At 40.9% G+C, this 72,089-nt stretch overlaps 1 long non-coding RNA gene across 1 annotated transcript; it reads right to left on the bottom strand.

Annotated features, from left to right (window-relative positions):
• Window positions 1-41,473: 41,473 nt before the first annotated feature.
• On the bottom strand, window positions 41,474-63,144 carry LOC149464916 (uncharacterized). Its single transcript, XR_016312277.1, has 3 exons — window positions 63,041-63,144; window positions 54,081-54,187; window positions 41,474-41,597 (listed from the first exon to the last, which is right to left on the bottom strand). It is a non-coding gene; the product is annotated as an uncharacterized LOC149464916 (long non-coding RNA).
• Between the last annotated feature and the right edge of the window lie 8,945 nt (window positions 63,145-72,089).

Genomic DNA, 72,089 nt, shown 5'->3' with positions numbered 1-72,089 from the left:
GGATTCTTAATTAAAGTCTCCCCTTCCCCAACCACCACCACCATGTTTACCTACCTAAAATTGTGGTCATGTGATTCTGCAATCCCAATTATTTTCTCTGCCTTTGTTTACTTCCTGCAGGATACCTCTTTGGCAGTCCATGTTGCTGCCACATTCCTATTGGACATGTCGGGGATGGTCTGGCAAGAGACCATCTGCATCGCTGAATTAGCAGTCCCCATACTGAAATAGTGGTGGCGAGGGACCCAGCGGGGTACATAGTAACCATAACTTACTTCACCAGGTAAGAAAAAAATGCTTTATGGGTTAGATGGGGGTGGGAGGGAAGAGAGTCATATGTTGAGATTTCTTTAAAAATTTTTCTATAGTTTGCCCTCATGTTATAAAGTGCTGCTTAAGCTGATGGTGCTATATAAATCCTGTATAATAAGAGATTGTTACTAAATAATGAGATAGAAACATATTTATATCAGTACAGGAACCATACACCCACAAGTATTTTTCTGTAAGAGGTTGCTTTACACATCTTAAGTGCGTTGAGAAATAAATGTCATATTTCTCTGTGCGAAACGTTACAGTGTAATAAGGACTAATAATGATAAGGTCATTAAAGAAGAGCAAGATATGGAGGTGGGAAGCATGCATCATACTTCTAGTTGCTCATATGATTCATTTTCTGTTTGTTAGTTACTTGATTCTGCTTTTTCTTTATGAACCCAACGAATGCACATTTCAACACATCTAGTGAAAAGTAGACAAAAATGCCTAGGCCTATTATTATACAGGATGCATATAACACAGTGTTCTTCAAAATGAAGGAAGGCAGTGCAGTATCAATACAATACAATACAGGAGGGATCAAAGGGCTAAGAATCCATTGGCACTGCTAGCTGTGAATTTTGCCATATTCTACAGCAATATTCAACATTTTGACAAACTAGATGTTTTAAATCTGTATAATTTATTGATTTCTCGTAAACCAACCTAAGAAAATATCCTCTTTATCCACATGATTGTATGGAATGGGGCAAAGAACAGAAGAGGCAACTAAATATTCTAATACATATTGTCATAGTCCCTGAGAACACACTTTCTTTCTGCTTTACACTGAAAATAGATGAACTTCTCTATGCTGGATTAAACATTCATCGTGGGAGGAAGAATAGAGAGGCAGTTTAAATATTTATGGGGATCCAGCCAATCTTTGAGGGAAATGTGTCTAGTAGGTGACTGGAAAGCCTATAAATAGTATAAGCATGGAGCAGAGTGTGTGGATCCCACGTCCAGTCCTGCTAAGAGGACAACCCTGTTTGGCAGCTCTGCTCCTGAGAGAAGACTGCTGGAGGCGCTGTTCAGGAGTTATCAAGATCCCAGCTGAAGCTTAGGCTGGGAGCCTATTTGCAAAGACTGGTCTGGGAGTTTTTTTGGGGTCTGGAGAGTTGACTAAACAGTACCTGATGGAAGTTGGGGTAAGAGTGTCCAGCTGTCCTGTAGTGGTGTGAGTCTGTTTCTCTCTCACTGAGGAGTGCCTGGTGAATATCGGAAAGAGGCAGCCAATGATCATGTGGCATTATGAGTAAATGACCTATATGACCTGCCTTAGTGACTGTGTACAGTTCTCTGCTCTTTAAATTAAGTCATAGGCACCTTTCATTTAGAAGAGAGTTGTGTGGAACTTTTTGTGCAGATCGGTGTAAAGAGACGAGTCCTCAAAAAAATCAGTTCAGCAAATTCTTGGGTATCCCATGCCCCCTTTATTTTTATTGCTGCAATAAAAAGACACCCCTAGACTCATCTGTTTGAGCCAGTGAAATGAAAAAAAATGCTGGGTACCTGGCTATGTGAGCACTAATCATGGGGAAAAGAATCAGTTACCAGCAGATGATCTTATGGGGGTGCTCTGCAGTTAATTTGGGCTTTTAACTTCATAGTATAAACTTAATGTTGAAGGGTGGCCTATTGGATTGTGCATTGTTTGGATGTAGGATTTAGGTCCTCTTCAGATTTGTAGCAAACATCGTCCAGGAATACTATAAAGCAAAATAGGAACTTATTTTAAATCCTGGGTTAAACATTGACTATTTCTCTTGTAGGTCACTACAACCACACATAGGACAAGCAGGAAACTACCCTTGAATCTAATAGCAAATCAAACAGACATAAGATTTATGATAACATGTCTACTGACACATAAGACCTCATTAGCCTTTTGTGTTCTTCCGGATAGCAGCTACAGGCATGTCTATAGAACTATTCCTTTAAGCATCCAAGCTAGCTCCTATAAATCCCAAATTAAATCCAACCATAATAATCCAGTAGCATACTCTTTAATAAATTCTATACAGCACAAACTACCAGATTGAGAGTCATAGATCTGCAACAAGAACATGAACCTAGAGAAAGAAATGTGCCTTTAGGGAGAAAGATTCACTGGATTAATCTGGTAAAAGGGAACTTCAAAGGACACTTAATAAAGCAGTTCAATAAGAAAGTCATATTGTAAATTATACTGTGTATGCTAATTGTCCAGGAAAGCTTAATCTTAGGATAGCAGTTTAACAGTAATGTTTTAGTCAGTGATATTGTATATGAACTTTCAATACTACCATCATGTGTGTAAGGCTTAGAGTTAAAGTGACACTAAATTCTAGTTTAAAAAGCAAAAATAATATTCAAGTATGTATTCCTAACTCAGAAATTACCGTACATGCTATTGCTCTCAGCCTCCTCCAGATCTCTCTTTTTTTGTTGCTGCTGTGATCTAACTTCCAGTTAGAAGGTGGCTATGTAAGCCGTGCACCGGGGTGGGCTCCCCAGGATACAGTGAAGTCACGAACGAGGAAAGCAACCCCAACACCAGCTTTTGCCACAACAGAATTTTACTTAGATGTGGCAAATAAACACAACCACAAATGCTGAGAACATACAAAAAATTTACATACACCCAGCCCAAAGGCTGAGACCCTTGTGCTGCACAGCACGGCGCCTCCTGATGGATGAAGGTAGAAGGTGTAGTAATTTACCTACTGGCGGGCACAACTAAGCTGCCACACCTTACCCGTTATTACCCTAAAAGAGCATGAATCAGTGTATGGGGGTACGGTATGGGCTAGCCTGCGGTGCAGCACAACAGCTTACAATCTTACACAAATCTACAGTATTCCCCCTCCCATAACTGGTCCTGTAGCACATGCCTAAGTATTCCTTCTGAGAAAAATGCCAGTCTGGCTTGAGTTTGGGGAATTTTATCAGCTCTCTAATGGAAAATGTCACTTTAAGTTATGGAGTCCTTCCAATGATCAGTAATAACACTTGTGGCCTGACACAAACAGAGACCCTAACTGACTAACTATAGGCCTGGCCTCAGTCTCTAGGCGCCAACACTGAAATGAGGTGCGTGCACGATCTTACCGACCCGTCTCTGCTTTTCATATGCTGGTGACTCTGAACAGAACAAATGTCTCTCCAACAAGCATGCGGTATCGCAGTGTATGTTGCTTTGTTCCTCTGCTCTCATCAGCATTCCTGGCAGCAATCTTCCTTTCTCTGAACAGGATCAGGGTCTTGGACATGATCAGCTTCACTTAGCTGAAGCTCTGGTTACTGAGGGATGTTCTCACACCTGGATGCCATCAGATTATCTGCTCACATGGCTCCTCTATTCACCATCCTCTAAACATGGCTGCTCTCTCTCCACTTCCTGTTCTCTCAACCCTGTGTGAAAACCCCACCTCTTCATGAATATAGAAATATCTATGCGGTCTGAGGCTGTGTTAGGAAAACAGTGGCATCTTATGGCTAAACCGCAGAATGTCAATCCAGAACATTTAATTTACTCCACACAATAATTTACTGCATACAATTAGTGTTCAAACAATGAGAGCTGTTTCCCCATCTCACAGCTACCTCCATTTGCCATTGTTCCACTGGATCTAGGAATGTACTAACCTCCTCTTGCTTGCTGCCAAGATGGACTAGAGGCTATGGACTATGGGATGTGTGGTGTGTAAAGAACAGAGCATATGATCACAACTAATGTGCACTACTCATTCCAAAGAAATGGAAGTGAAGGGGGAAAGGAAAGCATCAGGACCTCACAGGGAATGTTTCAAGTAGGCAGGAAAACAAAGTAAGAAATGACTTAATGAAAAATAAACTGGGGCTTCAGACATGAAACACCATTAGTGACTTGACTCGTGTATACCAAAAAGAAAGTATTACTTTTGATTTTACTAAAATCAAACACATATTAACCACATGCCCTCCAGAGGATTTACCCCCCTTCCTAACCAGGCCATTTTTTTGTGTTACTGTGCTGCGTTACTTTAACTGACAATTGCGTGGTCATGCAATGCTGCACCCAAATGACATGTATGTCATTTTTTCTCACAAATAGGTGGTATTTGATTGCCTTTGCGTGTTTTATTTTTTGCGCTATAAACAAAAAAATATTTTTTACTATTAAACATGTCCAATAAAAAATTTTTAAAAACCAAATTTCGTCATAAATTTAGAGCAAAGTGTATTCTGCTACATGTCTTCGCTAAAAAAAATCCCAATACATGTAAATTAATTATTTTTTTTTACTAGTAATGGCAGCGATCAGTGATGTATAATGGGATTGCAGGACAGCGGGGGACATTTTGGTACTGGGAGGAACTGATTTGGTGTAACTGACATCCCCAGTGACAGCAATACAGTGATCAGTGCTAATGAAAAGTGCTGACACTGTACTAATGGCACTGGGCAGGAAGGGGTTAACATGTGGGGCGATCAAAGGGTTAACTGTGTGTTGTGTGTTTTTTACTATTGGACTGTGTCTGTGCTTTCCACTGTAAGCACACTGCTTTGTATGGCTCTGCTATACAAAGCAGTGTGCTGGAGCTGACAGGAGAGAGAACCCGGAACCCGGTGATTGACAACCGAGGCTGCAAATGGCGGCACGGGTAGGGCCCCCTATCCGGAAATGCAAAATCACATATATATACATGATTTTGCACACTCCTGCCGCCCTGTAGCAGTATTTCTGCTATAGGGCGGCTGTAAAGCGGTTAATTCCCCAGGTTCTGTGGCTGATTAAGGTGGTAATTAAACTCACTTAGTGCCTTATCTGCATTAAATTAGCCCCAGAACCTGTGTAATTAATATACGTTCGGTTTTAAATGGATAAGGTGGCAACCCTAGTGGAATGTCCCTTTAGGATGGTAAAACTAGCAAAGAACATTATTGCCAATAGATTTAAAATCTCAATTTGACACAGTGTTGGGGTGGAGGAGGTAGAGATATTGCCTACAACATCTGCTATGATTCATAGCTGAATCACAGCTCTTGAGCTCAAGTCCTGCAGGCTAGAAAATTGAGCAATAGTCTGTATTACCTTGCCTCTTAATTGAAAATGACATCACTGTTTGACACCTGTAAGATGTTAATCTGCTCATTTGCACAATCAATGATGCTGACAAATGATAATAGAATTATCATATAGTTAAACTTTTAGCACTTTATCGTAGATCCTATTAAGATTTATTACAAGTTTGGGTATTGCCCTGGATAGAAAAATACTAAAAGAGAAGGCATCAAGAATCGAGGTATGGGAGCATCGTATGTAAACTAAAAAGAATAAAAAAACAGCTTCAGGAAAATGTACAGATCTCCGTGTAGCCTGTATATAGTAGCTTGAAAAAGTATTCAGCATCTTTTTTTATTTTAACATTTGCTATTAATAAAAATAATCTGTAATCTTTATTTACAGTATCATGCGTCCCTACTTTTTAGCTGAAATTTCAAATTAGGCTGACAGTGAGAATGCCTTCCTCCCCTGGTTAACAAAATGAGAGAGGCATTGAACACAGGAGCAATTCATGTAAAAACAAACCTGTAATTTCTCTGTATCTTTGTTTTTCATGTACTGTATATGGCACTGCAGAGAATAGGAGAAGGATATGCAAATCATGAGTAATGCACAAGAGATAGGCTAGTGAAGACCCCCTACACCACCGTCTCACTCTCTCACATACCCCCTTAACATACCATTAAAGAAAAACCTAACACTGATTGGAGTAAAATGGCCAACACGGCCTTTCATTAATACTTCAACTTTAATACACAAAACATTACTTAAAACAGAAACATACAGGAAAAGATGTTGGTCTTCGGAGGCACCAAACAAAACCGATATCCTCTTGCGGAACCTATATTATAATTAGGCCTCCAGCCACAACTCACTGGCTCAGAGACAAAAACATACCATCCACAGTGCAGAACCACCACCTTCCAGTTAAACCTCGGTTAACCGGAATGCACCCGGGCACACCATACCACAGATGGGTCCCAACCATTATCTTTAGCTTCAAAATAAGTGCCGCCTCCAAAGACCAACAACCGCCCCCGGAACCAGAACAAAAAAAGGGAATTAACAAAACACCCACACAAACCCCAAGGGAGGGCGGGAGGGAAGCTCGCTCACTGCTGTCTCCTCCTTCACTGAACTGGACGACCCTCCCCATCCACACCCAAAGGTGTTGAAGACCCACCCTGCACCCCGTCCCCAATCAGGTAACTTGCCCATATTCTAACTCCCACCTTTTTTCTTTAACCCTTTCCTGTCTTTCCTATCCCCCTCTTATTCTAGTCATGTCTGCCCTGTGTTATTTTTTTTTTTTTGCTTCCTTTCGTTACGGGCATCTCTTTTAAAGAGTTCAAGCAGAATAGAGAAAGACAAAATGTGGTCAAACTGTTCAGGCCGTAACAGCTATATAGCATGGTCAACAGTGATAGAACTAATGGCATAGATAAATTATTTCCAATACAGAATGTAGAACACAGGGTATAGAGAGGTCCTTTTTTCAGTACACAATGCATAGCATACAGACAACAGAAGAATGTACAGAGTGGGGCTGTGTGGGTAATGTAACACGCAATGCACGTGTAGAGTGTGGAGTGGAGAGTGAAGTATATAGCTCACAGTGAACAAAGTGGATCTGTGCTATAGAAAATCCAGTACATAGTGTGGAGTATATGATGTATAGTACAGTACAGAGCATTGTAGAGTAGAGAACATACAGCACAGTGTGGAAGAAGGTGGAGACAAAGTATCATTTTTCAACCAGATGCAGTGCATTAATGCTTCAATGAATGCATATAAATAATATCATTAAAGTGTAATGGAATTTATGCACAGAGAATTGTACAGGAGTTTATGTAGAGGACAGAAAATAAAGTTGGTGGAAAGGGGGATTAGGAATCTTCATAATCTAAAGCTCTTTAAAAAAAAAATAAATTGGTGGCCAACATAGGAAGGACAAAAGAAGACAAGGAAAGAAAGGTAGGTTTCATATATGTATTCCTAGTCAAAACTATTTTTGTGGTGAATAATCTAAGTAATTATTTATTGGCAAAATATCATTGCTTTCTTGTTACCTTTGTATTGTTAATGTCTCTAGTATCCCATTGCTTAGATTTAATTATGGTCTAGTCGCTAATTTTGTCCCTAGTCCTGGCAGGTTTAAATTGAATTAGCAGCTTGTATTGGTTGTAGATGAAGAGTGCCAAATTGTTGTTGCTGATTATACTGAACAACGTGGAATGAGAAAAAAACCTCATGCACACAGGACGTTTTAAAAAAACGTTCCTCCTCGTGGCAGTGTCTAATGCTTTTACAAGTACTTATAGCACATTTACAAGAGTCAAGTGCTTGGGCTTTAATTCATTTCATTGGCCAGAATAATAATGTATTCTGGCCATTGAAATGTGTTAATTCTCAAGCACCTAGTGTTAACATGTGTTTAGACGCATTTACACAGGTCAGGTGACCATATCACTGTAATCCCAAAGATAACAGCATCTGTTCTGCCAAAGAGGAGGTGTGACAGCTGGGATGACATCATATCCTTTCCTCTCTGCAGTAAAAGGAAACTTCAGTTCCCATCAATACTCTATCTGGGAAAGTGAAAGCCGTGACCCGGAAGTGACATCATGGACATCACCTTCCAGGTCAAACAAATAAGGGGAGGGGAGCGGACGTTTGTTCACTCTCCTCTCTTCCTTCCACGTGCCAGCACCCGCCATGGCTCTCCCTGGGCCTGCAGATGGGCAAGCAGAGGCCGGTTACATGGTGGGAGCGTGACCGTGGGGGGGGGGTTACCAGAACCAGGAGCTGTGGAGGTGCCACCAGACTGCTTCCACCTGACAGGCAGGAGTAAGGAAGTTGTGGGAAGAAATGGCCAGTAGAGAGGCAGAACTCACAACCTGAAAGGATTAAATAAAACTAGTGTCTGTATTGCTATTACAGTTGTAGCGATACCCCCGAAGGGGCTGCTTACGTTTGTTCACTCCGCCACTCTGCCTCTCAACCCAAAGAACTGTCTGAGCCCCAACTGACACATCTGGCATTAGTGTAAGTGCAAGGACCAATGAAAAGTACACACGTTATAATAAAACACAGAGATCAGCTTTACTGTAAGACCTCTGTGGGAAGTAATAAACATTAACAACAGGTATACGTTAGGTGAATCAAGAGAACAGCAAATACTGTGACCGAAAGCAATATAGCTCAGTTTTATACTCAGGCTGCTTTCAGGGGATTCCAACCATTAATAACCCCAAGAGCAGAGGCAAACACTTAAATGGTGACCTCAAAGTGGGTTTAACGCCTCTACACAAATTCGGCTCTATTATGTCCAAGCAGGAGGAGAGCAGAAGAATGACTCTCTGTTGTGTCAGACTTCTCCCTTCTAACCCCTGACACCACAAGCCCAATAGGCAAACACTGTACCCAAATGATGCTTAATTGCTGCTTTCCAAGGTAAAGCTATTCCCTCACACACCATGCAATATAGAGGCCTGAATACGCATGTGCGTGCCCATATGGCAACAGTAACTTCAATTTCTTGGTAACAGGATGAATGTTGGGATCTTCAGCAAGCCACATTAGTTGGTGCACTTAAACTCCTATGGTAAAGTATAATTGTAATCCCCTGGCAGTATTTTATAGCAAAGCAAATACTGTGTCTGTTTAGCAGGGCCATCTACACAACCCAGTGCCTGGTGAGTGTGGGCAAGTGTAATGTCTCTGTATGTGTGCAGTGTTCCTGTCATCTGCCAGTGGGCAAAATCCCTCTCACCAGATCCTGTGACTAAGACCCAAACGATCGTCCTGGAACTGACAAGCTCCTCTGGTCACCTCACGATGAGCACGTCTGTATTGTAGGTCCACATCTCTCAGTTTGGATGTTCCCCCGACTGATGCAGATAACTCAGCATGCTGTGAACTGACCCCAAACACTCCTCTGCTAGGTCCAGACTGTTACCTTGCCACATGCAGACTGCCCCCCCCCCCAGAAAAAAGCAAGATGGAGTCCTTCACTCTGCTCTCACTAAGCATGATGGCCTTTGAAGTTCTATTTCTTTATAAGTCTATCAGGCTGTTTCTGTTCAAGACTGCATATTCCACAATGCTTTGCAGCTGCACCTCCTGCTTGAGAAAGTCCCTGTCATTGGCTCCTTTAATGGCTCTTCTGATTGGCTCTCTCTCTATTACAGTCTGAGAGGAGAAGGTGGGGCCTGAAATCCCTCACTGCCTTGTCTGTGTCCAGTGCAAGTGTGAGGTTTCAAAGGAGATGCCAGTTAGTAGATTACAGCAGTCACAGATAGGATTAATTTCCCCTGCTACACAGTACTGATGTAATAATATGAATATTATATATACTTTAAAGGAGAAGCTGTTTTGGCTGTACTTCTCTGGATCACAGGAGCGCAGTTTGCTCTGCACTCCTGTGACCCATTTTCAGTCTGACATCAAAGAGCCTGTTCAGGCTCTAAAAAGATCCTGACAATATGGTTGGGATCCACCAGAAGCCTGGACAGACACCTAGCTCAGTTTCTCAGTGATCAGCTGAGTGCCTAAGGCAGCCCCTCCCACCCCTCCACAGCCCAGTGCTTAAGTGATCACTGGAGGGGCAGAGCAGAGAACTGGTGACTGACAGTCATGGCTCTCTGCTCACAGTGGATGGGGGAGAACTGACTGATCAGCGGTGTTTGTTTGCTCTGTTTTCTGTGCAGTGCTGGCGGGGGACAGATGAAGCATCGGATAGATGCTGCCTTCACCTACTTGAGTTTAATTTTTTTCCCCATAGCCAATACTTGTCTTTTAATGTCCTTTAACTTTAAACCTCGATCACACAGATCCTGACTTTGAAATTGTGCGATTTACAGTGAATTTGCACAATTGCAAAGTCAGATATCATGCTGATTTAAGGTGCAATTTGCAAGACATCTGACACAGATGTCTATGCAAATTGCATCAAAAGTATGCCCTACTTTAGAAATTGGTGCTGCTCCAACCAAGTCGGAACTGCATCGATATGATCACTGTAATTACAAACAAAAGGGTGAGAATTGGCATGCGATTTGCAAGTCGTATGTCATGCATGTGACCGGGGTCCTAATAGACTACCCAGAATGTACCACAATTATTACAGTCACATGTAAATAAGTATTTTGGATACATTTACAAACATGGCCACATACCAAACTTTTTTTTCTTTTTTCGGTTTGGAAACAGTAGGAAATACTAAAAGAAAATCATTTTTTTATATTTTTTTTATTTTTTTTTGCCTGTGTCTTGTTGTGGGATATTTTCCCTAACCTCTTGTTCTCCGAAAATAAACAAACAAAAAACAGTTTTGGCTATAGATACAGTTAAAAAAATATGAATGAATGCAATTATGTTAGACACAAATTGCAAAAATATGCATAGAGGTAGAAGTTACATTTCTTGATTTGTCATTAGCATACTTACCAAATGCTCTCAGCTGTTCCAATCAGGGGCGGACTGACCATTTGGAAACTCGGGTACTGCCCAAGGGCCCGGGGTCAGTAGGGGGCCCCATGAGATGCCCCTGGTACCTTTTTCATAGGCTTTTTTGAGTTTGGGCAAGGACACAGGGGCCCCATGATCCCCTAATGCTCCATGAGTTGTCAGTCCACCCCTGTTTCCAACACCACATTATTTTCTTTTCCTGAAGATTGACTATAGTTTAATATAGTTTATACTTTAAAGTAATTGCATAGCGAAAAAAAAAAAATTTTTTATTGAAATAATAAACATGTTATACTTACCTGCTCTGTGTAATGGTTTTGCACAGAGCAGCTCGAACTTCATCTAGTAGGGTCCCCTGCTGGCACTCCAGGCTCCTCTAGTTCTCTGTGTGCCTTGCTATGGGGACACACGTGCAGGCTTGCTCCCAAGCTGCACTACCTGTGTCCATTATCCCCACCCCAAATCCCTCCCCATGCCATTTGATAGACAGTAGCAGGAGCCAATGGTGGTTAAGGGAATAGTAAGTGGTGTGGTTTTTTGTACCTTAATGTAGGGAATGCATTAAGGTAAAAAACACCCAACCTTTAGAACCACTTTAAGTAATTCTGGATTGTGCATATTCTGAGCAACTGAGGCAGAAGGAAACACTGAAATTGTGGTTGTCTACCATGTTTCTGGGGTGAGTTTGCACAAAAACAACAGCATGCCCCAAAAAGTAGACTTTTAACCTAAACAGACAGTAGTAGTAAAATAATGATGCAACCATAAACTATTTGACAGTGTAGTGTTTAGCCTCCATGGTGGTATTCCCGAGTGTAGCTCGCGGTTAATTATCAGTGTCAAAAGAGGTAACCCCGAGCTGCACTCGGGATTATCCTGCAGTGTTGCTCTGGGATTCCCTGTTTCACTTACTTTGTCCTGCGCTCCCGCGATGTGTCCCCTGTAGCGTCCCTGGCCACCTCCTCCTGCTGATGCTGGCATCCGTCTTCCGGGTTCCGGTCCCTGCAAGCGTTGGGACGTACGGGGACCAGAACCGGCAGGAAATTTAAAAATGTTAAAAAGTAACATTCACTAATACACTAAAATCACATAGTAAACATTACTGTTTCAAAGCATTTCACATACATTTTGTTCCTAGTGCTTTGTCCTGTGCCCTGCCTGCATTTTTACTGTTCTTTCTGCCTGGAAACTGAGAAATGTCCATGGCATCCAAAAAGCATCCCTTTAGGTCAAAAGTGGTTTTAGACCAGCTAGAGAACATCGATAGTAAATTAGAACTACTTGCAGAATTGAGTGATAATGATTCGTGGGGAAATTCGTCATCAGACACTGAAAATGATTTTGCGACTAAGCTCAATGATGTGCGAACTTGGCGCTATATTTCAAATTTCAGTGTTTTTGGTTTGATTACATTATTGAACTAAATGTATTATTATTATATTATTATTTTGTATGATTATTTATTATATTATAATTTATGATTTTGTGTTTCAAATTTTATCATACCCGGGATATTTACTAGACTCTTGTTCGGACAGATTTTAGTGAGTTATTCCTAAAAATTACAGGCCTACAATAAAAAAACGACATATTTCCATGCAAAAAAATGTACCGCTTTCAGCAACATAATCATACCACTAGGGAGGTTGAAAAGCACAACATAGTACAACAAATGGAAACTCTCTAACAAGTGAGTGCAGATATATTTTCAAATTTGTAGTGGCTTAGCTGAAGCATTAGGAAAGCTTAAAGCCCCATGAACACTGGGCATTTAGCGCTGGTGTATGGGGCTCTGGCTTTAGTTATAGGCCTGTCAACCTCTGTGAGCTGGATGGGACTGGATGGTGCACTTGTACAAACATTTAGGACAGTATGCTCCTAGGTACAAATGGCCATAATGCATGAAGTGTTCATTCTGGCCACTCATCCCTCACACCGCCCTAAAAAACAGGATAATATGCTTACAAAATTGATCTTTTCAACAAGCAACGGCAGACGAGTTAATATCTTGGCATTCTGTACTTAACACAGCCCTCACAGGTATGAAAAAGCTAAAGCTGTTGGTCAGTGATGGTAACTAAAATACAAACTGTTGTCAGTACTGCATTCCCTAATTGTAATCATAGTAAAAATGATCAGTGCTCTAATAAGGGATTTAGTTAATATATCCTTCTATCAGCAAGCAAAGCATGTACATTTAAAGAGACCCTATTATCGAATGTTAAGCAATTCACTAGGAATCCTATGAATAACTAACCATGTGAATATTAATTAGGAGCCATAGGATTTCTAACTGATGCAGAGGTCAGTTAGTTTGTCACACTTGTGAGGCTAGAATTATGTTTACACTTGGGATTCAAGACCACTGAACTATCAGTCTATGGTGCTAAGCAGACAGCTTTTAAAGAGATCCTATCACCAACTTAAAAAATCGCAGGTAAAATCATAGGAATTCAAGTATTTGCAATGCTTGCTTATAGAGTTGTATCTGTTCATTCAAAATGCTTTTACTTACTTTGCAATGTAACAAATCGTACTACTTCAGAGGAGTCAATTGCCGAGCAAAGCCCTCCCCCTCCTTGCCCATCTTAGCCCTTTCCTCTTCTGGAAGTGACTGATTACTCTCTGTGCTGGCCCAGCTTCTCTGCCCAACCACTCCTTACATAACCTTTAGATGAGGAGCGAAGGGGAATACTATAGAGTGTCACTTGAATGACAGCTGTGAGTCTGCTGGGGCTGTGGACATCACATCCAAGATTTCAGCACCCAGTTCAGTCTTGGGTTTTTTTTACAGGTAAATAACATGCCTAAAATACACTCACCAGCCTCTTTATTAGATATACCTGTTTAATTGCTTGGTAACACAAATTGCTAATCAGCCAATAACAAGGCCAGCAACTCAATGCATTTAGGCATGTAGATGTGGTGAAGACGCCTTGCAGAAGTTCAAACCAAGCATCAGAATGGAGATATAAGTGACTTTGAACATGGCATGGTTGTTGGTGCCAGGTGGGCTGGTCTGAGTATTTAAAAAACTGCTAATCTACTGGGATTTTCACTCCTAACCATCTCTAGGGGTTACAGAGAATGGTCCAAAAAAGAGAAAATATCCAGTGAGCGGCAGTTGTATGTGCAAAAATGACTTGTTGATGTCAGAGGTAAGAAGCAAATGGGTAAACTGGTTAGAGATGATAGAAAGGCAACAGTAACTCAAATAACCACTATTTACAACCAAGGTATGCAGAATGCCATCTCTGAACGCACAACATGTCGAACCTTCAAACAGATGGGCTACAGCAGCAGATGACTACATCGGTGGCACGCCTGTCAGCTAAGAACAGGAAATAGAGGCTACAATTCACACAGGCTCACCAAAATTGAACAGTAGAAGTTTGACAAATGGGGGTTTATTTACTAAAGCTGGAGAGTCCAAAATCAGACTCCCTTCTGCATAGAAACCAATCAGCTTCCAGGTTTCATTGCCAAAGCTTCATTGAACAAGCTGAGGTTAGAAGCTGATTGGTTTCTATGCAGAAGGGAGTCTGATTTTGGACTCTCCAGCTTTAGTAAATAAACCCCATGTTGTCTGCTCTGATGAGTCTCAATTTCAGCAGCAATATTCAGATGGTAGGGTCAGAATTTGGCGTAAACAACATGAAAGCATGAATCCATCCTGCCTTGTATCAATAGTTCAGGCTGGTGGTGGTAGTGTAATGGTGTGGGGAATATTTTCTTGGCACACTTTGGGTCTCTTCGTACCAATTGAGAATGCCCCTCCCTTTATGACTATAGTGTACCCATCTTGTGATGGCTACTTCCAGCAGGATAATGTACCATGCCACAAATCTCAAACCATCTCAAACTGGTTTCTTGAACATGACAATGCATTCACTGTACTCCAATGGCCTCCACATTCCCCAGATCGCAATCTATCAGAGAACCTTTGGGATGCGGTGGAATGAGAGATTCACATCCTGGATGTGCAGCCGACAAATCTGCAGCAACTGCGTGATGCTATCATGTCAAGATGGACCAAAATCTCTGGAGAATGTTTCCAACGCCTTGTTGAATCTATGCCAAGAGGAATTAAGGCAGTTCTGAAGGCAAAAGGGGGTCCAACCCGGTACTGGCAAGGTGTACCTAATAAAGTGGCAGGAGAGTGTATATTAAATGCATATATAGTTTTATGGGAAGATTGCTTTTTAAATAAATTGTCTGGTATTATAATCTCTTTAACAAGGGCACTGATGTGAAGAGACAGTCACAGCAGACATTGTGCTACATCTGTAGACTAGGAGTGTATTCTGCATTTGACTGACAGAATTACACAGTGTTCTGGAAAGTGATAGAAGCAGAGTCTAGTCAGTAAAGGTCACAAACCAGATTAAAGGTGGCCATAGATTGATTGTTTTTTTTGTTCAGTCACCAGGGCTGAATGAAAACAACAATTTTCTCTATCCACACCAACAAGGTGAATGGAGGAGTCTCCCCCACTGGGGTATTGTATTTTGACAGTGGGACTCTTCACTGTCAGAATATACTAATCAGCAGTGTTAATTTTTACATATAACTCATTATATACTCCTGGAGTAAAAATCTAATAACATTATTATTTATGGTATTAAAGTTTGAACATGCACTGCAGACACAGATTTAGCCATTTTGATATATAACCAGTGTTATTTTGACGTCAAATTTCAATTTAGCTTTAGTTATAGGCTTTTGACTAAAATTCCATTTTAGTTTTAGTTGTATTTTAGTCACCTGAATTTTTTAGTTTTAGTCATATTTTGGTCGACTAAAAAAGTGTTAATTTTATCAACAAAAATATTTTACTTGACAAAATTAACACTGCTGATCAGTGGCTGTAGCCACTGTCTGGCAAAAGTTTTCCTACATGTCCCTTTGACAGAAGTTGATCTAACAACTGAATTCTGTTGAATGGGGACAGCCACATACGGATTTGGTCAGTCTCTGACAGATTTTCAGTCTGTCTATGGCCAGGTACTATGGCCAGGTAAAGTGATTGTAAACCTTACATTGTTTTTAAATTTAAATAAAAAATATGTATTTTTCCTACTCCTTTACCTCCTCTTCTGGGATCCCCTATTGGCACTCTCTTCTCCTTCTGTCCTCCAAGAGCACCCATAGCAAGCCATGTACTATGAGGGCAGACGTGCAGACGCACTCCTGAGCAGGGCTGTGTGCATCCATAGACACGCACACAATGTGGCTTGGCCACATCCCTCTGCTCCTTCCTCACAGGATTTAACTGACAGCAACAGGAGCCAATGGTTTCTGCTTCTCTCAGCAAAGCCTGTGAGAGTGGGGAGAGAGGGGATAGCAGTGCTGCAGACAGGCATAGAGTTGGGTAAGTGTTTGGGCGAGGAACAGACAGTGGAAGGATTTTTACCATAATGCAGAGAATTAACCTCTTGGCACTGTCAGTATGCATATATGCGGCCCTATTAAAATTACTTACCATGTTGAGAGCATGCTCCCTGCACACTCCTAGCATGGTAGCCAGCAGGGGCTCCTGATGCATACTTGCGATCGGAAGCTTTCCGATCATGTGACCACTGTGACAACTAATTACAGTGGTCACATGACCTGAATGCCCATCTCCGCCTCCCGGCTCTTTAAATGCTCTAAGACCCGGGAGGCGGAGGTGGGCATTCAGATCATGTGACTGCTGTAACTGGCTGTCAATTGGGACCAAAGGCATAAGGTAACAGAGTTTAGAATCACTTTACCTCACAAAGCACCAGACTACTTGCAGGTAGAACTTATAAAGCAATACTGAGGAAATACCCATACTGTATACTTAACCTCCCTGGCGGTATTCCCGAGTGTAGCTCGGGGTAACATTTCAGTACCAAAAGCGGTAACCCCGAGCTACACTCGGGAATACCATGTGGCACTGCTCCGGCATGTGTTCTTCACTTACCTTACCCTGCGCTCCCACGATGTGTCCCCTGCAGCGTCCCCGGCCATCTCCTCCGGCCGATGCCGGCATCCGGCTTCTGTGTCCTGTCCCTGTGACGTCGGGACGTACGGGCGCCGCCGCGGGAAATTTAAAAATTTTAAAAAATGTCATTTTTTTTTTTTTCCATTTTAAACAGTAAAACATTGCTGTTTCAACCTATTTCACATACATATTGTCCCTAGTGCTTTGTCCTGCGCCCTGCCTGCATTTTGTCTGTTCTTTCTGCCTGGAAACTGAGAAAAGTCCATGGCGTCCAAAAAGTGTCCCTTTAGGTCAAAAGCGGTTTAGATCAGCTAGAGAACAGCGATAGTAAATCAGAACCACTTACAGAATTGAGTGATAATGATTCGTGGGGGAAATTCGTCATCAGAAACTGAAAACGATTTTGCGACTGAGCTCAGCAATGTGCGAACTTGGCGCTATATTTCACATTTCAGTGTTTTTGGTTTGATTATATTATTGAATTAAATTTTTTATTATTTTTATATTATTTTTATGATTATTTATTAAATTATAATTTATGATTTTGTGTTTCAAATTTTATCATACCCGGGATGTTTACTAGACTCTTGTTCGGACAGATTTCAGTGAGTTTTTCCTAAAAATTACAGCCTACAATAAAAAAAATACATATTTCCATGCAAAAAAATGGTACCGCTTTCAGCACCAAAAATCTGAAATAATCATACCGCCAGGGAGGTTAAGTTTGAACACTTCATTAACAAAGCAAGAGAGTAGGGACTAGGTCACACCAAGAGCTGTGTCATGGCCCTGGTTTCAGATACTAGACTACTGACAAAATATAAACAGGTCTAGTGCCATAATGCAGAGTCTGAATGACATCTAGGCTATCTCCACCCCATCTTACAGAGTGACGGCTAAAAACCACAGTACGCCAAGGTCTGGAAAGCGTCAAAACCAGGTACCCAAATGTCACGTTCCAGGCTAGCCCCCAACCTTCAGTCCAGGAAGGTCTGGGTATGGCTTCCAAAGCTGTTGCTGTGGATGTGTTGATCTGGATAACTGCTGTGAGAAGATGCTCACGCATCTTGTTAAGGTCTTCCTTGTAGTTACAGTATATCAAGAATCTTGATTGATGAGGAAACAATATTTTATTTTATGTTATATATATTTTTTCCATAGCAGAGCGGAGAAGAATGGCATCCAACCTCTTAGGACACTAGCATAAATTGAAGCATGACAGTTAAAGGCAGGAGGTTTAAAAGGGCTGATGTAACATTTTTTGTTTTTCCTGAAGGAGCTGTCTAACCCCACATGTCCAAAACATATACCACCCTGTGTCTCTCAATAGATGATAAAGAAATCTTTTATTCATTTTGGTTAGAACGGGGTAAGGATAAAACCACTACTGGGTTTTTGTGGCTACCTTTGCTACCTTTTAACCCTAGTGCAACAGCTTTGCCAGCCAGGAAGTGGTGGAAAATCTGCAACAGGGACACAGACTGAAACAAAAAGCTGACAGAAACATTAGCCTTTCCAAATGGAACCCGAAACAGCAGTAAAATTGCCAAGGGTTCTAAAAAGCAAGTTTGGACTGGAAACATAATTTAACTATCCAGCATTCATTCAGGCAGTCTTTCTCACCCCAGATCACAGCATCAGTAGCTGCTAGAAAACCCATAATCGTTCAGTGCCACCAGGTTTGGTGGGGCACTGTTGAACATCTATGGAGGCAATGCCTCCAAATACCCTTAGCCCTGGCACAGCTGTTGGCCTCAAAAACAAGAGACCCACACATAATTTACTGCATATGTGCAAAAGAGAAACCATTTTGATTATAGCTCCTCTTTAACTTCTCACCAAGCGTACACATGTACAGTATGTGGCTCCACTGGAATGAGCCTTTTTCCATGGGACCGCAAATGCATATATGTCTTTGTGCTGGGAGTGCGCCGCATGGCAATGCACAAAGCAAGGTCCATAAAGACATGGACGAGCGAGATTCGGGTGGAGGAACTTGACTGGCCTGCACCTCAACCCAATAGAACACCTTTGAGATGAATTAGAGTGAAGACTGCGAGCCAGGCCTTCTCGTCCGACATCAGTGCCTGACCTCACAAATGAAAGAATGGTCAAACATTCCCATAGACACACTCCTAAACCTTGTGGACAGCCTTCCCAGAAGAGTTGAAGCTGTTATAGCTGCAAATGGCCAGTCAACTCAATATTGAACCCTACAGACTAAGACTGGGATGCCATTAAAGTTCATGTGCATGTAAAGGCGTCCCAATACATTTGTCAATATAGTGTATGTGAAGCCGTGTTTTCTATTTCTCTGAATGAAGTAGAGAGATACATTGTATCTCTCTCTTTCTCCTTGCAAAGAGATAAACATTTTATAAAAAATAATTATAAATAAATATTGGTAGTTGAAATTTACCAGGATACAGAATTATACAGGGGCGGAATGTACAGTAGCTAAGATTAATAGTATTGACCCAATAAAGGGGCTGATTTACTAAAGACAAATAGACTGTGCACTTTGCAAGTGCAGTTGCACCCTGCAAGGGAATTTGCTCCAGAGCTCAGCAAATGAGGGGAAACTCTGCTGACTTCCATCATCCAATCATGTGCAAGCAAAAATGCTGTTTTTTTTTATTTCTCTTGCATGTAATTGGGAATTCTTAATAAAGTGAAGCTTCATCTCATTTACTAAGCTTTGGAGCAACTGCACTTTGTAGAGTGCAATTGTACTTGCAAAGTGCACAGTCTATTTGCATTTAGTAAATCAACTCATTTATTGGGTCAATAACATTAACCATGGTCTTTATGCCGTATATTTATTCAAGGTGAACAAAGAAATACCTAAACATAAAAAAAATATAAAAGTGGTCATGCACCAAGCAGAGGAAATGCTCTAAGGCTTGGTTCACACTGATGCAATTTCAAATGCATTTGGGTCAGACTAAAAAAAATGACAATGGAAATAACATTGTTTCCAATGGTGCCCATTCACATCAATGCAGTGCAGCTGCAATGCAACTTTAGGCAAGGGTTTGATTCTGTATTTCTTTGGTTTTACAGTAAGATGCGGCCTTATAGAATATGCAAACCACATCCAAAACGCAAAGTTGCATCAAAGTTGCACTACATAAAAGCACTGCAAATCAAGTCAAAATTACATGACAGTAGTGTGAACTGAGCCTAAAAAAGCCACATCTGTGCTAGCTGAGCAAACAAGGTGGCATATTATATGTATTGTATACTCACATTTTCAAGCTGAAATGTATTTAATTGCTTGTGTACGAAGTCTGCAGTTATACACCCTGCATTCGGCATGGTCTGGGGCATTTTTAGCTTCAGAATTTTTTTACATCCACTTTTAGTAATATCAGTGCAAAGTCATGGGGTCTTTTATCTGCTAGAGGTTACGTTATTTGGTGAACCACATTTGTTAGCGAATGTGCTCAGCTCTTGTCCCTTCTGCTCCTTGGAATCTTTGATGAATTGGCATATGGTTTAGTAACTCAGGCCCGATGTATTTACATCTCCATATAAATCCTATTGCAAATACTGTACAAAAACATGTAAATGAGCCAAGATATAATTTATTAAACTACATTTGTGTGCAAGAGAGCTTGTTCAGTAATATGCACAGCATTTTCACAATTAACATGGAAATTGGACTATAATTCATTCTACAGTGATAATCCCAACCACGAAATGACTGGGACAAAAGACTCTGATTTTCTGTGTCTCCTCTGGGTAATCGTTGTAATGTTCATTGGTCATACAGTGATATGAAAGATAATCAGCAGCTTTACTTGGTGATTTCACTCTATATTTTAACATGAAAAATGATAACTTTGTATCCTATATGGTTACTTAATCAACCCTTTTCTTCTAATGTAATTGAATATATTCACTAATTCCCAGTTTGTCATCTTTATCTGAGGCAGGGAAAGTAAATGTAGTAAATTAGGTGCTTTATTGTGTTTATTAAATTTGGAATACTTCAGTAGACTGTTAGTGTGCAGAACACAAAACAGAATTAATATATGCGGGCAGACATATATCAAACTTAGTATATATGATTTTATTTATTTTCACACAGAACCTATTTTGATTTTAAAATGTACAGAAAACAGGTAGTTATTTGGTTGGATATTACATTTTAATTTTTCTTTTATGTTACCAACAGCACATTAAAGGACATATTTGTTTGGGGAGATATAAACTCAGCCATTTCTGACCTTCTTCTGAAAATGCTAATTTACTGGGTGTCTCCATACTTTGGGTCACTGACCTGGAACAAGCACAACATAATACAAGTCAGAACCTCTGATATGCATACTTGCTCCAGCTCAGTGACTCAGAAGCTATTGGATCACCAAGACAGCCAACATTTTCAAAAAGAAAAGTATTTCACTAAGCAGAGGTTTTCTTGATGGGCCACACTTACTGTATGTGTTGCAGTAATGTGGTGCAGTGTTGCAGTACAATTTATTTTGAATGGCATCTCAACAAACTTAAACAGTAGCAAGCAACATATTGCCATGTTTGTGGTCTGAGGCAATAAAAAAATGTAATGTGTCTGATTTTGACTGTGTTGTAAAATGTTGACAGTACATTCAATATAAATGGGATACCTTAACACAATGCACAATCATGAGCATAAAGAAATTTTACACTAAATTGCAAATAATTCCTAAAGGTCCTAACAATTTCTGATTTAACAGCAGTATTGTGCAAATAAAATCACATCTGGCTTACAGCTTTCAGATTCACCAATTTAGCATTTCTGAAGTTACTGTTAGTTAAATAGGATTGCATATTCATAACTGTCACATGTATTATTATTAATTTTTTCTGTGTTATGATTTTAATCAGCTGAATAAATATTACATAAATAAGGCTTGTGCTCCTTCTTTAACCACTTGCTTGCTTTCTTCTACTCCATTCCCTTCAGTCAACTGAAAAGATTTGGCTGGAGATATCATCCAATAACCAGTCTATCCCTGTCAGGAGATTTTCTCCAGTCACTACGCTACATCCTTGTGTACACCAGTAATGGGTCTTAACTACTTGCCCTCCAGAGGATTTACCAGCCTTTCTGTGTTATTTTAACTGACAATTGTGCAGTCATGCAACGCCGCACCTGGATTAAATTTACATCCCTTTTTTCACACAAATTGAGCTTTCTTTTGGTGGTATATGATCATCTGTGCATTTTTTGTCTTTTGCGCTATAAGCAAAAAAAGACCGACAATTTTGAGAAAAAACAATATTTTGGACTTTTTGCTATTAACTAGTAGCCGACCGCAGATAGCCGAATGACGGCTGCACTGCGGCCGGCCAGTTCTGGGTGGACGTCATATGACGTCCTCCCAGAACGCGCTCTCCTGCGCGCCCCAGGGGGCGTGCACCCGGCGATCTCAGTGATCGCTGTGTCCTACGGACACAGCGATCACGTGATGTGGTAAAAGGCCAATCACAGCGGCCTTTTACCACGTGATCAGCGGTGTCCAATGACACACTGATCAGAGGAAAATGCAAGTGCCGGTTCTCGGCTGCACTTTCCTCACGCTGTCAGATCGTGAGGAAAGTACTGCCGAGAACCGGCAGTTGTCAGAGCGGGGATCGGTACCGATCATCAGGGCACTGATGATCAGTGCCCTGATGATCGGTGCCCAGCAGTGCCGCCCGCAAGTTCCGCCCACCTGTGCCCAGCAGTGCGCCCACTAGCTCCGCCCACCTGTGCCCAGCAGTGCACCCACCTGTGCCCAGCAGTGCACCCACCTGTGCCACTCTGCAGTGCCACATACCTGTGCCCAGAAGTGCCACCTACCTGTGCCCAGCAGTGCCACCCACCTGTGCCCAGCAGTGCCACCCACCTGTGCCCACCCACCTGTGCCCACCAGTGCCACCCACCTGTGCCCACCCACCAGTGCTGCCCACCAGTGCCGCCCACCAGTGCAGCCCAGCAGTGATGCCAGTCAGTGCTGTCTATCAGTACCCATCATCAGTGTCACCTATCAGTGCCGCCTATCAGTGCTGCATATTAGTGCCGCCTATCCGTGACACCTCATTAGTGCTGTCTATCAGTGCCGCCTATCCGTGACCCCTAATTAGTGCTGTCTATCAGTGCCGCCTATTCGTGCCACCTCATTAGTACTGCATATCAGTGCCCTTTAGTGCTGCCTATCAGTGCCCATCAGTGCCGCCTATCAGTGCCCATCAGTGCTGCCTCATCAACGCACATCAGTGAAGGAGAAAAAATACCTGTTTGAAAAATTTTATAATAGAAACAAAGAAACTTTTTTTTTTTCAAATTTTTTACACTTTTTTTATTTTTAGCGCAAAAAGTAAAGTGCCCAGTGGCGATTAAATACCACCAAAAGAAAGCTCTATTTGTGAGAAAAAAATGATCAAAATTTCATATGGGTACAATGTTGCATGACCGTGCAATTGTCAATCAAAGTGCGGCAGCGCTGAAAGCTGAAAATTGGCCTGGTAAATAAGGGGGTATAAGTGCCTGGTAGGCAAGTGGTTAAACATGTCCAGTAAAAAAAATGTAAAAAATCAAATTTCATCATAAATTTAGGCCAAAATGTATTCTGCTACATGACTTTGCTAAAAAAAAAAATCACAATATGTGTAAATTAATTGATTTATGTGAAAGTTATAGCGTTTAAAAATGGCGGTATAGATACTGGGATTTTTTTTCCTACTAGTAATGGCAGCGATCAGTGACTTTTAGTGGGACTGCGGGACTGCGGCGGGCATTCTGACACTAGGGGGGGAACTAACTTGGTGTCACGAACATCCCCAGTGACACCAATACAGTGATCAGTGCTAAATAACAGCACAGACACTGTACTAATGACACTAGGCAGGAAGGGGTTAATGTGAGGGGCGATCAAAGGGTTAACTGTGTGTAGGGAGTGTTTTACTAGGGGGCAGGGGGTGTGTGCTTCACTGTAAGCATACTGTGCTGTGCAGAGCCATCACAAGCAGTGTGTGCAAGCTGACAAGGAGAAAGACTGTTTGTAAACAAAACAGTCTTCCTCCCCGTTGGTGATTGTCGGTAACCACCAGGCACCGGTGGGTAATCACCGTCCGGGACCCGGTGATTGACATCCGCAGTCGTGAATGGCAGTGCGGGTAGGGCGTGCACATCACGTGCACCCACAACCCGGAAATGCAAATTCATGTATATATACATGATTTTGCGCATCCGTGCCGTCGTGTAGCAGTATTTCTGCTACACGGCGGCGGGTAAGCGGTTAATGCTATCCAGCTCCAATGGCTCTCTTGTGGCATCCTTTAATAATGCAGCAGGCAAATCTTGTTTATTGGCAAATACCAGTAATGTTGCTCCTGCTAACCTTTCTTCCAGTAAAAGCCCAGCTAGTTCTTGTGCACAATCCTGAAATCCTGCACAATCTGCACTGTCAACCATTTAGGTCAAACCATCTATACTCTCAAAGTAATTCCTCCAATAGGTTCACAAAGATTTCTGCCCTCAGCAGCAGAAGGGGCTTGATGAAACTGTCACTTTTATTAGAACTGTGCATACTTACAGGGCTCCTAAGAACCAGTGGACATTTCCCAGCACTTTACAGAAACTACCCACTGATCTGAATTTCTGAATAGTTTCATGTAATAGCCTTCTGTCTTTGCACTTGATATACTATGATGAGTAACAGAATTGTTTAGATAACATTTTATAAAAATGTATCTTTGGCTGTAGCCTTACATTTCAATTCATCTAAGGTTGTAATCCAATTTTTTTCATTGTTGTGGGATGTTTGCTTTTTGCTTTATCCTTGTATGCATACTCAATCACTCTTCCCTACCAAATTGTGCACATCAGTCTCCTTTTTTTATCAGTGATTTATTCACTGTGCATTAAGCCTTCAGCCTTGAATGATATGTAGGCTACAGAAAGTATTACAAGGGCTTGCACTTGTGTGCCTAATAGTGATGTGTGGGCAGGGTAAGAACCATCTATTAATACATCCAAGCTTTCTAATTGCACATTTATTTTTACCCTTTTTGCACAATTATATAAACTCTGTAAAATCATTAAAATGTAAAACTGCCAGGATCAACAATGCCTGTAATAAGTTACAGTATATTAGCAAAACTTGCTGTGCTAGCCAGTCTTTTAACAAAAGAGTTTCCAATGACAGTCACCTTGACACCTTTGAAAAAAATATCTTTAACTCCCACCCCGCCACACCCCTCCCAAAAAATATAAAACTCAGCAGCTAAAAATCCTATAACTATTGACTTTTAATAAAAGGATACTCACCTGTTCAGTGATACAGAGCCATCCTCACCGAGACCAGTTCTTCACTAGTCTTTGGGTCCCTGGTGTTGCCATATTTACTTTAGGAAGCCAGCTGTGACTCCTTATGGCTTCACAACTGGCTTCCCACTGTGTATTTGAGAGTCGCGCTGAGTTTGTGAATGGTCTCACAGCCTCCTGGGACCTGTGATGTATCCCAGAAGGCTCCTGGCAAAGAGAGGAAAGGTGAACTTCTACTTGGATTGCCTAGGTATCCACTCCCCCCAAAATAAATGTGTCCAGAAGTGGGAAAGAAGGGAGGGAGGAGGCGGAACTTCCCCCTTTGGGTGAAGTTCTGCTTTAAAGAAAACCTGTACTGGGTAAATAGAACGCTATAGCCTATATTTCCTTCTAAGAATGCTAGTATAGACTGAATGGCATGCTTATCCAATGGTTCCAGTAGTTACTGAAACAAGTTCTGACTCACTGGTTGGATACTTGTTCCAGTCTGTCACAACTGTTTAACTACATGCACATATTAGGCCTCTCGACAGCTGGGCCTCGGTGCTGGGGGGCCGCATATTTTCATACTCAATGTTAACAACAGATGTGCCGAGAACACGTGCCCTGAGCACTCCTGGTACATTTACCGCTGCCTCACGGAAAGGACACGATCACTGCTTGCGGTTTGGAGCTTGCTGATTATGTGACCGCCGTGAACAGCCAATCATGCCAAACATGGTGGTCACATGACCCTAAACCCCATCCTTCCGTCACAACTTAAAGGCCCGGGAGGGGTTAACATGAAAATTCAGCACACTTTGTAGATAATTTATCTTACTTCTTGTTTCATCTCAAGAAGAGAAAGTTAAGGGAAATCACTTCAACCAGGTAGACAGCTATACAAAAACTTTACTTCCCTGGCCTTTCTCAGCTTTGGTCTATCTCACATTCCTAGGTCTTCCCCACATTCAGTGGAGGTTTAGAGAAAAAGTAAAACTTACTATACACTATGCAAAAGTTTGGGCAATTCATAACTAACCTTTCAAAATTTGCTCCATGGTGGTCCTGTCACCACTCCCCCACCCAACATTCTTTACTGAAAAATCAAAGCCTTCAGATAGAACATTTTTGGATTTTATGAGAGCCCTGTCAAAATACAATATGAGCAGTTGGAGATTCATTCAATTGTGCGCTATAGCATGTTTTATTTCTTAGGAATTTTTTTTTATATTTAGAAATTTTTCTTTCAGCCCACCAGCTTCAGAGAGATTTCTAGAAAGATAAATTTTTTGGTAGAAGTGGATAGGTAGAAGTACTTGATAAATAGAGTAGCTGAGCTGCAGCACAGCACCCGCCAAGACAGCAGTATCAGAAATAGAAAATCAGTCTGGATAAATAGGGTATTTCTTCCACCGCAAGATCTATCCACTTCTACAGATCTATGCCCATCCTTTCAACTGAGCCACAATAAGCAACATTGCCATCCATTTCATCTGCCAACATCCAGGCTTCTTCACTTGCTTAGTATTGGTTCTGCCTATCTACCATAGATAGGCAGGGACCATTCCAGCTAAGCTGCTGAGTCAATTTAAACAATGCCCACCTGGCTGCTAGCACCTCTTGTCCAGAAAAACAGTGGAGGAGATTTACTAAAACTGGTGCACTCAGAATCTGGTGCAGCTGTGCATGGTAGCCAGTCAGCTTCTAGCTTCAGCTTGTTCAGTTAAGCTTTGACAATAAAACCTGGAAGCTGATTGGTTTCTATGCAGAGCTGCACCAGATTTTTCATTCTCCAGTTTTAGTAAATCGCCTCCAATACATCATTGGTAAATTGCTGATAGCTTCTACAGGAGAGTGGCTGTGTAAGATCTGTGGAAGACTTAACGATTTAAAGTAAATAGAAGAAATTGTATCAGACATTGTGAGTGTATCTCAGCCACAGTTGCCATATATTATTTTCTCATAGGATACTTTTTCACATTTTTTCATGTCTGTACTATATTGCTAATCTACTCTAGCTTTTTGGACATTTCCTATCCACATGCACTTGCTTCTGCATCAGCTATCATTACTCTAGACCAGTTTTTGGATTGTTCTGGTGGTGGATCAATACCTGCCAAATCAATTCCAAGCTGCAAATCAGAAAGGAGGTGTTTTCTGGGAGATGCTAAGCTAGTACTTTCAGTTTTGGCCTTGACTACATCATGGAAAAGGTAACAGGTGAACAGGACAATTAGTTGTAGATTTTTGCTGAAGCAGATCTGGTAGTAATGTTGATCAATAATGGCAGCCACCCCAATTTATAATTTGCTTTGAGAACAAGGTGCACAATAATGAGTTTTGCACACAGCAAACTTGTATTTAGCTTTTAGTACACAGCAACCTTGTATTTAGAAAAATGTATTTATCAGCACATATACCAGCTAGCCAGCATAAAAATACACTGCCTAACAATTTGCATTAAAAACAAAGATTTTAGTTGCAAAGCATTGTCAAATATATGTTGAAGCCGCACTGCCTCTGCTTTTCTCTGGGTCCAATTGACATCTTGTTTATTTTAGAAACATGATAAAGGGGGAGTGCTGAGCCCCAGAAACAAGTCAGTGCCTGCTGCCTTTTTCTGTTATTTACAGGAAAGTAGTTGAATGTTGGCTGAGTGAATATGTATTGCAATGAACTAATGGACACACTATATGTAATTGATCCTTTTAGTATCACCATTATATGGTGATTTATCGAATTTGGTTTCCATTGTTGACATCATGTTTTCTTGCAGATAAGTTTGCACTTATCTCCCCCAAAGACGTGTAAGTGAAACGTGTAGAGCTTAGTATCTACTGGGTATCTATCATGTAACATTCATCTCATACTATATCATGTTACTTTATCTACTTTGTACCTGCACTTACTTGTTGATTAGTCAGTGGATCAGTAATGTTTATATTGTTTTTTCAACCCATTAGTGATCTACAGGGTTACAGTGTGAAATTCAGTATATTCTGTTTATGTACTGTGAGATCATTAATGGTCTATCATTGACACAACACTTCATGATCAGTCATTGCACAAACTTTTAATATTTTTTTTTTGGTTTACAAATTTGTATTCAATTTCAACAGCATATAAATGAGACAACATCTGAGATGTCAACAAAAAGAGACAGTACAAAATAGCTTTTATATAACCTGTATGCTGAAGCCAACAAGACAGTGTCAGATTTGAAGGAAGATTTGGCATAAGATACATAATCCATCTAAAGACATTAAAGCAGCAGCATTGTACCAATGTCTGAAATAAGGAGGGTACTTTCTGATGTGTCAGGGAGTATCACAATTCTACCACCATATAATAACAGTTGGACCCAAGCACAACAAAGTTTATATGAATGTTTGCCTATGTTCTTGCCAAGGGTCCCATTTTTTGTTATAAAAGGGCATGGTATAATACAGAGTATGATATGTACAGACGTGATGACTACCTGCTTTTAAGGCTATTCCATATTGTGCTGATTGGCTGCTTGCAGTATATTGCTCCCAGTTTGGATTACTTCTGCTGATCATCACTCCCAGAGCAAACGCTATCTTTGCTGATTTATAATCTGGTCAGCATGGAGCGCTGGTGAGTGTACCCATTTCATTCGGTGGTGGATTTTTTTTGCACGGTGTTTGATTTATACAAGATTTCAGAACTGTTTAATTACTTTGTTATGGTGGATGGACTTTTATATAAATTTTTTTCTATCACGGACATCATTATTTGAAACTAATAATTTTTGTATTTACTTATATTTAGCGCACTCTTTGATTTATTCACATTTTTACCTTTTTTGGTTAGGAGAGCAGCTTTTGTGCTATTTAGTTTGTTGCACTTTTTTTTTTCTCTATTTCACATATTAGATTGATTTTACACACCTGTGGCCATGGAGGTGATTGGAACACCTGAATCCAATAATTTGGAGGGGTTTCCCAATACTTTTGGCAATATACTGTATATTATCTTATATATTATACGCATACAGTATATTATCTCATATATCAAGGATCCATATCCAGTGCCACATTTCATCTCTCTTTTATTACTGCTTGTGTCCCTGTTGGAGATAGTCACCCTCTATTTGTACTAATGACCATTGTCACTGAGAAAGAAAGTGAGGGGAAATTCAAAATTCTCCACAAGACAAGAATCAACATAATATTTTCCATTGGGATACCTTTTCTGTTATACCTGACTAAAAAGGCAATTTCCGGCACTTTGGAAGGTTTCCTCTAATTTAATATTGCATTATGACTTGAGCATGTGTTTAATGATTTGAGAGCCAGCTCAAATTTGATAAAATCCCTTACTCTGGAAACCTTGTAGGCAAGTATAATAAGGGCTGGTATCAAAAGAGCAGAAGGCTATTGAAAATGCTTAAAAACAGGGCTTTGGCAATTAGTTACCAATCTATGGAGAGGTTTGACGCAAAATGGTCTCGTTGGAAAGAAATGTCAATACCTTCAATATTACTGTATAGAATTAAATACAAGGTAATCACACCTAACAATATGAAAGCTGTTTTCTTCTCTACCTTTTCTCCAACTCTTCTGTTTCTATTCTATTTTCCGCCTATCTTGGTTTTGTTTACTTCCCCTTTCTTATGTTACCGTTCAGGGTATGTTTTAGCAGTCAGGTTCAGGTGGACCCATTCGGGCCTATTGTGAATATACTAAGCTGAGTATTATGCAAATAAGGTACGATTTGTTATCTGTGAACATTTGAATTGATGGCATAATTGACTTCATTTGCTTCACTCGCTAATATTGGTTATCATCAATGTGTCACTTTGGTCTTTTTCCGCAATTTTACGAATGTATGTATGTCAAGGTGATATACAGTCATGGCCGAAATTGTTGGCACCCTTGATATTTCTCCAGGAAATCATGTATTTCTCACGAAACGTATTGCATTAACACATGTTTTGCTATACACATGTTTATTCCCTTTGTGTGTATTGGGACAAAACAAAAAAAGGGAGGAAAGAAAGCAAATTCGACATAATGTCACACAAACCTCCAAAAATGGGCTGGACAAAAGTATTGGCACCCTTTCACAACTGCGGATAAATAAGAATGTTACAAGCATGTGATGCTCCTGTAAACTCACCTGGGGCAAGTAACAGGTGTGGGCAATATAGAAATCACACCTGAAAGCAGATAAAAAGGAGAGACGTTCACTTAACCTTTGCATTGTGTGTCTGTCTGTGCCACACTAAGCATGGACAACAGAAAGAGGAGACGAGAACTGTCTGAGGACCTGAGAACCAAAATTGTGGCAAAATATCAACAATCTCAAGGTTACAAGTCCATCTCCAGAGAACTAGATTTGCCTTTGTCCACAGTGCGCAACATTATCAAGAAGTTTGCAACCCATGGCACTGTAGCTAATCTCCCTGGTCGTGGACGGATGAGGAAAATTGATGAAAGATTGCAACGCAGAATAGTCCGGATGGTGGATAAGCAGCCCCAAACATGTTCCAAAGACATTCAAGCTGTCCTGCAGGCTCAGGGAGCATCAGTGTCAGCGCGAACTATCCGTCGACATTTAAATGAAATGAAACGCTATGGCAGGAGACCCAGGAGGACCCCACTGCTGACACAGAGACATAAAAAAGCAAGACTACAGTTTGCCAAAATGTACTTGAGTAAGCCAAAAGCCTTCTGGGAAAACGTCTTGTGGACAGATGAGACCAAGATAGAGCTTTTCGGTAAAGCACATCATTCTACTGTTTACCGAAAACGGAATGAGGCCTACAAAGAACAAAACACAGTACCTACGGTAAAATATGGTGGAGGTTCAATGATGTTTTGGGGTTGTTTTGCTGCCTCTGGCACTGGGTGCCTTGACTGTGTGCAAGGCATCATGAAATCTGAGGATTACCAAAGGATTTTGGGTCGCACTGTAGGGCCCAGTGTCAGAAAGCTGGGTTTGCGTCCAAGATCCTGGGTCTTCCAGCAGGACAATGACCCCAAACATACGTCAAAAAGCACTCAGAAATGGATGGCAAAGAAGCGCTGGAGAGTTCTGAAGTGGCCAGCAATGAGCCCAGATCTAAATCCCATTGAACACCTGTGGAGAGATCTTAAAATTGCTGTTGGGAAAAGGTGTCCTTCCAATAAGAGAGACCTGGAGCTGTTTGCAAAGGAAGAGTGGTCCAAAATTCCGGGTGAGAGGTGTCAGAAGCTTATTGATGGTTATAGGAAGCGACTGATTTCAGTTATGTTTTCCAAAGGGTGTGCAACCAAATATTAAGTTAAGGGTGCCAATACTTTTGTCCAGCCCATTTTTGGGGTTTTGTGTGACATTATGTCATATTTGCTTTTCTGCCTCTGTTTTATATTTGTTCCAATACATACAAAGGGAATAAACATGTGTATAGCAAAACATGTGTTAATGCAATACCTTTTTTGTGTGAAATACTTGATTTTCAGGAAAAATATCAAGGGTGCCAACAATTTCGGCCATGACTGTACAAATGTATTTTCTCCTTTGAACCTGCGTTGTTATATTTGTCTTCTTTTAGCAAAACTCTAATAAAAATGATTTGAAAAGAAAATGCCTAAAAACGGTTTAAAAAAAAACTAACCTGTCAAATCAGTGGAGCTAAACCTTGAAAAACAGGACAGCAGACAGAGTGGGAGGAATGCTGTGGAGCAGATTTTGTAATATTTGCTCATGAAATAAAATCTCATCATAGTGAATTAACGTCAATAAAAAATTATGTGTTTTGGTTAAAAGTATGCATCTCCTCTGTGGGTATAGACATCCCACAAGCAGGCCAATTTAATAAAATTACAAAAAGTGCTCAAGCTACGTTAACACTGTACTGGTATTTCTATTTTTACACACTTCATGTACTGTATTTTTCAGTGTATTGAAATTTACTAGCCTTACCAGAGAGGCTTACTAAAGATTAACCACTTCAGGACCCACAGTTGTGTATCCCTTACAAGCTAAAACCATTTTACATGTTTTTTTTTTATTTATTAAAAATAATTTTGTCAAAACTTGTGATACTAGAGTTATATGTTTATTGTAGATATATTGGCCAGCATTTATCTCTCACACTCTCTCTCTCATAGATTTTCTTCTATTTCTTATGTTGCTGGTACAATTGAGATAAATGCTTTTTTTTCAATATTACATATTTATTAATGCAACACTAGGAAATTAATACTGTATACTTAAAGTAAAAGTTTGCAAGGTAAACACTTACATACTAACTTAAAAAAACTGCATTGGTTTGCTCCTACTTCTGCTAGGATAAGACCACAGAACAAGCCTGTGATTTACGCAGACAAGGCTTTTACACAGGTATAAGCTGGCTCATTCAGCAAGGGATCTGCTAACAAATCCCCTGCTGAATTGAAACAGAATGGGACAGATATCACTTTTGTGACATATGTGTCTGTTTTCATTGTTTAGCTCCATTGAACAACTAGAGCTTTTTGGACCCATATTAGATCTATAGGGTGGCCAGATGTAAATGGACTTTTACCCATTTACATAAGGCTACCTATGAACCATCATGTTTAGGTTTGAAAAAATGGAAAAGGATGCAAACTTTTCCTATTTTATTTTCCAGAACTGGACAGATTCAGAGATAAGAGGATGTATACGGTGTGCAATTATTTACATCTGTCTGCCTATAGACTTACATGGAGATTCCGAACAAGTGGGCCTAATCAAATGCTGCTGATCACAGGCTGGACTGGTCATAAACAATCATGTCGCTGATTTACTCCTTCAATATCCTCTATCACATAGGCTGGCTACCATGTAGGACTGGACTCCCAGTTACCAGCTGACCATCCTCACTCCATGGCTGTCATACCTTTCTTTGGCTATTAGCTGATCAATTTCAGGAGGCTGCACCAGTGTCATCCACTTTCTCACAGCTTATGCATGAATAACCTTTCATTGCCTTACCTTCATAACTGCCTCGATTCATTTGGCTCTGGTCACACATGAGGTCATTTATATCACGTCTTGCATGGACTTTGAGGCTTTTTCCCTGTACAGTGACCTTAAATCTCGTTATCCTCTTTGGCCAGTGGCCATGGGCATACTGACCTTTGCATATTGCCATATATACTAATGCTATATGTTTATGCATTTATGTCTGTCGTTTAGCTGTGTTTAATATCTGTATGGTTGGCACATCTAGGAGCCTCTAGGTGTGTGTAGTAAGCTCATTTCCATCTTGTGGGTGCTGGGGGGTTAGGGGTGTAAGTGGGCTGGTATTATCTCCCTCAGCTCCTCTCTTTCCCTTGTGAGGGGCGGGTGACAGGACAGGAAGGTCCTCCATCTAGGGGAAGGGATTCTTCTGGGTCCCAGTGGGGGTATTGGGGGGTTGATAGGGCTGGTAGGGTGGTTTGTGTCAGGGGTTGGGTGTTGGAGGGTTGGGTCAGGTCAGTCCCAGTGGACCAATTCTATCCTTGGTCCATCCTTGAGGGTTTCCTCTTGATATCTCGGGGAGTTAGAGTCCTCTGTCATGCAGGATTGTCATATGTCCGATGGTCTATAACTGTTTATGGTGCATAATAAAATTCCTTTGAGGTTAGCCTTTTTAGGTGTGCAGCCTTTTTTCTTCCATTTTTGTTTTTGCATATTGATTAGGTAGCACTTTTCCAGACATTCTGGTGGCACTTCCACTTTCAGACACATATGTGGATTCCCCAACGTTTCCCATTGCCCTTTTCCCTGATTTTTGAGATTTGGTGCCGGATACCACAGCATACCTTCAGAGGTCTAGTGGTCTAGAGGTCTAGTGACATCCATGTCTCAATGGGTCAGGGCTATTTTGGAAGCAAATCTACCTACTCAACATTAGATGGATGGTCATCAAGTTATGGCTGATCGTTGTGTGTGTGTGTGTACAGTATATATATGAATACTGCTCAAAAAAATTAAAGGAACACTTTGAAAACACATCAGATCTCAATGGGGAAAAATATCATGCTGGATATCTATACTGATATGGACTTGGTAATGTGTTAGAAACGTAAGAATGCCCCATCATTTGATGAAAATGAACATTATCAACCTACAGATGACTGAATTTAAGGACACCCTGAAAATCAAAGTGAAAAAATGATGCAGCAGCCTAGTAGATTTTGATGAAATTTCATTGCAGCTACTCAAAATGGTACTCAGTAGTTTGTATGGCTCCCACGTGCTTGTATACATGCATGACAACGTCGGGGCATGCTCCTAATGAGACGATGGATGTGTCCTGGGGTATTTCCTCCCAGATCTGGACCAGGGCATTACTGAGCTCCTGGACAGTCTGAGGTTGTTATTATTATTATACAGGATTTATAAAGCGCCAACAGTTTGCTCAGCGCTTTACAATATAATGGGAGACAATACAGCAACAATACAGTTCAATACAAGAGGGATTTGAGGGCCCTGCTCCTTGGAGCTTACAATCTAGGAGAGAGGGGCTAGTGGTACAAAAGGTAGTAACTGTGGGGGATGGACTGGTTGGAAGAGTAGAAGATTCCAGTATTAGCTGAGGGCAGGATAGGCTTCCCTGAAGAGATAGGTTTTCAGAGATCACCTAAAAGTGAGCAGAGTAGGCGATAGTCTGATAGATTGGGGTAGAGAGTTCCAGAGGATGGGGGAAGCTCTGGAGAAGTCCTGGAGATGAGTATGGCAGTGTCAGATGGAACTGCTTACATACTCTCGCCACATGAGGCCGGGCATTGTCGTGCACCCGGAGAAACCCAGGATCCACTGCACCAGCGTAGGGTCTGACAATAGGTTCAAGGATTTCATCCAGATACCTAATTGCAGTCAGGGTGCCATTGTCTAGCCTGTAGAGGTCTGTGCGTTCCTCCATAGATATTCCTCCCCAGACCATCATCGACCCACCACCAAAATGGTCGTGCTAAATGATGTTACAGGCAGCATAACATTACCACGGCTTCTCCAGACCCTTTTACATCTGTCACATGTGCTCAGGGTGAACTTGCTCTCATCTGTGAAAAGCATAGGGCACCAGTGGCGGACCTGCCAATTCTGGTGTTCAATGGCAAATGCCAATCGAGCTCTATGGTGCGGGCAGTAAGAACAGGGCCCACTAGAGGACGTTGGGCCCTCAGGTCACCCTTATGAAGTCTGTTTCTGATTGTTTGGTCAGAGACATTCAGTAGTGACACTGACCCTAGCCAAATGCAAAACTAGTGAAAAACAGTCAGAAAAGATGATTAGGGAAACAAATGTCAGTGGCCTCCACTGTAAAACCATTCCTGTTTTAGGGGTCATCTCATTGTTGCCCATTTAGTGCACCTTTTGTTGATTTCATTAACACAAAAGCAGCTGAAACTGATCAACAACCCGCCCTGCTACTTAACTGATCAGATCAATATCCCAGGAGTTTAATTGACTTGATGCTATACTCTGATTAAAAAGTGTTCCTTTAATTTTTTGGAGCTGTATATATACAGTATATATATATAGTTTAACTAGGGGGAGCTAGACTTCAATGGTTAGACAGGAACTGAAAGGCTCTGCAGACCCAGCACTCTGAGACTTTCCCCTGCCTAGAACTTTGAGAAAGTTCTAGAAGCAGTGGACAGATTTAAGGAGCGGTTGATCTGCATATTCAAGGAACTCTGACCAATCCCCAACAGGAAGCTTGGCAAGGGGTCAGAATAGCCATTAAATTTGAGTGAGCCTGTCCAGTGTGAGAAGTCGGGTGGAAGACAGAGAGAAGAAGATGTGAGTCTGTGGAGAAGGAGGCTGCGAGGAGGCCCAATGGGATAGGGCGCACCTGCAGGCCTCGAGCTGGAAAGGGAGAAAGCTTGGAACTCAATGGCCCTCAGAGTGGACCACTTGTATGGCAAGGAAGGAGCAGCCCCGCCTGGTAATAGCAGCCAACCCACAAGAGGTACAGGAGAGGATCTAAGTGAGTACACCTACACCCCCTGGGCAGATAGGGAAGGAGAACTCTGGTGGGAAACCAGATTAGCCCTCTACTTGTGACCAATCACCTATTTAGATGGACAAGAACCGGATCCCCTGCTCAGGAATATCTCCAGATTGCTGGGTGAAGAAGAGGTTTTCTAGGGTCTGGGGTGGTACACTAAGGAGACATTGGCTAGCTCTCCAACAAAGACTGTGCTGTAGCAAAGGCTTGTAAATAGTTCCAAGAAGTTGTTCTCAGTTTATCAGTACCCTTGGGCATCCTGTACACCCCTAACCCTATCCCAGTTCAAATCCCCTCAATAAAAAAACAAAACCAAAGCTCAAGTACTGATTTCTGACTCTGGATGCAAGCTTTTGTGAAGATGTGTGATACCTGGCTGTGCAGGACTATAGGGGGACCCAAATCTTCCAGCGATTCCTAAGGGGGTATATATATATATATATATATATATATATATATATATACACACACACACATTTTTATATATAATGTATGTATATATATATATATTTTTTTTTTCATAAATTAATAATTTGCTGCAATTAGCTGCAGCAGCGATCACTCTGACTGACTCCTGCAACACACTCCTGCAACCAGCAACAAAGCAAAGGGGGCCACTAGTTCATATAAATACTGCAACAAGTCCACAATTGGTTAATCTGCCAGTCAGCAATTAGCAAATAAGCTTGATCATACATAGAAAATTTGCTGATTTACTTCAGGATGCAGTAATGACTCTGCATGACTGTGTAATGATTCAGTAATATTCATAAACCCTTGTCTTCCATGCTGGGTGTGCTAGGCTTCATTACATTCTGTAATTGGCTTTCCATAAAGAAAATGGAGATTTTCAAACAAGTTGTTGAGTGTTACAAATGAAACTTTTTATCACAAGCTTTTGCACAAGATACTCACAAGAAATAGAGCAGCTTTTGAAGAATCGGTGTGTTGGTGGTAAGGACCATCTATTCTTATAACACAACTGCAAGCATTATTTAACATATTAAGTAAGCAGTATTTTTTCTTTGTTTTACATACATATGAATAAATTTTCAAGCTTATGTATTCATTATATGCATGTAATATCTCTGTTGCTAAGATACATACTGCATATTTACACCTGACTTGCTTGCATCACTAGCAAGATGGGAATAGTTTTCCCAGGTGTTGGCAAGGTGAGAAATATTGTGTGCTGCTCAACACATTTACAATGCTGTTCACCAGGGTGATATTCATGTATATCTTTAAGTTAATCAGTCTAAATACTCTTTATTTTATTAATAAATAGTAGCTTTTTTCAAATCAACCTGATAAACAAAAAGGTAGTTCCTGAAAATAATTTACCAAATAATTGACTAGTGAATGATAAACAGTGAAATGTAAAAATTAAGATGACAGAATTTTTGTTCCTTTTTATCTAGTTTCTTTATCTATCACGTCAACTTTGTCATGTCAAGCTGATAAACTGTCAAAATTAATTGGCCAATACTGTATTTATAGAAGATATAGAGTAACAGTGGCAGTGCAACCATTGTTACACAAGCACTTTCCTTAGGTTCAGATTTTGCCATCATGTATCTTCTATGTACTGTATATATGAATTTGTTTTTCTTGGCTGCAACATTACAAAGACATTTGCATTACAGGCCTTTACTCAAAAGAAAGCCCCAGTATAATAGCTTACTGGAGTGTCATTACTATGCCAAATAAAAAAAGCTCTCACTAAACACATTGCTTGCAATGGATGTAGTGTCTAAATTTGTTCTTCAAAGTGGAACTTGCAAAACACAAATATATTATATTCTTATTGTTACAAAGGTCCACAAACGTCCTAATGCAGCTATCAACCTCAGTATCTAGCAATACCATTAGGTGAATGCCAAGTAAAATCAAGACCAATGAACTCACAGGGGTGGATTTGCTAAAGGCAAATAGATTGTACACTTTGGAAGTGCAGTTGCACTCATTTTGCCCAGAGCTTGGTAAATGTGCTGAACTTTCAATTTGTAAAGAATACCCAATCAGGTACAAAGAAAATTTAAAAAACAGCATTTTTACTTGCACATTATTGGATGATCACCACAGTCACTAAGCTCGGGGGAAAATAAATGAAATTGCACTTCCAAAGTGCACAGTCTATTTGCCTTTGGTAAATCCACCCCAGAGCATCATGTTACTATTCATTATGCATAGCATACTGAATTATAACTGTCCTGGGCAATGTATCTGTAACATTACCCCCTCCCTTTGGGATTGATTTACTGAAACTGGTGAGTGCAAAATCTGGTGCAGCTATGCATGAGAGCCAATCAGCTTCAAAATGCAGCTTGCTTAGTTAAGCTTTGACAAAAAAAACTGGAAGCTGATTGGTCTCCAGAGATTACAGCAGAGCACTACTGTTCACTGATTGGGTGTTAGACGTTACTGCACATCATTACTGCTTACTGATTGGTTGCTATTGGGTACTGTGCATCATTGCCACTTATTGATTTCTAGAGGTTACAGCACATCATAATAGCTCACTGATTGATTGCTAGAGGTTACAGCACTTCATTACGTCTCATTGATTGGTTGCTGAAAGTTACAGCTAATCATCTCCTCGCTGCTTGCACACCATGGACTGAGAAGGTGAGGGGATCTACCAATAGACAGAAACACCTAGGGTTCCTAGGACTCCTTGGATCAGTGGCAGTGCTGGGGGGGGGGGAGGGGGATGATCACTGGCAGTTCTGGGGAGTTAATGGGATCAGTGGCAGTGGTGGGGGGGCGGGATCAGTGGCAGTGGTGTGGGCGATAGGATGAGGGACAGTGTTGGTGGAGGGACAGGATCAGTGACAGTGCTGTAAGGGGACTTACACTGATCACCAGTGTAAGGGAAATTCTGTACTTACTATCAAAGTAAAGGGAAATTTACACTGATCACAAATGTAATGGGGAATTTTCAATGACCAACAATGTAATGAAGAATTTACACTGACAAACAATGTAATGGGGATTTTACATCAACAACCAATACATTTCAACACTGGCCACCAATGTAAGGGGGAATTTACACTGACCAACAATTTAAAGAGGGCTTCTACAAGGACCACTATTGTAAGGGAGGATTCGACACTGACCACAAATGCAAATTTTTTTACCGAATGTAAAGAGGATTTTCCACACTGGCCACCAATGTAAAGGGAATTTACACTGACCATTAATTTAACAGGAGCATTCACAGTGACCAATAATGTAATGAGAAGATATACACTGACCACCAATGTAAATGAGGCACTTAGCCTATGTTTACATTTATTTGTGTCAGGAACACAGGCAAAATCGCTTTCCTGACACCCAAGGATTTTTTTCTCAGAAAATAGGTGCAGGTACTCCTCCTTTCTAAGTCACTCCTTGTCTTCACCCCCTGCCCACCTCTGAGCACCATCACTTGGTTCTACCCCCTACCCACCTCTCAGTACCACCACTCTTAAAGAATACAGAACCAAGTATCATTTGTATGTATTAATAATAACAAGAAAAGCAGTAAAATAGATACCCTGCAGCCAGCAACAATAGAACCCCCAGTAACAATAGATCCCCAGCAACATTAAATGCCCCAGAAACAACCCCCCACAACAAAAGAGCCCCTGTAACAAAATACCTCCCACAGTAAAAATAAACCCCTACCAGGAACAATAGAGTAGATAGATCCCTTTCTCAACAGTAGATCCCTCCCAGTAGCAGTTGACCCCAAAGAACATAAGACCCCCAGCAACAATATATCCCCACCTGCAACACTAAACTCCCCGGTAACAACAGTTCCCCCCCAGTGACAATAGATTCCCCAGCAGCCAGCATCAATAGACCCTCCAGCAAACCATTGAGTGCTAGAGGTGCTGGAACTGCATTCCCCGTGTTCCCACTGAAAAAAGCCCTGCTGACACCACAGAAACATGCTACCCTTTAGCAGATACACAGCAGTGCTATTAATTGTTAATGACACCCTCACACATCTGCTGACGTGCGCTTTTTAACATGCACGAAAATTCATGGTGCTGTGGCACTGTGTGACTCGGTATGATATTGAAAGAGAGTCAGGAACTTTTTTTCTGCCTTTTTCCTACACGTAATGTACATCTTTATCCACCCCGTCAGTACACCTTTGCATCCTAAATTTCCCTGCTAACCTCCCCTATCCTCTCCACTCCAACCTCCCACCCACTCTAACTTTACATGCCTCCTCTGCTCACCTTTGCACCCTCCTTCCTTACCTCTGTTCATCTCCTCCTTGCTCACCTGTGCACCCCAAACTGCAATTCCTTTTCTGCCTACCTCTGCACCACACACACACACACATGCTTTGCTTATGTTTTCAGAACAGGCAAATGGTAGGCTCATGAACCACAGTTGCAGGCAGGACTTTCAAGCAGGTCCCTGTTTACCTCCCCAGTGGACATCATGAATGCTGCTGATATTTACATATGAATGCCTGTGCTATTTACATATCAATGCTGCCAGTCCACCTATATTTACATACGAATGCCAGTTATTTGCATGTGAATGCTGACACTGTCATCTGCACATGGGAATAGGTCAGAGCTGGGCAGAATAAGTGACAGCACTTCACACTGAGATATCAGGACACAGCCCTGGACAAAGACTTCAAGGGACAAGGTTATGTAAACTAGGACAGTTTTCAAGTATGGGGCAGCTGCTTTGGGCTCCACCACAATGACTGGGCCCAGGGCAGCTGTCCTTTTTGCCCCTCCTTAAAGAGGACCCTGAGTCCTATACCCTTGTTGGAGCCATTAGAAAATCCAATTTACTTGGATTTGTAATGGTTGTGTGTGTGTATGGGTGTGGGGTGACAGAACCTGAAAACAACCAACATAAATCTATAAGACTATCCCTTTGTTGCATTTAAAGTGAATTTTAGAATGTAGCACTTAAGTCAGGCACACATTATAGTACAAGAATTCCATTTTATAATATTATTGCCTACAAGATTGCTACAAGTACCTTGAACATATCCTTCTTGAGACAAAGGTACATCTCACTTCTCCTGTGATTACTCTTGTGTGAAACACACAAAGGAGAAACTTAGGAATGCTACACTGTATAAGAGCCTCTGATAAGAATGCAATCATAATTAGTTATTATTTTCTGCAAAAGTCCCAGATTACAGCTGCTATTTAAATTTATGTTGCGTGTCAGACAAAAGCATGGGACTTGATATTGTATTGTAAGAATCATGAAATGGAAAATGTAGTGTAATTATTACATCTTTCAAAACAAGATTATCTTGAATATTGTGTTTATGTGTTTTCTCCTTCACATATAATAATTCAGAGTAAATACTTGACAACAAGAGCTATTACAATGACTTGTATGATTTACACTGTAAATAGATAAATACGCTTTGAACTAATATTAAATATCTACCATTTAATTGTTATTGTTCTACAAAACAATGAAACCACACAAATAAAATGACAAGGAAATCTAGACGGATATGGGATTAGACTTTTGAAGGCTCCAGATGAAAGCAGAACAGTTCCATGATGTCTTTAGCCATGGCTTTAATCTGGTGAAAAAAAGTATAACAATATTGTGAAACAAAGGCATGTGATTGTATTAATGGACTGTAACAGAGCACAAACATGCAGATGAGAACCTGTATCCTCATGCACATGTGCCTTGGGAGTGCATACTTTTGTACATGTATCTACAAGATTGTACCTTGTGGGGGTCATGTATTGTATTGCAAACATGAATGTGCAAATTAGGGCCTCTTCAAGCAGGCTTTATGATCAGGTTCGCTTGTTAGCTCTTCAGGCGGACTTGATCGGAAGCTCAATGCTGCTCTAAAGGAAGGCAGATTAAACAGACTTCTGTCCTTTTACACCCGCCTACCTCCAAGTCTGTCAAGGTCCAGAAAAAAATGGAAAAGGACTATGTACTTTTCAAATTATCTGGACCTACAAATAATGAATGGGAAATCGCCTGATGTAACAGAAATCAATTTACATCTGGCCATTTACAGAGCCATCATGGGTCCGCCCTTGTTCGCTGTCAAAATGCTGAAACTGAAAAGGGCATGGATGTAAAAAAACTGACATCTGTCCCATTCAGCTCCAATTCAGCAGGGGTTCTGTTCTGTTTATAGATTCCTTGTTGAAAGAAGCAGAGTGTCTCCATGTGAAAGAGCCCTAAGTGTTCATATGCACAGTAAACTTCCTGTTGCTACCAATCATGGTCAAAGTGGAGGTAATGGGAATTGAGCACTGCTATCATTTGACAGTGATGACCTGAAGAAGAAATGCTGTAAAATCACTGTATAGTCATACAAATTTGTCTCTCTTGCACCTTGATGCCAAGGAGCAGAAAGAGTTGAACGTCTATTCTGCAGAACTAGGCTTTGGCCAGGAAGACATACAATTCCCCTATTATAAAGGAGATAAAGAGTCGACCTACAAGAAAATCTTGTTTCATTTTTTGGTAGATGGTAGCAACTTGAATAAATACCCATGTCTTGACATCTGACAGATAATACAAGCTTGAGTTTGAGGTTTGTTTACGCACCACAGACATTATGAGAATTCTCGCTTTCTCTTGGATTTTTTTTTATAAAGAATGCAGGAGCAACCATGACACTTTAGCTTCAGGTGGAAGACCACATGACAAGATACAAGAAACCAGAGAATGATTCTCCCCTATAGGGGATGAACCAAACTCTTGTTTAGGTATATTAGTCCTTCAAGTACAAAAAAAGAAACAAATAACAGTATTCACATAATACTCAATATGTTTATTCAGCTTGAACTACCCAGTGGATTTCATTCACAATGCACTAAAGGTGATGTACATACTAGTGTAACAGTCAGATACCCCTTTAGAGATGATTAGAGATGAATCTATCTGGGTGCAGCAAGCTGAGCAACATTCATGTGGAAAGTGAGTTTGTATTTCCAGAACTGTTAAGTGGTCACTTCCACATTTTAGAGAAACATTTGCTTAGTTCATTTTAAATGTAATCCTACACCAAAAATGTATAGGTTAGCAGGGCAGAGTATAGGAGTCCGTAGGGAAGTGTACAGGGGATCAACAGGGCAGATGATAGGGTCAGCAGTTTGTGGAGCAGTGTACAGAGGCCATTTGTTTTCTAGGGCAGTGTACAGAAGCCATTAGTTTGTAGGCAGTGTACAATGGGTTATCAGGGCAGTGTACAAGGGTTATAAGGGCAGTCTCCAGTGGGCAACAGAGCAGGAATGGGAGTCAACAGGGCAGTGTGTAGGGGGTCAGCAGGGCAGAGGATGAGAGGTCAGCAGGAGAGTGTACAAGAGTCAATAGGGTAGTGTCAGCAGGGCAAAGGACAGGGGTCATCTAGGTGGAGAACATGTGTTATCAGGGTGAAAGACAAGGATCAGTAGGGCAGTGTAAAGGGGCCAGCAGGGTGGAGGACAGGGGTCAGCACAACAGAGGAGAAGGAAGTGCAGGGCAAGATACAGGGGTCAGCAGGACAGAAAACTGGGGTCAGTATGACAGAGGACATAAATCAGCCAAGCAGAAGAAAGGGGGTCAGAAGGGCACTGTACAGGGATCAGCAGGATGGAGGACAGGGGGTCAGTAGGGCGGTGTACAGAGGTGAGCAGGATGGGGTACAGGGGTTCAGCAGGATGGAGGACAGGGGGTCAGCAGGACAGAGAACAGGGGGTCACCAGGAACAGAGGCCAGCAGGACAGAGGATGGGGTCACAAGGATTGAGGACAGGGAAAGCAGGGCAGTGTACAGAGGTCAGCAGGGCAGGGTACAGGGGATCAAATCCCCTCTGTACTCTCCCTTAACCAAAATCCTCCCCAGCCGCTCCTAGCACATATCCCACCTTTCCTCAGCACAGTCAGCAGGGCAGAGGACAAGGGTCACAAGGGCAGAGGACAGGGATCAGCAGGGCAGAAGAGAAGGGTCTGCCAGGCAGTGTGCTAGTGTCACCAGGACAGGGGAGAGGGGTTAGTAGGGCAGAGAAGATGGGTCACAAGGGAAGAGGACAGGGATCAGCAGGCAGAGGAAAGAGGCGCGGAAAGGCTTTGTGCAGTGATCAGAAGGGCAGTATAGGGATCAGCAGGATGGAGGACATGGGGTCAGTACAGAAGTGTATAGGGGCCAGCAAGGCAGGGTACAGGGAGTCAAATCCCCTTCTTAACCAAAATTCCCCAGCCCCTCCTAGCACTTATCCTCGCATTCCTCCTCCTAGCACAAATCCCCCCCTCAAATTACCCTTCTCAGCACAAAGAGTACACCCACCCTACATCCTCCACACACCTCTCATCCCAATCCAAACAGAATTGATTTTTACCCCCACCCCTCCTCCTGTTGTAGTCCTAGTATCCCAATACAGTTCCCCCACTTGTAAGTTCCACCCCACCAAACTTACAAGCGGGAAATCGCTGCAGAGCCGGGAGGAGGTGTGTTGTGCTCTCCCCTTCCTGTCATAAAAGCACTTCTTCATACAGCAGATGATACAGGTTCACTTACGTTGAGCTGTACACATACGGTTTGTTTCCATACCCACTATGTCCTCCAAGGGCTGCTCATGCCCTGGCAGCAGGAAATGTGGATGGGGATGGGTAATCAACCCATGTATGTACAGTTTGATCTAGCGATCCTGTGCCACCTGCTACAGGAGCACTGTTATGACATGAGGAGGAGAGCAGCAGACAGACCGCACCACCTCCCAGCTCTCTCCTCTCTGCCGTTCTGACAACTCTCCGGACTTTTCAATTTTGTCCATTTACACCCAACTACCTTAAGTCCATTCAGGTTTTGAAAAAAAAACAGAAAAGAACGGCATTCTTTTCTGTTTTTTGGAAAAAATTGGAGGTAGCCTGATTGGAGGGCGGACTGACCCTTTGAAAACTCGGGCACTGCCCGAGGGCCCAGGGTCAGCAGGGAGCCCCATGAGATTCTAAAGATAGTTATTAAGAGGTTATAGAATAAATTATCGTATCACCCAATATATGGTCTCCATTCAGTAGCCAAAAAAGGCATGCAAAAAAAGGGGATTTGTAAAAAGAGATTCACAGAAAAAGTGGCTACATAATGAACAGAATGTGACACTCAGAAAAATTTCCAAAAATTATGCTTTATTACACATATAAATATGACATGTGGGCAGTTGCCCTGGTTTACCATCACCTCAGTAAGAGACAATACACACAGACCTAAAACCATATAAAATGACACCAAGACCGGTCTGAATGCATGTGCAACAGAGAAAATGACTACAAGAGTCTAAAGTCTCTGTAGCACAAACGCATAGGTGAACACTTCCCAAAGGAGGTGTATCCAAAAATTATACCATAGGTATATAATGAAACAGGTTGTAATGATGTAGACTAAGCTCCTACCATAATGGTTATATCCTAATCAGGGAATTACAAAAAATTATACTATGGATATAAGTATCACATGTATGCAATGCAGCAAGCACAGTATGCGTCAAAAAGAAAAAAGCATGCCTCTATGCCTATGTGAAAAAAGACATTATATCATATAAATGATGCAGTACATTCCTATGCCGGCACAAGTGGTTGGGGCCCATTCATCTGTAATGTAAACAGCTGTTTCCTAGGGCTCTTGAAATGAGAATATGCCCCATTTGTTCCCAGGATTGAGGAAAAGATGCAAAAAGCAGCACACTGCTTGAAATGGTTTCTTCACCACTACATGTGGACTACATACCACTTTCAGTAAGAAAAACAAGACACATCCCAAAAGATCTTCTGCCTGTTGAAATATACGTGGTGTAACTTGTTTCCTATATAAAGCACCATGATGTCCCCATCCTGTAGTGAAACAAATAATATGTGGAAAGTCACTGAGAGAGCTTACACTCTATATAGGATATATAGGTCATATAGATCACATAGGACCATATATCTAATGTCCTGTAACAGTCCACTCACCACCTGTGCAATGGCTAATAGGAAAGGAAAGAATGTCCTTCATGGGTACTGCCATACAAGGCCAGAGAGGCCAAGGAACCACCGCTGACATCCGCCGATATACCGCGGGCTCCAGCCCCTTCTTGGCGCCTGTGTTGCTTAGGCTTGCCTCATGGCATGTGAAGATGGCTTCCTCCTTGTAGGTCAGCGTGCGTTCCACCTAATGCGCATGACCAGAAGTGACGTATCTGACGTATGACGTCAACGCGTTTCGCCGATGGGCGTATCTCACTCAGCTTCGTCAGGACCAATGAAAACACTGCATTTCAATTTCCTATTTATAGTGGGTTAAGACCCACCCATTTATGCAAAAACTATCCTGCAGTTATTCCCAATGGAAGAAAAAAAAGGGGGGGCTAAATACTTAGCACAGCTGCTGGTCATTATTGAATATAATTAAAAAGACAGGCGACTAGAAACATCAGAGAGAGGAAAGGCTTGGTAATTTTAACAATGCATACAAAAATCAAAGGACCATAAGTTAGATATACTAATCAGTTGAAACATTACCACACTTTCACCAGAAGATGGCGATATTAATGAAAGAATTACCAGGTCTATTCATTGAGTCAAGTACCCAAAAGAACAATATGAATTACCGCAAAGCCACCACGAGATGACAATATTAACTAAGAATTTTCACTATGGGTTATTTTATAAAAAATATATACCCAAATTTCAAATACCCATTTTATGGTATAGTTATTATTAAGGGAAAAAGGGATAATTAGGTCATCGGTCGATCCTTTCACATTTTTTGGAGCTATACTTAAATTCATAACATGAGGTCATCAATATTATTGTTATTATTCCCAAAGACAAAAAAGGTTTACCTTAGTTCTTTAACATATACTCAAACTATTAGTGAAGACAGAAAAATACCATAAGTTAGCCAACATATGGAGATATAAGGGTACACAACTATGTAAATCTATTTATCCAAAAATACTTGGAGATCACATTCCACATTTAACCCCTTTGGGTACAATGTATCAAGTTTATATATCCAATATTTCTCCTTTTTAAGCAGTTCTCTGTCAAAATCACCTCTCCTTTGTGGAAAGTGCAATGCATAGAAACCTTTCACTTTTGTACCATCCAGTTTACCTCCATGATATTTAGCATAGTGTTGAGCAAGATTGCTTTCAGGATCATTTGATCTAATATCTCTAAGATGTTCACCTATTCGTACTTTAAGTTGTCTTTTGGTCTTACCAATATACATCTTTTTACAGGGACAGGTTAAGATATATAACACTCTCACTGTAGAACAATTTATGAGACTTTGAATTTTATAGTGAGTGCTGTTTCCTGAGTCATAAAAGGAATCCGTACGATCTACATATTTACAAATTTGACATTTTCCACATTTAAACATCCCCTTAGTACGTGATTTCAACCATGTTGTTTGTTTTAATGGTTGATAATCAGAATGGATAAGGAGATCACCAAGATTTGGTGCTCTTCTTGCTACCATCTGGGGGCGTTCACCTACAATCCTACTCAGCTTGGGGCATTGAGTTAAAATCTTCCAATGTTTTTCTAATATTGATTTTACATCTTGCCATTGGGCTCCAAATTGGGTTATCATTCTAACAGGTTGATCACTTACTTTGACCTTCTCATCCTTTTTGGGAGATAATAGATCCTTGCGGTCAGTTTGATATGCCCGTCTCCGAGCATTTCTAATTTGAGAGTGAGAATATCCCCTTTCCCTAAATCTTCTATAGAGGTCCTGAGCCTCCATCCTAAAATCATTAATGTTCGAACAATTTCTCCGACATCTCAAAAACTGTCCCACTGGAATCCCTGAAATCAGTGAACGTGGATGGTAGCTTCTAGCCTCTAATAGGGTATTAGCAGCTGTTGGTTTCCTATATGTCTTTGTAAGGAGTCTTCCGTTCTCAAGTCTAATTTCCAGGTCCAGAAAGGAAATACATCTTTCATCAGATATATATGTAAGTCCAATATTAAAGGAGTTTTGATTTAACTCCTCCAAAAAAAGTTTTAATTCCTCAGATGTTCCTCGCCATACAAGGAACACATCATCTATATATCTTAACCAAATCTGGACATTAACAAGAAATCTTGATGATCTGAAGACAACCTGCTCCTCCCAGAAACCTAAATGAAGACATGCGTAGGCCGGAGCCCACGGTGCTCCCATACTAGTACCTCTAGTCTGTTGATAAAAGGTATTATTAAATTGGAAAAAGTTATGTCGTAGTGCAAAATCCAACAACTCACTAATAAATTCATTCTGTCCTCCCAAAGTAGGGTATGTTTTATCAAGGAAGTAAGAGGCCGATCTCACACCACATTCATGTGGGATAGAAGTGTAAAGTGATTCCACATCTATTCCCACAAGAATGGAATTTTCATTGATAATCATATTCTCAATCTTAGCCAACACATCTTTAGTGTCCCTTACATAAGAGGGAAGATTAGGAACCATATCTTTAAGAAACAAATCTATATATTTCCCTGTTTTATCTAGGGGACCATTGATGGCAGAAACAATAGGTCTACCCAGAGGATTTTCTTGATTTTTGTGTATTTTAGGGATAATATAAAAAGTAGGGTGATTAAATTCTTCAGTTCTCAAATATTCATACTCTTTTCTAGTTAACAAACCCACTTCTTTTCCTAGTGTTAAGATGGAATTTAATTTTTTTGCCACCATATGAAAAGGATTAGTGGCTACTTTCCTATAGGTGGATGAATCACTTAATAAGCGCTTCACCTCCCTGACATAGTTCTGTTCATTTAAAATCACTACATTACCCCCTTTGTCACTTCTCTTAATTACAATATTCTTAGTCTCTTTTAATTCTTTAAGGGCTTTCTTTTTTAGTAAGATTGTCACCAATTGGCATTTTCCACTCAAGATTTTTAAGATCATCAGCAACAAAGTCTAGAAATGTCGAGATCCTCATGTTGGAACGAATTTTCGGCATTTTCGTCGATCTAATATTCAGATCAACCTTTCTAATCACATTACTGCGATTATCCAAATCTATTTCGCTCTCATCACCATCCTCACTTTCCTCCATGAGAGATATCAACATATCGAGCATCTTGCGGTCCTCCATGGACGGATCAGAGGCCATGTCCTCCAACATAATGGGATTACCATGTATCATTCTCAAGAAAACTTTTCTTAAAAACAAATTAACATCTTTAAATACCTCGAACTCGTCCATGGGGGTCACTGGTGAAAAGGACATACCTTTATTTAATAAAGAAATATGTTCCCTTCTGAGTGGAAAATTAGCCAAATTGATTACCTTTTTATCATGAATATTTTCATCTACTACCTCCTCTGACTTCTTGTTCTGCCCTTGTCTTCCTGATGTTTGTTTTTTAAGGATTCCTCTACTTTCTTTTTGGATCCTCTTCCCATCTGTAATTGATTGGTACGAGGAGGTTCTCCATTTTGTTGGTCTAAAAAAGAAACAGATTTCCCAAGATTTTCAGAGTCACTTTCACTAGACATGGTTTCCCCCATTGATCTAGAGTGTGAACGAAATACTCTTCGTTTAGATCGACTTCTACTTCTTTTAGTAGTGAGATCAAATATCTCCCCCGTTTCCCAATCCTTAAGGTCACGTCTAAATTTAGTTTGTTTAGTAATTCTAAGATTTTTTTGTACTTTTTCAACTTCCTTTTTCAGTTGCTCATTATATTTTTCAAAGTTCTCCTGATTTTTAAAAGGATCTAATCCAGATGCACTTTTACTGATAGCCTGATCCAATTCTCCAAGTTGTAGTTTTTCCTCCTCAACTATGAGTTTCATACCATTAATCCCGTGTTCTATGCATAGCACTTTCCATTTCTCTAGAAACCTTTCATTGTGTAAATGTTCAGCTGGAACTACCTTACTTCTCAGGCCACGTGGGATAATACTCTGTCTAATGTAGGCTTCCAAGAAGCATACATCCCATTTCCGGTTAAGACGTTTAATAACAAGCTTTTTATGTTCCCGAAACTTAATTTTAATATCCTCATCTTCAGTAGATAAACCTGGGCCTTCTGCTGCAAAGGCTTGATGCATTTCCAACTCTACCTCTTCACCTGGTATAAATGCCATGAATACAAGCCCTTCCACTCAATATATTTTCCAGCCGCCTTAAAAATAATAATAAAAAACTCATCAACTGAGGTGATGGCAAACCAAATTACCAAAGTCAAATAACCTCTATAAGAACAGGTCCATAAGAACCCAAAAGACACATATGCTAAAGATAGTTATTAAGAGGTTATAGAATAAATTATCGTATCACCCAATATATGGTCTCCATTCAGTAGCCAAAAAAAGGCATGCAAAAAAAGGGGATTTGTGAAAAGAGATTCACAGAAAAAGCGGCTACATAATGAACAGAATGTGACACTCAGAAAAATTTCCAAAAATTATGCTTTATTACACATATAAATATGACATGTGGGCAGTTGCCCTGGTTTACCATCACCTCAGTAAGAGACAATACACACAGACCTAAAACCATATAAAATGACACCAAGACCGGTCTGAATGCATGTGCAACAGAGAAAATGACTACAAGAGTCTAAAGTCTCTGTAGCACAAACGCATAGGTGAACACTTCCCAAAGGAGGTGTATCCAAAAATTATACCATAGGTATATAATGAAACAGGTTGTAATGATGTAGACTAAGCTCCTACCATAATGGTTATATCCTAATCAGGGAATTACAAAAAATTATACTATGGATATAAGTATCACATGTATGCAATGCAGCAAGCACAGTATGCGTCAAAAAGAAAAAAGCATGCCTCTATGCCTATGTGAAAAAAGACATTATATCATATAAATGATGCAGTACATTCCTATGCCGGCACAAGTGGTTGGGGCCCATTCATCTGTAATGTAAACAGCTGTTTCCTAGGGCTCTTGAAATGAGAATATGCCCCATTTGTTCCCAGGATTGAGGAAAAGATGCAAAAAGCAGCACACTGCTTGAAATGGTTTCTTCGCCACTACATGTGGACTACATACCACTTTCAGTAAGAAAAACAAGACACATCCCAAAAGATCTTCTGCCTGTTGAAATATACGTGGTGTAACTTGTTTCCTATATAAAGCACCATGATGTCCCCATCCTGTAGTATATCAGTTTTGGATTGTAGGTGAACGCCCCCAGATGGTAGCAAGAAGAGCACCAAATCTTGGTGATCTCCTTATCCATTCTGATTATCAACCATTAAAACAAACAACATGGTTGAAATCACGTACTAAGGGGATGTTTAAATGTGGAAAATGTCAAATTTGTAAATATGTAGATCGTACGGATTCCTTTTATGACTCAGGAAACAGCACTCACTATAAAATTCAAAGTCTCATAAATTGTTCTACAGTGAGAGTGTTATATATCTTAACCTGTCCCTGTAAAAAGATGTATATTGGTAAGACCAAAAGACAACTTAAAGTACGAATAGGTGAACATCTTAGAGATATTAGATCAAATGATCCTGAAAGCAATCTTGCTCAACACTATGCTAAATATCATGGAGGTAAACTGGATGGTACAAAAGTGAAAGGTTTCTATGCATTGCACTTTCCATAAAGGAGAGGTGATTTTGACAGAGAACTGCTTAAAAAGGAGAAATATTGGATATATAAACTTGATACATTGTACCCAAAGGGGTTAAATGTGGAATGTGATCTCCAAGTATTTTTGGATAAATAGATTTACATAGTTGTGTACCCTTATATCTCCATATGTTGGCTAACTTATGGTATTTTTCTGTCTTCACTAATAGTTTGAGTATATGTTAAAGAACTAAGGTAAACCTTTTTTGTCTTTGGGAATAATAACAATAATATTGATGACCTCATGTTATGAATTTAAGTATAGCTCCAAAAAATGTGAAAGGATCGACCGATGACCTAATTATCCCTTTTTCCCTTAATAATAACTATACCATAAAATGGGTATTTGAAATTTGGGTATATATTTTTTATAAAATAACCCATAGTGAAAATTCTTAGTTAATATTGTCATCTCGTGGTGGCTTTGCGGTAATTCATATTGTTCTTTTGGGTACTTGACTCAATGAATAGACCTGGTAATTCTTTCATTAATATCGCCATCTTCTGGTGAAAGTGTGGTAATGTTTCAACTGATTAGTATATCTAACTTATGGTCCTTTGATTTATGTATGCATTGTTAAAATTACCAAGCCTTTCCTCTCTCTGATGTTTCTAGTCGCCTGTCTTTTTAATTATATTCAATAATGACCAGCAGCTGTGCTAAGTATTTAGCCCCCCCCCTTTTTTTTCTTCCATTGGGAATAACTGCAGGATAGTTTTTGCATAAATGGGTGGGTCTTAACCCACTATAAATAGGAAATTGAAATGCAGTGTTTTCATTGGTCCTGACGAAGCTGAGTGAGATACGCCCATCGGCGAGACGCGTTGACGTCATACGTCAGATACGTCACTTCCGGTCATGCGCATTAGGTGGAACGCACGCTGACCTACAAGGAGGAAGCCATCTTCACATGCCATGAGGCAAGCCTAAGCAACACAGGCGCCAAGAAGGGGCTGGAGCCCGCGGTATATCGGCGGATGTCAGCGGTGGTTCCTTGGCCTCTCTGGCCTTGTATGGCAGTACCCATGAAGGACATTCTTTCCTTTCCTATTAGCCATTGCACAGGTGGTGAGTGGACTGTTACAGGACATTAGATATATGGTCCTATGTGATCTATATGACCTATATATCCTATATAGAGTGTAAGCTCTCTCAGTGACTTTCCACATATTATTTGTTTCACTACAGGATGGGGACATCATGGTGCTTTATATAGGAAACAAGTTACACCACGTATATTTCAACAGGCAGAAGATCTTTTGGGATGTGTCTTGTTTTTCTTACTGAAAGTGGTATGTAGTCCACATGTAGTGGTGAAGAAACCATTTCAAGCAGTGTGCTGCTTTTTGCATCTTTTCCTCAATCCTGGGAACAAATGGGGCATATTCTCATTTCAAGAGCCCTAGGAAACAGCTGTTTACATTACAGATGAATGGGCCCCAACCACTTGTGCCGGCATAGGAATGTACTGCATCATTTATATGATATAATGTCTTTTTTCACATAGGCATAGAGGCATGCTTTTTTCTTTTTGACGCATACTGTGCTTGCTGCATTGCATACATGTGATACTTATATCCATAGTATAATTTTTTGTAATTCCCTGATTAGGATATAACCATTATGGTAGGAGCTTAGTCTACATCATTACAACCTGTTTCATTATATACCTATGGTATAATTTTTGGATACACCTCCTTTGGGAAGTGTTCACCTATGCGTTTGTGCTACAGAGACTTTAGACTCTTGTAGTCATTTTCTCTGTTGCACATGCATTCAGACCGGTCTTGGTGTCATTTTATATGGTTTTAGGTCTGTGTGTATTGTCTCTTACTGAGGTGATGGTAAACCAGGGCAACTGCCCACATGTCATATTTATATGTGTAATAAAGCATAATTTTTGGAAATTTTTCTGAGTCACATTCTGTTCATTATGTAGCCGCTTTTTCTGTGAATCTCTTTTCACAAATCCCCTTTTTTTGCAAGCCCCATGAGATTCCCCTGGTACCTTTTTCATAGGCTTTTTTGAGTTTGGGCAAGGACACAGGGGCCCCATGATCCCCTATTGCCCGGGGGCCCCATGAGTTGTCAGTCCGCCCCTGATGCAGTCCATTTACCCCCAGCAACCCTTATTGCTGACAGGGGTCTGCCTGTATCTGCTGGGCAGAAACTGAATGGGCACAGATATGATATCAGACCCATTTGGTTTTGATCAACAAGGGATCTGCTCATAGATCCCCAACTGATCGGAGTGGACTCCACTTTGTGTGAAAGGAGCCTTAAACATTAGGTCTGCCTGATATTATTGCATTAAACAGATTGTTACATTTTACATTGTCACATTTTAGTAGGGCAGTAAAGCATCCTATACCCCTAAGCAATAATGTGCTACAAAACATTTGTGCACAGCAAAATATTGAACAGGTGTTGAATATAAAGAAGCAAAAGTCGATTACCTGTTTTACTTTAGGAAACAGTGAAAGATTACCATGGTGTCATGCCTTTTCCAAATGAGGGTGCATACGTCCTGTTCAGCTTTGTTCTTGTAATAGTAGGACTGAACCTGAAGCATGGATAGAGTACATAAACCAATGAAGAGAAAATATATAACATAATTACATCTCAGGTACACTGGCAGTAGCCCAACAACCAAATAACATAACAACGTATTTCTATGGAAATCTCATACTAATAGTCACCTTTTAACACAGGGCACTGGAAAGTGATATTATGTTCAGCATTACATTTGAAAGTATAATAAGTAGGTCTGAAACTTCTGTATATACAAAATAATGACTTTTTCATGGAAGCTGAGTAAATTAAAATTGGAGTAGGCTAAGGAATAATGTGGTATGGACATAAAGAAAATGCTATTTGCATGTAAGCACATCCAAAAAATATATCTTAGTTTGAGGTGGAGTCAGATGAGCTAAGCTAACCCCTGGATTCTTAAATGTGTGGTCTGCCCACTCATGTCTGATTCTGTTCTTGTCCACCTGGCTCTTTTGGATGTTCTTACCCACCTTTACATGTTCCAGAGCTGTCCTTTTTTTTATCTTCTAAACCACTTGCCCACCGTAAGGTTTTGCTCCCTTCATGACCAGAGCATTTTTTTTTTGCTATTCAGCACTGCGCTACTTGAACTAGCAATTGCATGGACATGTAACACTGTACGAAAATTAAATTTATGCCTTTTTTTTATACAAATAGAGATATCTTTTGGTGGTATTTTATTATCACTTTTTTTCTAATTCATTATGTAAGCAAAAAAGACCGAACATTTTGGGAAAAAACTATATTTTCTACTTTCTGTTATAAATCACATCTAATAAAAATATTTTTACATTTAGGCTACAATGTATTCTGTTACATGTCTTTGGTAAAAAAAAAAAACAATAAGTGTATATTAATTGGTTTGCATGAAAGTTATAGAGTCTACAAACTATGGTATATATACTGGAATTTATGTAGCTATGAGGCTATACTAGTAATGGTGGTGATCAGTGACTTACAGTGGGACTGTGCCAGTGTGGCGGGTACTAGCTGATGCTGGCTGGAAGATACACTGACTAACCGACACTGACATCAATAGTGACATTAATACAGTGCTTAATTCTACCACTGTACAGTATACTGTCACAGTACTAATTACTGGCTAGGAAGGGGTAACCTTCTAGGAGCAATCAAAGGGATAGTTTTAGTGTAATGTGTGTAATATATGCTGCTTTTACTTTATCATATGGCTATTTTATTCTCAGGGAGAAAAACAGCCAGATCACTGTTCCCTTTACAGAGTTCTGTACCAGTAGATAGTTACTATAAAAACCTAAAACGTGGCTCCTGTCAGGTACTCAGGTATGTTTTCTGACTGCCAACACCTAGGCCAGAAGAACCTGAAGTTTGGAAGGTTCACCTCAGTCACACATATGTTTTAACTGGAGCAGGCAATGACCCTTTCTTGGTCCCCTTGTGCTTTCCCCCAGGCCCCAGGTACTGTCATTGGTTCTTAGCCATTGGAAGAATGAAATCCACAAAGGCCAGTCTGGGAGCTGTCATCTGCTACTGCATCAAGTAGCATGTGGCAGCACTTTTGGACGTAGCTCATGCAGGAGCTTTGAAATATGGGTATAGTGTTTGATAAAATCTTGATGATATCCTTTCAGCCTTAAAATAGGTCTCCATTCCTGTATGACCTTTACTTTCTCAGAATTGGGGAGTATGTCTTGCTGGAGATGACTTGTACTAAGATCTAAATCTCAAATTTGAATAGATGGCATTTATTGTCTTTGAATTCAGCCCAGTAATGCCAATACAGCATCTAAGTGTACAATATGGTCCTCAAATGTGGCAGAAAATACCACCAAATTGTCCAGATTTACAATGTCTCCAAGGTAGTGTGCCATCATCTTTTGGATTGTGGACGATATTTTTGAACAGCCTAAAGGGCATCTTCTTAAATTATTACAACCCCAAAGATGCAATAAAATGGTCTTTGGGTGGTTTGTCTTGGCATCAGGGATCTGCCAACACACACTGGTAAGGTGGAATGTGGAAAAGAGTGTTGCCTGTCCTAGGGTGAAAGGGATTCCTTAATCTGTGGAAAAAGATAAGCATTTCTCTTGGTAGCAGCATTCAGAAGTCTATGTCCTTCTTCTCCAAGACAATTACAGCTGCCCAAAGGCTCTTACTCTTTTGTGTCACCTTTTATTGCATCATCTGTTCTAGCATTTGCTTGACTACTTGATAGAGATGTGGAGGTGCTCTTTGATATATCTCTTGGATGAGAGGGCTCTCTTCTGTGGTATCTTTTGTTCAATCCAATTACTACAGCCAAGGTCATGGTCCCTAGTGATAATACCTTTGGTCATTTTTGCAATAAACACCTTACTGTTTCTAAATGAGTGTGCATCAGTTCCTTGATGGTTATTAGAATGGCTGTATCTGCTTTCCTGCCCACTTAATTTCATTCCTGCTGACCAATGAATCATATTCAATCTTGCCACATAGCAATGACCTCTGTGATGGTCCTGGCAAAAAACTGAATCAAGGGTTTCACAAAGGACAGGGAAGCCTTGCAATCCAAGGTGAAAGCCAAAATTTATGGGACATATGAGTTCTTGATTAGGTAGTACCACAACCCAAGGGAATCCTAACAACGTCAACTATTCTCCACATAGAGCAGGCGTCCAAGTCCTCCAGTGCTTCCAGAGCATGCAACAGTTTAGGTACTTTCAAGTGTGCAAGGCACCCCTTCAGTATCTCAGCTGTATATCACCTGCGACCATCCCCTCAGTACGCCCCCACAGCTCCACTTTCATTCAGATAATCCCAGCTACTTCATTAGGGAGCTCAATGGCAACTGTCAATGAAATCCATGATGTGTCCAAGCTCACCTTTGTCTTAGAAAAGTATCACTGAAACACAAGTTCTGGAAGAGTAGTGACTTACGTAGTTTCCCTGGAGATGGCAAAACTCAAGACCCTAGACAGTTTTGGTGACTTTGCCTGCCTTGGCCACCTCGGTACTGTATCCACCTTTTCCTTGCGGAAGCAGCCCCTCCTTGCCTATAAGGGGGATATACCTGTGTGCGCTTCAACATGTATAACTCAGGCTGGATCTGTCACATTCTTTGTGTCAACTTACAGATTGCCACTTCCCATGGAGCCATCTGTTGAGTTGTAGGTAGGTCTATCTGTTTCCCACAAAAGATGACCAATCGGTGTATCTGAACACCTGACATGTCATAGCCACGTCTAACAGTTTGTGAAACACAAACTTAAGAAGGGTCTATAATTCTCAACATTTATCTGATCTTGTCGGACAGCAATCCTTCTACAATCTGCCAACATAGCAAATTCTGTTCATAGATGTCAATTTTGAAAGAATAGGTAATCAGCTGAATGATCAGAGAGGAAGTTCAATTTACCAAACAAGTGCAAAGCTAAAAGCAATAATGCAAAACAATGAATATGAAAAAACCCTATGCCAAAGACTGAATAAAACCTTGCAAAAAATATGTCCAAAAGATTCACCACCTTCAAACTTCAAATCAAAGTATAACAAATTATTGCTGCCACTTTTTTAAATCCAAAGAATATCAGTATGTGAAAATACAAGCTGTCTTCACACAGAGGCGTAACTAGAACCTTCAGGGCCCTGGTGTAAGAAACCAGGAAGGGTACCACCTGTTGATGGGATCAGTGGCAGTGGTGGTGGTGTTGGTGGGGGGTAAATGGGATTAGTGGCAATACTACTGGGGGTATGGGGATCAGTGGCAATGCTGAGGGGTGGGTGGGATCAGTGGCAGTGCTGTGGGAGTGATTAGTGGCAGTGCTGGGGGGTTGATGGGATCAGTGGCAGTGGTTGTGGGGGGAGGGATAATGGGATCAGTGGCAGTGGTTGTGGGGGGAGGGATAATGGGATCAGTGGCATCAGTGTGAGAGGGATGGGATAAGTGGAAGTGTTGTATGTGGGGGGGGGGGATGGGTGTCAGTACTGGGGGGGGTAGGATCAACAGCAGTGCTGAGGGGATAAGATCAGTGGCAGTGCTGGGTGTTTGATGGGATCATTGGCAGTGCTGGGATGTGATCAGTGGAAGTGATGGGGGTTGATGGGATCAGTGGCAGTGCTTGGGGTTGATGGGATAAGTGGCAATGCTGGGGGGGGGTGATCAGTGGCAGTGCTGGTGGGTTGATGGGATCAGTGGCAGTGCTGGGGGGTGATCAGTGGCCATGATGGGGGTTGATGGGATCAGTGGCAGTGCTAGTAATGGTGCCGGGGGATGGGATCAGTGGCAGTGATAGTAATGGTGCCGGGGGATGGAATCAGTGGCAGTACTTGGGAGGATGGGATGAGTGGCACTGGTGGAGGGGAATGGGATCAGTGGAAATGCTGGGAGGGTGGAATCAGTGGCAGTGCTGGCAATGTGTGATCAGTGGCAGTGCTGCGGGGTTCATGAGATCAATGGTGGTGGTGGGGAAATGGGAAGAGTGGCAGTGCTGGGGGGATGGCATCAGTCGCAGTGGTGGTGGTGGGATTGGGTTCAGTGGCAGCAATGGGTGCTGGGATAAGTGATGTTTACTTGCTGTCAGTGCCCACTCAGTTCCCCCTGCAATGCTCATTGTCTCTCGGCTCCCTCCAGTCCACATGTCTCCATTGACACCTATTAGGAGATGGTGTCTCAACACACAGCGGTTGTGACCTCCTCCAGCTCCTCCCTCTTCACTGTAGTGGGTCAGCTGATTCTCTTCTGCTCTGTTTCTGCTCCCTGGCTACATGCCTCATCATCTGCCTGCAGCTGCAAATTGACTGGGCGGACCCAGCAAGGAGATTGTGTGTGCGAGTGCTGTGCTGTGCAGTGAGTGTACGATCATTCTTTTCCTGACCCAAGCATAACTAGAGAAGAAGTCAGTGGGACCCCCACAGTGGTGGAACAACAGGGCCCAGTCGTAAGTCGCAACCCTTGCAACCCTGGTAGTTCTGCCTCTGTCTTCACCCATAAAGACACCTCAAAATGTCACAGTTAAAACGTAACCATGGTAACACTCCACTTCCAGACACGTTGTCCAATCATACAGTGCCTGAGGGGAGCTGTTAGAACTCTTTACAATGAAGTAGACTCAGCAGTGTGACAGCCCCAAGACTCGGAAGTAATGCATACATCACCATACAGGCCATTTCTTATTTTCTGCGCAACAGCAAGCCAAAGCTTTGGAAGTGGAGTGTCCCCCTGGTTGCATTGTAACCATCTGTGGTGGCTGAGATGCTGGTAGCCTGCCTTGAGCTTGTGTGGAATTTATCTATACCAGAAGGTGACTGCAAACATTGGTGGACACATTACTTCACATTCCACAGATCATGACTTTCTTACTATGTGGAAGGTGAGAGAGGTATCATAAAATATTTTGGCCTATGAAGCAGATTGACTTGGACTATTGAAAAATGCTGTTTCTTTCTCTTTAATATATTTTTGGTAAATAATGAGCCGGATGGGGAAGTGATTTAGTGACAAGATATCCTGAAGCTGTGGTGTAATTTCACACAAAGTGAGCTATGCTAGTCATGAGAGTAGGTGGCAAAGAGTTACAGTGAGTTTCTTCCTTGAGGGAGAGGGACTTCAGGGGCACAAGTGGTATGTGGTGGAGAAACTTCTTGGGAGGAAGTGAAGCACTTTTTCTTTGCACACGTTTGTGGACATTTTGAAAGCTTTCCTATTGTGATACTTATTTAATTTATTATTAACATTTGAGATTTAGATCATAGCGCCCCTGTGAAGTTTTTGGGGTGGTTTTATAGCTGAAGACACCTTGTGTTTTTACATGCTGATAATGCAAAACAGGTTTAGGATCTGAAAAACAGATTATGAAAGTTGCACAAACATGGACTGCATAATATCTAAAAGATATATTAAGATGGAACCAGTGCCACGGAAAATATATGTAAAACAATAAGCTGCAAAACCTAACCTATAAAAATATATAGGGTGTACAAAACTTCAAAAACAGGTTGCACTTAGATACATACAAATGTGTAACAAAAATGTGTCAAAACAAACAAATAATAAATAAAAGATAAAGTCCAGCAAAAAAGAAAAGTCCAAAATATAATGAATGTTCAAATAATCAATAGTGTCCAAAAAACATATCACCAAGTGAATCCACCACCAAAAACGCTTAAATAAAACTCACCAGAGCAATATGCTGATTAAATGAAAAAAGCATATAGCGCTTGTTGCTCTGGGAGCTATGGTCAGTAAAGTGACAGCAACACTGGGATAGTGAAAGATGAACTCCAAAGGGTAATACTCTGCAGAGCTGAAAATCCACTCCAAAGATCATTTAGTATCCAAAATGAGAGATATTCAAACCGTCACTCAAAAGAAAAAGGTAAAAAATCATGGTGCAGTATGTAATAAAAAGCATCAATCTTTAATGAAGAAATACACTTACAAACATGGTGTCCAGACTGACACCAGTATAGACAGCGTGTGTGATGAATACAAGTAACTCAGGCCCAGCTAAGCCTGCACATGCGCCGTGCAAGAGGACCAGGGGCGTGCTGACGTCACATCCAAAGGCTCCACCCTACGCGTTTCGTCATCAACGTCCTCACGGAGCGGATCTAAGCACAACCTGTTTATAGTATCTAAAAGACTCTAACAACAGAGAGTCAAGCTGAGAATCACTACTTCAGTAAAACCATGATTATTCTCATAAACAGCATCCTGCTACGTGAAGACTGGGGTAACTCTGGAACGCAACTGAACAGCTGGAGTGATCCAAGGACATAGCGCTACCTTACTTAAAATGGAGTACTCTGATAGCGATTGTGGGGGTCTCAAAGTAGCTAAGTATTCCTGAGAATAGAAGTTTAGTTTTAGATTAGACAAAGCAAGCCAGACATAAAGATTGCATGATAGGCCCACTCATACTTTTATTATCTGTTACATGGTGTTAACACACATTCCAATGAGGCAGAACATTAATCTCAACAGACAAAGTAAAGGATAAACACTATTTAGCATGCAAGTTATGTGCGTAGTGGTGCTATGCTTTGCTAGCTGCTGTACAGAGAGCTGGGATATCAACCCCCATTTTATTGAACATTATCACAAGGCATAGTTTGAATGGGTACTAAAAGAAACTTAAAATTATTATAACATGGCCTAAAACCTGGCCCAGATGGTAAGAACAGTCATAATGGGCAGATACCATTTTCTCCTAAAATTGAAGCAGAACTACACTGTATCTGAGCACTACAAAACAAAAGATTTATTTATTATATTTTTAATATTCAAAGCAAACTCACCTATCCATCCATGTCTCCATGCTTTATTTTGCTGAGAAATCACTTAGAAAAACATCCCCTAGCATTTCTGGACGTGGCCATTTTGAGTAAGGGCAGATGATTAATGTAGCAATTAATTAATTGAATCCATCTGCCCTTAGCTCAGGCATACAGACAGAAGGGTGTGCTTTGCTGAGAAAACCCCTCCCGAAAACTCCTGGGATGTATGACATCATTTGATTATGCATGGAAACTAGGAAGTAACTAAAGAAATGTAAAAAAACTGTTTTAAAACAAGTAAATATGATATACTTTTCTATCTATTTACTAATGCTAGCAGCATAAGGATTCAAAATAGTTCATGTTAATTGAGAGAGTGAAGTTCCACTTTGATTCCTGTGTCCTTTACTTGGATCTTAGGGTTCGACTTCTCCATAAGGCTACTTTTACACTAATATGCCGCAAAAACACAGCAAAAACGCACAGACGTTTTTACCATGCTTTTGCCACGCTTTCTGAACATTTTTTAAAGGACACGTGACTTAAAAACTGCACCAAAAACACTTCTCAGAGGCGTTTTTGAGGAGCTGTTCAGGCGTTTTTCAGGCGTATTCCATTGGGAAGAGGAGATTTTGGGGCTTTTTTTAACTCAAGAAACATGCTGCAAAGATGCTGCAAGGAGGAGTTTTTACACCACAACGGAAGTGTAACGCACCAGTGTGAAAACATACATAGACGTACATAGGGAAGCATTTTTCTTGAGCTTCTCAGGTGCTTTTTTTTACACAAAAGCACTTCAGAAACATCCACTGCTGGTTACAGTGCCATGATGGACCAAGCCTTAAAGTAGAACTAAACTTCCCAAAAATATTTTTAGTTTTGTGAAGCACTGGTCTGTTAGTAACACAATATTGCACTTTTATACAGTCTCTCTCTACTTTGTTCATGTATTCTCTCACTGTACTGTGCAAATCCTGTAGACTATTCATAAGAAGTACAAAGGAAATGGTGCTAACACCTTAGCAGAATTAAGTAAGCATTGTCACCCTAGGAAAGGAAGTGCCTGTGAATATGCAATTCTGTATAGGATCACCAGGTATGGTTTAGCTGAATCAAGAAATATAAAAAGAGCTAAACTTTTTTGAATGTGCATCAACATATTTTGTTTATGTGTTAGGTATATATTTAAATCTCAACATGGGCAGAAATCTAGGATCTATGTAATGCTTAGTCCTAAGAATCAAGGGGCTCCAGAGTGAAGAATTTAAAGACTAGTAGTAGTAACTGCAGGAATTGCACTTCAGCACTCTTGCTACCTAAAAACATTTTAGGCCACTTCAGGATCACCTAAAGGACCAGAAATAATGAAGGGTCTTATTATTATTGCTATAAGTTCTTATTTCATAAGATATACACTGAATCAATTAGCCATTATCATGCAGGTAATTTTTACACAAAATGTTTTTAGCTTGTTGATGCTGAACAGAGTAAGACCTGGCAGGTGGCATTAGCTTAATTAATGCTTACATGTGGAAAAAGTTTAAGGCTCAGTAATGTGTATATTCCTATCTTATAGAATCTGTCTATCAAAAAAAGTCAGTAGAAGATGAAATGAAAACATCTAACTTACCTATATGCATGGTGGTGAAATGTTGATCCACCAAAGGGCATTGCTGCAGTCCTTTGCTGATATGAACTATTTAGTCTTCCGTTAGGGATAACTGGATAAAACTGTCAATAGTACAAGAAAAAAAAAATACTTACATGAAAATCATAAGAGTGACCAAAGATAAGCTAAAGATAATTTCCAGATAAGGATATTTTTACATATTTACATTGGTCCAGCTTGGACCATTGTAATTAGGTATATACCATACCTGGCTCATGCCCCTGGAAGCTGGAAATCACTGAAGCAGACAGAGCTGTTCCAGTGATCTCCACTAGCTTTCAGTTCCTGTGCTGGGCAGCTGGCTTGATGAATTCCAAACATAGGAGGTCAGCTGCTCAACACAATGGCGCTATTCAGATAATACGTAAATTTTTTTAATTGATGCAAAGCATTCTCTGATTGGACAAGATGGAGAGCATGACTTCAGCGCCCCACCTCTCCACCCCATCAATCATGCAAAGCATTCTCTGAATGGAGCCCCTGCTGAATGGCCAACTTCCTGTGTTCACAATGCATCAGGCTAGCCGCCCAGTGCAGGATCCCAAAGAATACGGAGATCACTGAAATAGTGGCGTTTGCTTCAGTAATTTCCAGCTTCTTGGGGCATCGGCCAGGTATGGTATCTATCTATCTATCTATCTATCTATCTATCTACACACATATATATATATATATATATATACTGAATTTACATTGGTCCAAGCTGAACCAATGTTACTATGTAAAAATACCTTTATCTGGAATTCCTCTGTAACTTTTTATATTTGGGTAATTGCAATGACCCCATCCTCAGCTCAACTACATAGGAAACCATAAAGTCATAAGTCTGTAACAACAGAAATGTATTTTATGTTTACTAGACTTTTTCTGAATATTTTACCTGGAGTTGTAGAAAATCTACATGTGAACCATGCAAATACATTTTCTTTATTTTGGCATACCAATAAGTTAAAACATTGAGAACTGAGATGAACTCAATGCTCCCTTATACTCTGTCTACAGATCCAACCACTGCCCTCCTAAATAGGAATCCACGAGGTATGTCCCGTTTGCACTTTATTACTGCAAGTTACTACTGCGGCAAAACAAACTATTGCTAAAGCATGGAAAACTCCTCACCTCCACATTCTGGAAGTCAGACATAAAGTCACGAGAGCCTTGGTTCATGCTAAACTTGAGGCGTTTATTCAAGACACAGTGAGCACTTTTGAACGGCTTTGGAAACCCTGGGTGGAACACTGTTTAACTCCCGACTTTGATGATTCCTTGCTTTATCCATGTTGAGTCCACCTATGCTCTTATGTCCCCTTTCAACCACAGAACCTAGCTTTCCCTTGGGGCTACCCCCCTGTTCCCTCTCTTCCTCTGACCCCCCTTTTCTCTGACTACTCTCTTTATTCCCTTCGCCCTTACCTGTCCATGTCTCCACATGCTACCATTCCTTGTTTTCCCTTCCCCCTCCCTCTTTTCTGTCCCATACCCCCTTGTCCCTGTTCCTTGCTCCCCCCCCCTTGTTTTTTTTCTTTCCTCTTTCTTTTTCTTGATTTTCTTCAAGCCTATGGATAATCTAGTCATACTTAGCACACCTACTTGCCTTTCTGCGTGCTGCCTCAGGTGGTAGCTACCTACTACCCATAGCTGATCATGAGATACCTAACCCATACTATGACCCCCAGCCTAATATAGATTGACACACAACTCTTTGTATTCTGATGTTTTTTTTTGTATATCCTGTTGCCGTTATCTCATTATCCTCTATGTTTTTTCAATACCTGTTTTTCAGTTTTCTAATTTTCCTGTTGAGCGGTATACCCATACCCATGTATTGTTTTCTGCCACCCCTCTTTGTTGTTCCCTCCACTGGCTCCAGTATTATTGTATAATAATGTAAACTGTTAAATAAAACCTGTATAATAATTAGCCTAATAACCTAGGCATGCAGACTGCTTCTACAAACATTTGTGAAAGAATGGGTCACTCTCAGGAGCTCAATGAATTCACGCGTGGTACCATGATAGGTTGGCACCTGTGCAATAAGTCCATCCATGAAATTTCCTTGCTATTAAATATTCCACGGTCAACTGTTAGTGGTGTTATAACAAAGTGAAAGCAACTGGGAACAACAGTAACTCAGCCATGAAGTGGTAGGCCACGTACAATGACATAGTGGGGTCAGTGCATGCTGAAGCATGCAGTGTGCAGAAGTTGGCAACTGTCTGCAGAGATGGCCAGGTGTAAAGTTGGTGGAGGGGGGATTATGGTGTGGAGTTGTTTTTCAGGAGTTGTTTTTCAGGCCACGTAAAATGACATAGTGAGGTCAGTGCATGCTGAAGCGTGCAGTGTGCAGAAGTTGGCAACTGTCTGCAGAGGTGGCCAGGTGTAAAGTTGGTGGAGGGGGGATTATGGTGTGGAGTTGTTTTTCAGGCCACGTAAAATGACATAGTGGGGTCAGTGCATGCTGAAGCATGCAGTGTGCAGAAGTTGTCAACTGTCTGCAGAGATGGCCAGGTGTAAAGTTGGTGGAGGGGGGATTATGGTGTGGAGTTGTTTTTCAGGGGTTGGGCTTGGCCCCTCAGTTCCAGGGAAGGGAACTTTTAAGGCGTCAGCATACCAAGATATTTTGCGCAATTTCATGCTCCCAACTTTGTGGGAATAGTTGGGGATGGCCCCTTCCTGTTCCAACATGACTGCGCACCAGTGCACAAAGCAAGGTCCATAAAGACATGGATGAGTGAGTTTGGGATGGAGGAACTTGACTGGCCTGTATAGAGTCCTGACCTCAACCCGACAGAACACCTTTTGGATGAATTAGAGTGGAGACTGCGAGCCAGGCCTTCATGTATGACATCAGTGCCTGACCTCACAAATGCACTTCTGGAAGGATGGTCAAACATTGCCATAGACACACTCCTAAATATTGTGGACAGACTTTCCAGAACAGTTGAAGCTATTTTAGCTGCAAAGGGTAGTCTAACTCAAAATTGAACCCTACAGACCAAGACTGGGATGCCATTAAAGTTCCTGTGCGTGTAAAGGCAGGCATCCCAATACTTTTGGCAAATATATCCATGATCCCCTTCTTGAATACTAAGTTACAGGTCTGTCTGTTATAATTATGATTAGTCCCAGTGTTGTACTAAGAAAATAAAAGTACTAAGAAAAGTCATGAGCCAATCGCATGAGCAAAAATGAACATTTCTAGGAATGCTGTGCACATGAACAGTGTCCCCAGTGTTACTATGGTTGCCATGGATACTATATTTTAATTTTCTGACAGTTTTGGAAAATCAGCTGCTAGCCAGCAGATTGAAATAGAAAGGACATTTTACAGCATTACATCACAGAATGATTTGTATAACAAGTATATATATTTGATTTTTAATAGGTATTTACTGAATGTGAGCTACAAAATTCTTATAAATGTAAAAGTGTATACTGTTACTAAATAATACTGTACATTCATGTAGACTTTAAACCGTATACACTTGAAAAAATATAGACTATTAAAGTGATACTAAACATATAAGTGTTAATTGCCCTAATTAATTCACATAAAACATGTACTGTATACCATGGCATTGTACTTCTAAGTACCTTATTCCTGCAAGGCTGTTATGTGCTCACATGATCTTTCCCTGTTCTTTGGCATCTGCAGGGAAAAATCTTTGAGAGGGGCTTCTATTACTCTGCTGCTGTATGCTCTCTACAGTATGAGTCTGTGTCTGGCCAGCCCTGATTGGTGCTGTGCCAGTCACTTGAATACAAAAAAACAATTTCACAAGAGTAATTCAAATGAGATTATAAATATAAAATAACTGTTTTACAGCTCCCAATACATCTTTATTGAACATCAAATGTGTATTTTTTTGTGCATTACTATGGTGTAGGCAGAGTCAAAGATGGATTACAGGCATCTGCATCCAAGGTCCTTTTTTTATTTTACAGGTATTAACAATTACATTAGATATATTTAATACGGATTTATATTAAAACTAAGCTTTTTTGTGAGTTTCTTTGTGAATGTAATGAATCAGCATACTATATCCCACCACCCATAGTATTTAGCAATAAGTGGACATGGAGGAAGAGGGATAGAGGGGAGTGTCATTTACCACTGTGTATGTGCCCACATGTGTGACTCTTTAGTTATGTGGGATGCACAGATAAGAAAAGGGAGGAAATGGAGAGCTTAGAAAGGAACTGAAATTGGAGCATGCTCCACAGAGGACACCAGCTGGTGTCACGTACCTGGTAGGAAACTGAATTGACAATGTTAGCCTCTCTTGTATCTCCAGCCCAGGCCCCACTGAAGGTGGATCAGATGATGCCAAGGCAGAGGAGGAACATGAGTGCCGGCAGGTGTTGATAGCACAACTTGCACCTGGAAATGCAGGCTAGAGCAGTTAGGCAGGACATCAGGTCAAAAGCGGATGTGATGCATGCTGGACCAGCAGACATTAAAGGGGCACTCCACACGTACTTCAGGTTTTGGAAGTGTGGCTTGTAAAAGCTCTCAGCAGGCTTTAGGCAGGAACACACTGCGATGACTGGAGCGGTTATGAAGGACAGCCGAAGCAGACACTCAGAACTTGTATGGAGCTAAGTTGGAAGCAGGAGCGAGGTCACAGGGGTAGCCAAGGTCAGTATTAGACGGGAAACGAGGTACCAAAGCACAGGCAAAAGCATGGTCAGGAGTGAGGCAGAGGTCAGGAATGGATGGGCAAAGGTACAAACAGAATCCAGGATCAGGTCAGTAACAAGATGGGTCATCAACGGAAATCATATACAGAATACACTCACGACATAGGTAAGCAGAAGACCAGTCAGCACTGACAGTCAGCAAGAGCTTTCTTTGAATAGCCTATCTGGTGCCAGAAACTGTAGGCACACTCTCGTGTGTGTGCACACAAATGCATGCATGCTCATTTCTATGAGGGATGCACCTATGCACATCTCTATTTGCGATGTTGTGCACGTGCGCATATCTATGCGACAGTAGCCTTATAAGATTTCCCTTACAGCTGGTCTACACAATCTAAGGCTGCAACGTGGATACAGAGAAGATGGAAAGAATTGCTGATGGCAGGATCAACCAGGCATATTTAACTCTACACAAAACAGATGCTTTAGTGGCTTTGTAAATATGAACACTCTGTTATATAGCATGTTTTTCATAGTCTGGGTTTAATGACACTTTAACTATTTGTCATAAAAAAAAAATCATGTTTCTAAATGTATTCAAAGACTTGCAAGTTGTACTAGGATACTTATTACAATTCGTGGTCCAGTGCAAGCCTCTAGGTTGGCCATGAAGGATTCACTAGGGGTTCTATATACAGATAAAGTGGGGCAAAAAAGTATTTAGTCAGCCACCAATTGTGCAAGTTCTCCCACTTAAAAAGATGAGAGAGGCTTGTAATTGGCATCATAGGGAGACCTCAACTATAAGAAACAAAAGGAGAAAACAAAAACCAGACAATCACAGTGGCTGATCTGGAAAGAATTTATTTGCAAATTATGGTGGAAAATAAGTATTTGGTCAATATCAAAAGTTCATCTCAATACTTTGTTATATATCCTTTGTTGGCAATGACAGAGGTCAAACGTTTCCTGTAAGTCTTCACAAGGTTGGCACACACTGTTGCTGGTATGTTGGCCCATTCCTCCATGCAGATCTCCTCTAGAGCAGTGATGTTTTGGGGCTGTCGCTGGGCAACACGGACTTTAAACTCCCTCCAAAGGTTTTCTATGGGGTTGAGATCTGGAGACTGGCTAGGCCACTCCAGGACCTTGAAATGCTTCTTACGAAGCCACTCCTTCGTTGCCCGGGCGGTATGTTTGGGATCATTGTCATGTTGGAAGACCCAGCCACGTTTCATCTTCAATGTCCTTGCTGATGGAAGGAGGTTTGCACTCAAAATCTCACGATACATGGCCCCATTCATTCTGTCCTGGAGATGGATCAGTCATCCTGGTCCCTTTGCGGAGAAACAGCCCCAAAGCATGATGTTGCCACCCCCATGCTTCACAGTAGGTATGGTGTTCTTTGGATGCAACTCAGCATTCTCTCTCCTCCAAACACGATGAGTTGTGTTTCTACCAAACAGTTCTATTTTGGTTTCATCTGACCATATTACATTCTCCCAATCCTCTTCTGGATCATCCAAATGCTCTCTAGCAAACTTCAGATGGGCCCGGACATGTACTGGCTTAAGCAGGGGGACACGTCTGGCACTGCAGGATCTGAGTCCCTGGCGGCGTAATGTGTTACTGATGGAAGCCTCTGTTACGTTGGTCCCAGCTCTCTGCAGGTCATTCACTAGCTCCCCTCGTGTGGTCCTGGGATTTTTGCTCACTGTTCTTGTGATCAGTTTGACCCCACGGGGTGAGATCTTGCATGGAGCCCCAGATCGAGGGAGATTATCAGTGGTCTTGTATGTCTTCCATTTTCTAATTATTGCTCCCACAGTTGATTTGTTCACACCAAGCTGCTTGCCTATTGCAGATTCAGCCTTCCCAGCCTGGTGCAGGTCTACAATTTTGTTTCTGGTGTCCTTTGACAGCTCTTTGGTCTTCACCATAGTGGAGTTTGGAATGTGACTGTTTGAACTTGTTATCAGTATAAAAGACACCTGTCCACAACCTCAAACAGGTGCCACTGATACAGGTAATGAGTGCAGGACAGAGGAGCCTCTTAAAGAAGAAGGTACAGGTCTGTGAGAGCCAGAAATCGTGCTTGTTTGTAGGTGACCAAATACTTATTTTCCACCATAATTTGCAAATAAATTATTTCCAGATCAGCCAATGTGATTGTCTGGACTTTTTTTCTCATTTTATCTCTCATAGTTGAGGTCTACTTATGATGCCAATTACAGGCCTCTCTCATCTTTTTAAGTGGGAGAACTTGCACAATTGGTGGCTGACTAAATACTTTTTTGCCCCACTGTATACAGTATGTCCTTTAATGTGTGTGTACTTTAGTTATGTGTATGTGCTTTTGTGTGAGTTGTATGTACAGGTAATTTTATTCTCTGTTTTATTTAGAGATATTTAAATTATTTTATTTATGTTTTGCTTTAATACAATCACAAAAAACATAACTTCTCCATATCTGATGGTATCTGCACAAAGCCTTTTCTCTTCCGTCTGTACTGAGCCCTAATGTTTTTGTTGCAGCTGCTAATTGAAAAATTGTTTTCTATGACTGCCAGGGCACAGATAGTAAATCTTTACTTTCCCAGGACTAGTAACTTCCCAGGTTCTCAGTATACCAGTGGTCCAAGCTCCTCACAGCTATGAAGCACATTCTGGGGCCAACTCTGTAGACTGTGACACCAAGAACTACAGTATATGCCGCTATTTTCAGCACAAGAAGCATTGTTTTTTTGTCACAGAGACTTCTAATGCAGGAAACGGGAAAGATGGAAAGTTTACTTAAGGATTCCTGTCTTTTTGGCATGTAGCCTTACTCACTGTTATTCACATGTCCAATGGCCTGAGTGGCTATTGAAGACTGACATTTACCAGCTGAATGCCAGTGGGTTAGACATAATGCTAGAGGAGCTTGGGATACAATTTCAGCTTGAAGAAACTCAAGGCCCAGTATACTCCTGCTGAAAAAAAAACTGATCTGTAGACATGCACAATCTGGTGCCTGCACCTTACCAGTAATGTTAGCTTTCACATTTTGGTGAACATTATGGGTTGCATTAGGAAGAATAATACTGCATGTAATAGAAGAGAGCCTATCAGTCAGGATATTAGAACACGAAAAGAAGCTCTCTTTATTCATAATAAAGCTTTCTTTATGCATAATATTAATGAAAACCACACGAGGAGAAAAAAAAGAAAAAAGAAAACAAAAAAACAAAATAAAGACATTTTCCAACAATACTTTACTGCTCTAGAAGTAACCCAAAATCAACTTTACTCTTGTAAATTATATTACAAGCGATCAAGCAGCTTACAGAAACTGGGTAATACTTGAGTGTCCTTAGATGTGGTTGACTTGCTCTGCATTTTCTGATGATGAAGAGGATTGGACTTACAATGAAGAGAAATTGCTGTAGCACAATTAGAGGCTATCAGGTCTTAAATGCTGACTACACTTTCATGCCTAGGGTACCCTTTGCAATGATTGTCCACTATTGGTTTTCAGATGTGAAAATGATGCTAAATCTAAAGGCACACTACAACGACCCCAGGTTAGATGGGGTGATAGATTTGTAGAATTTAGATTTACCCAGTTATCTATTATTCTTTCCACAGGAAAAGAGGATAGTAGTGGCTCAATGCAACATGTTTGTTTATAATATAATAAAAAGTGCAATTCTAGAAAATCCTAATGTGATTTTTAAAATATACAAACCAAGCACTTCATCCCAAATTATAAATATGTAAAACATGCAAAAAAATATAAATCATATATACAAAGTGATCATTTTATTTTAAAAAAATGTTCACATTCCATTCTTAGTGTCTTCACACCACCAGTGCTCCCTTCATCACTGGTGTGTCAAAAACTCTCAGCCTCAGAGTTTGATCTCTAGGTTATAAGAGATTATGTGCAGCTCAAATCTAGAATATCCACAGGTGCTGTCAAGGTTATCCTTCTCCCCAACCTTTTTCCACCTTCACATATGTAAAGAAAGATTACCTTGACGGCACCTGGGATATCCTTGATTTGAGCTGCATATGATCTCTTTAGAGATCCAACTGACAGTTTTTGACATACTGGTGATGAAGGGAGCACTGATGGTGTCCAGACACTAAGCATGTATTTGGAAAACACTCAGGAGTATTTGAAGATAGAAAACTGTTAAGAGGAATGTGTGAACATTTTTTGAATGGAAGGATCACTTTGTATATATGATTTACTTTACATTTGTGCATGTATTACTTATTTATAATTTGGGATGATGTGTTTGGTTTACATGTTCAAAAGATCAAATCTGAAGATTCTAGCACTGCACTGTTTGTTATATTATATTTGTGGAATATGTGGGGTGAA

Source organism: Staurois parvus, unplaced genomic scaffold (genome assembly GCF_062004578.1).
Source record: "Staurois parvus isolate SC_StPar_1 unplaced genomic scaffold, SC_StPar_1.0 ptg000145l, whole genome shotgun sequence".
NCBI lineage: Eukaryota > Metazoa > Chordata > Amphibia > Anura > Ranidae > Staurois > Staurois parvus.
Note: the sequence above shows the minus strand (reverse complement) of the source record. Positions and strands in the feature narration are given on the sequence as shown.